This window comes from Amblyomma mixtum, chromosome 6 (assembly GCF_055824585.1).
Source record: "Amblyomma mixtum isolate Tamu chromosome 6, ASM5582458v1, whole genome shotgun sequence".
NCBI lineage: Eukaryota > Metazoa > Arthropoda > Arachnida > Ixodida > Ixodidae > Amblyomma > Amblyomma mixtum.
Window position 1 is genome coordinate 9,085,397 of NC_143017.1, and position 72,089 is coordinate 9,157,485.

At 45.7% G+C, this 72,089-nt stretch overlaps 1 protein-coding gene across 3 annotated transcripts; it reads right to left on the reverse strand.

The window, feature by feature from the left end:
* Positions 1-24,456: 24,456 nt before the first annotated feature.
* On the reverse strand, positions 24,457-39,511 carry LOC149338185 (uncharacterized). 3 transcript variants are annotated; one of them, XM_089547544.1, is made up of 6 exons: positions 39,246-39,511; positions 38,270-38,348; positions 37,624-37,698; positions 33,280-33,410; positions 27,572-27,680; positions 24,457-24,519 (listed from the first exon to the last, which is right to left on the reverse strand). In XM_089547544.1, the coding sequence occupies exons 1-6, from the start codon at positions 39,250-39,252 to the stop codon at positions 24,474-24,476; spliced, it is 447 nt and encodes a 148-aa protein (XP_089403670.1). In that variant the 5' UTR covers positions 39,253-39,511; the 3' UTR covers positions 24,457-24,473. The 3 variants fall into 3 exon arrangements, with proteins under 3 accessions (XP_089403670.1, XP_089403668.1, XP_089403671.1); XM_089547542.1 differs by having other exon boundaries at positions 38,270-38,351; XM_089547545.1 differs by having other exon boundaries at positions 24,457-24,524; positions 38,270-38,351.
* Positions 39,512-72,089: the final 32,578 nt, after the last annotated feature.

Genomic DNA, 72,089 nt, shown 5'->3' on the forward strand with positions numbered 1-72,089 from the left:
TTACAATGCAGGCATGGCTTGTATTCCTCGTGCCTTGGTTATCGGCTGCCTCCTGTGATGTGGCTTCGTCACCCATGGCATCGGATTTTGCTCGCGCCTGCGCAAGTGATGGGATCCTTCCTTCGCTCCCACCTTTCAAGCCCCCCCCCCCCTCCTCCTCCCCCCTGTGTGCGCCTCGACTGCTTGAACTCACCTTCAAGGAACCTCCCGGATCGACAACGGCATCATCAGCAATGAAGAAGTTAAAAAGCCAGCTCAGCCCCTAGCGCTTCAGTGGATACGGGAACAGCTCTTTCTACCAGTCGCTCAAACGTTTTCCCTTTACAATGCAGGCATAGCTTGTATTCCTCATGCCTTGGTTATCGGCCGCCTCCTGTGATGTGGCTTCGCCACCCCTGGCATCGGAGTTTGCTCGCGCCTGCGCAAGTGATAGGATCCTTCCTTCGCTGCCACCTTTGAAGTCCCCCCCCCCCCCCTTCCTCCTCCCCCCTGTGTGCGCCTCGACTGCTTGAACTCACCTTCAAGGAACCTCCCGGATTGACAACGGCATCATCAGCAATGAAGTATTTAAGAAGCCAGCTGAGCCCCTGGCGGTTCAGTGGACACGGGAACAGCTCTTTCGACCAGTCGCTGAAACGTTTTCCCTTTACAATGCAGGCATGGCTTATTCCTCATGCCTTGGTTATCGGCCGCCTCCTGTGATGTGGCTTCGCCACCCCTGGCATCGGATTTTGCTCGCGCCTGCGCAAGTGATAGGATCCTTCCTTCGCTCCCACCTTTGAAGTCCCCCCCCCCTTCCTCCTCCCCCCTGTGTGCGCCTCGACTGCTTGAACTCACCTTCAAGGAACCTCCCGGATTGACAACGGCATCATCAGCAATGAAGTATTTAAGAAGCCAGCTGAGCCCCTAGCGCTTCAGTGGATACGGGAACAGCTCTTTCGACCAGTCGCTCAAACGTTTTCCCTTTACAATGCAGGCATGGCTTATTCCTCATGCCTTGGTTATCGGCCGCCTCCTGTGATGTGGCTTCGCCACCCCTGGCATCGGATTTTGCTCGCGCCTGCGCAAGTGATAGGATCCTTCCTTCGCTGCCACCTTTGAAGTCCCCCCCCTTCCTCCTCCCCCCTGTGTGTGCCTCGACTGCTTGAACTCACCTTCAAGGAACCTCCCGGATTGACAACGGCATCATCAGCAATGAAGTATTTAAAAAGCCAGCTGAGCCCCTGGCGGTTCAGTGGACACGGGAACAGCTCTCTCGACCAGTCGCGCAAACGTTTTCCCTTTACAATGCAGGCATGGCTTATTCCTCATGCCTTGATTATCGGCCGCCTCCTGTGATGTGGCTTCGTTACCCCTGGCATCGGATTTTGCTCGCGCCTGCGCAGGTGATAGGATCCTTCCTTCGCTCCCACCTTTGAAGCCCCCCCCCCCCTCCTCCCCCCTGTGTGCGCCTCGACTGCTTGAACTCGCCTTCAAGGGACCTCCCGGATCGACAACGGCATCATCAGCAATGAAGTATTTAAGAAGCCAGCTCAGCCGCTACCGCTTCAGTAGACACGGGACCAGCTGTTTCGACCAGACGCTCAAACGTTTTCCCTTTACAATGCAGGTAGGTACAAACCTCCCTTTGTACGCGAAGAGAAGTAATAACGTCTGCTTAATGCTGCTCCCATGTCCACGGGTATTGAGCGAAGATTTATGTGAATGCTTTTGACTCTACAGTTGTTACGCGCCGGTGACATTGAGAGCAACCCTGGGCCCCGAACCCTGCGCTCTGATTCGCCTCTTGACATCGAATCTTTGCCTTCTGATCCCGCGGATCAAATGAAAGTTATTTTTCAATTGCCTAAAGGTGTTCATACGCGGTCTGTGCAAAGTTCTAACACCCAGGCAGAACTTGCAGCCGACGTTAAAGCTATTAAAACTGGTCAAAAGAACATCGAAACCAAAATCCCGGCTGTACAGAATCGTCTAGAAGTACTAGAAGAAAATTACAAAAAGATATAAGAACTCAGCCATGAAGTTTCCAGCATTCAAACTCAAACTGAAGAACTTTCCGAGATAGTTAGCACTTTTCAAACACGAATAGACGAACATGACAGGTCACGACGTAACAACTAAATATTTTACGCCATTCCAGATTCTGACGAAACATTGCAAGAGACAGAGAAAAACTTCTGCTCTTAACAATTGTCTAGCTGATCCCCTTCTTCCGGATGCACTTGAACGCATGCATAAGGCTTTTCCTGGCATTATCAGCGCTGCAGCTGAAGAGGTGGTCATCGCGGATCCGTCCACAAAAACATGCTCGGAGTCACCGTAGATAGATGCAATGTATGACAGCGCCAGCTGTTTCCGACCGACTGTTGAGATGTGCATCTTCTTTGTTATCCATGGAATGGTTTTACATACGTATGGGTTCAGTACTGCTCAAAGTGGCGCCTCCGCAATCTTGTTTGGCATGCAGTGCAAAGGCACCCCATTTCACTGCACCCAGAGGGCTTTGGAAAATGTTGAAACTGGACCCACAGCACTAATATTTTTCACGGGGTGATGATGATACCTGGTGAGATATCTCAAATGCGCTCAAAAAGGCTCCTGTTGAAAATATATTCGTGCGGGACTGGCGCGGACCTCGTAAAATGTGCCCCATTTAGAAGTTTTGCGTGGCAAACCAGGCGCGCAGGCGCCTCCAGTTGGTCAAATAACTTGCAATCCAATTGACAGACGTTCGCCTATACCATATTCATCGCGTGCATTTAATACTGCATCGTGCTTAACATTATCAAATGTGCCCTTGATGTCGAGGAAAACAGCAGCAGTCACCCTGTGATGTCGTTTTTCATGTCCTTCAGTCGACTCGAGATCAACTGAAATGTGAATGCCAGACCGGCCTTTGCGCAAAACCCTTCATTGTGGAAGGGCATAGTCTTTGTTTCTCAAGGAACCAATCTAGACGGGGTAAAACCATAAACTCCATCGTCTGCCAATACAACTTGCAAGAGCTACTGGCCTCTGGGATGTTAAGTCGATTGGCGATTTTGCTGGTTTCAGCAAGGCTACGGTGCGGCTTCTTTTCTATTGCTGTGGAACAGTGGCAGAGACCAAACACTGCTAGGACTATGTTAAGAGGGCTTCTATTACCTGTGAGCCCAGGCGACGAAGTGTGCTGTGTGTGATTCCATCAGTTCCTGGGGACAAACGATGCGTACAACTAGAAAGCGCTGCTTTCAGTTCTTGAATTGTGAAGGGAATGTCCTGGCGATCGTCCATTGTCGGAGGAACACATCGATGCTGCCGAGGTGAAGAAGCGCTTTCTGCAGTTATCGATCAGAAATCCTCCGCGACCTCTAGTTCAGGCCGTTTTTCATCAAGTGCAAATGCACGGAAAAGGTGTTCATGTTGCAAAAATGTTTGTAGTGCTGGGATGACGTGCCAGATTTTGGAGAGTGGATTGCGGGGATCCAATCTGTTGGAAAATGACCGCCACCATTCTGACCACCTAGAATCTCTAAATAGCGCAATATTTGCTTCTGGCCGCTGACATGTTGCATGTTGTATCTTGCATAGCTGCAATAATACGCGGCTCCACATCTGTTGGGTTAGCCAGGTTCTCAAAACTGTTTTCTGGAATACTGCGGAAAGCACTCGAGAAGGTGCAGGGTATTTTGGCATGTCAAAGACGGTGAAACAACCATAGCTCGACCTACGTTCGTATGCGGTCGCTTCCATACGTTTCAATATCAGCACACCACGTTGCGGACGACGAGAGGTGCCTGGATAAAAATGCCAGGTCCAGGCATCTGCTGGCGGTAGTGCTACGTAAAAAGGCAGCAGGCGTAACATCATTGAGCAAAACAAGACCTGCACTCGAACGTACGTAATGGCGTTTCCCCAGCAGTGACGATGCGCATTGAACACTTCTACTATTATATGGGGCTCTGACACCCTGTCCAGTGCGATTTCAGTCGTAGGGCGTCAAATAGAACCTTTGGTGGTGTGTAACCACCAATAATTTAGATTGTGCGCCCATTTAAAATCACAGTGATTGCTACATGCTATTTGTACTGCCCCCAGAAATTTGATCACAAAAGTAAGTGGGGTCGCGACGGACACATAGCAGTCCGAACAGTCGAAAAGGGGATGTTATATTCGGCTCACGTTTTATAAGCACAGGAAATAGGTACTTGAAAATCCTCAGCCTGAAATCTGCTAGGCGGTTTCCCACACATGGGGCATTCCACTTCAATACTGCCGATCGAGAAGTTCTCTTCAGTAGTGAGGGGGCTGACGACGATAAAGCCATAGTTTTTGACTGCTATTAACCCATTAGCGCCCAGCGTACTTTTAAAAGTACAGTTAATTTTTTTATAATTTCACCACCAAAGACTGGAATTTTCTTTTCAATTAGGGCATGCTTTTGTCAACAGGGGATTGGCCAAACACCCTTAACTAATTTGGCGCACTTCCTCTGCTCAGTATGTCAGCTTTCCGTGGTGAAACTTCAGGATGTTTGTTTCCCACGAACTGCACCGGCAGTTGCTTGCTTATAATTTTCTCACGGCCGCATTTATGTACATATTACGCTAGTTTCAAGTATAGAGCAGCACGAAAGACGAAAGTAAACAACGGATGCTTTGAATGTCCCGCACCTTTGGCGTTTTTTGCTCTGTGATGATTTATATACTGCTGTACTTTCTATAGTACACTGGGTCTTCCTGTGTGCGGAACGACGCCTATTTATTTTAGTTCATAGATTTTATGGTTCCTTCCAATTTTTCGGAAAAAATCACTTTGTTCAGCAAGGCCTCGGAGGCTGCTGTACTTGCCGCTAGCGGTCTTGAGTATGATGATGGTATGATTTTAATTGGTTGTAATAAAGTTTGGTTATAAGATCTGAAGGTTCTGCAGAGCAGACAGTTACTGTTATGCCATTCACACCGCCTGCGGAAAGTACTTGAGTTCAGAAATGAAACTTTTGGAAGCGCGTGTTGTCCTGTCGTCACCTGAGGTGATTTCAACGCTTAGTGACCATCTAATTTTTTGTTTGTAATTTTTTTACCTCTCTAGACATTCTTGTAACGCTCCACTGGTAGGAATTTAGGGCTAGATGAACCGTTCGCCAAAACGGGTTTAGGAAGTGTCCACTCGGGCCAAGGAAAGCGATGAAATAGAAGCAGCCATGAAACATCGATTCTTGCTTCAGTAGTATAGGTTACATGCTTTTATTGAAGTCTACGATCAACAGTATAGTAACTATGGCTTGCAACTATAACAGCAGTGAGCCTACGTGTTTTGTAGATTGGTGGTTGCCATAACACAAGAAAAACAGATTTTTTTTAAAGCCAAAACTCCTTTCCTTTTACAACAGTGGTATGGCAGGTGTTGACCTTTTGGCATCAAGCCATCTACTGCCAGTATATCAGCATCAGGGACAAAAAGTGATAGTGGGGTTAGCCGCCGCGGTGGCTCAGCGGTTATGGTGCTCGGCTGCTGACCCAAAAGACGCGGGTTCTTTCCCGGCCGCGGCGGCTAGAATTTCTTTGGAGGAGAAATTCTAGCGGCCCGTGTACTGTGCGATGTCAGTGCACGTTAAAGAACCCCAGGTGGTCGAAATTTCCGGAGCCCTCCACTACGGCGTCTCTCATAGCCTTAGTCGCTTTGGGACGTTAAACCAAGTTTGCGCATGCGTGTCTTTGCTCGAGAAGGGATGTGTCTTTCGTTTATCGATTTCATTCAGTTGTAAGTTGTAGCCCCGTCCTGTCCTCATCTTTCTGTGTCCTGTTTTAAACGCTACGTTTGTTCGTTCAGATTACGTTAAACCCCATAAACCAAACCAAACCAAAAAGTGATAGTGCTTGTTGATACCAAAGCTCAACTTTGCAATTGTGAAAGCCTGAACAATCTGCCAAATTATTAGAGACGAGCCTGCTGACTATTTTTGCTTTGGTAAGAACGTTACTCATTATTATCTACACCTTGACATGCAGTAACCAGCGGTTCGCAGACACTCTGGCTCAATCGTATCTGATGCTTCTTTGAAAAGGAGAAAGCTTTCCGTGCAAAGTAGGATAACTGCGGTGCCAGTATAGCCAGAAAATATTCGTGAGGGCCTGCAAGAAGTGTTATATCACCCTGCGTAAAAATCGCAGACATAATAACAAAATTCACGCCACCAATAGGAATGCAGTGAAGTAGCCACATGTGCTGTGGGGAAGACCCAGTGTACTATAAAAAGTACACGTGTGTAACTTCAGGAAGGAATAAAGCAATCGTGACGAAATTTCAGCAATCTCTTTTTCTTTATATGAGAGTATTATGTGCTATAAATGAAGAAAATCCCTCTGTTAGATTTTTCTTGGTCCCTAATGGGTTTTAAAGCGTGGCAAGTATACCGGTTCAATGGCGTCTAAAATTTGGACAGCAGCCTTAGCAATGGGCGTGTCCACTCAAGCAATTACCAGCCCTAAGGTGCCTATCAATTGTTTCAGCGTCGCCCTGAGCTGATAATCTATTGTAGACACATTCGTCGGACGCTCACGTGGTCTTGTCACAAAGCTTACATTGCGCGATGGGAGAGGTGGCCACTATGCGGAGTGCACAGCCGTGCTGTGCGGACGTAGGTTTAGGTGCTCCTTGGATCACGCGTGGAGACCGATACAGGACCGACTGAGGGAGCGACTGCGTAAAATAGATGAGTACTTTCCTTTAATAGTTTTAAAAGTCAGTTTAGTTTTTATAGGTTATTAGGGGAAGTTCAGGTTAAGGAATAGAATTTAGGTCAGTGACCTATATTCGGCCGGCAGGTTTTTTCAGTGTTTTTTTGTGCGTTATCCTTTAGAGAGATACCTATTTTTTCTAAGTGATCGATCGGCATTAGCGGTAGGCAGAATTTTATTTTATTTGTGCACGTGTTTTCAAGTGTGCTTGTCTTGAGCCTGTATTTATCTTAGCATTTGGTGGAAGCAATAATCGAATGTTGCTAAGATGGTTAAGCTACTGAAGGTTATTTGTACTGAGTGTGAGGCGTCGGTGAATTTAAAAGAAACGCGGTTCGATTCGGTGGAGGAGGCCGAAGGCGCAGATTTTATGTGCAAATTCTGCGTATTAGGTGCACGCCTGGACAGGGCTGAACAGGCGAACAGCGAACTAGTGCTAAGGATGGATGCTCTAGAAACAGAGCTACAGATAGAGAGGGCAGAGAAGCGCAAGCTTCAAGAACAGCTTTGTCAGTTGGAGTCAAAAACGGCTGACACCGCCATTGGAAGCCACAATGGCGGGCATTCCAGCGCCAGCCACGTGGATGGGGCTTGCACTGGCATGGACAGCGAGAAGCCAGTAGGTCAGACATGTTCAGGCAGGAACAGCTACGCACAGGTGGCAGCTGGGAAGTCGAGAGGCGATGCTGAGAAGGGGAACGAGCTAATTCCAGGAAATGAGGTCACAGTCGCTGGTAAGAGGCAGCAAGGTCCGGAGGTTAGGAGGGAGGGGCAGAGTACCCTAGTGCTTATCGCTGGTGACTCAAACATGGGGCGCTGCAAAAGAGATATTCTGGACCGAGTGAAGGGTGATAGGCGGGTAGCAGTCGGGGTGTTTCCAGGAAAGACAATGGACGATGTTCTGAGAGTGACTAAAAGTGAACTTTCCGAGAAGGCTGCAAGGCGTAACTTGGTAGTGGTAGCGGCGGGGCTAAATGATGTCCTGAATGCTAACGCCGCACAAGTAGGGAAAAGATTAGCTGAGGGAGTTGACGGTATAAGGGCGATAGCACAGCAAGCGCAGATCGTGGTGTGCACAGTGCCGGAGGTACAAGGAAGGAATGTAGAGGTTGCTAAAGACGTTGTGAATCTTAATTGAGAGATAAGGCAGTTAGGCCTCGAGAAAGGCTTTGAGGTGGTAGACATAAACAAGGAAGTGCACAGAGCAGGTTCGGGCAGAGACTTTGGAAGAGATGGCATCCCTTTCTCTGGAAGGGTAGGAGCAGAGATAGGCTGGCGCCTGGGAGGCCGAGCAGTAGCTTTTTTAGGGGGTCCACGGTGGCTCAGGGCGTAGGGGTCGGTAGAAGCGATGTAGTAAATGTAACAATGGCGGGTGAGCCCAACAAAATGGCCACTAGGAGGCCCAGAAAGAAAACTACGAAAAAGAAATTTAACGCCAGGATCAGTTACATAAACTTGCAAGGGGGTAGAAAGAGAGCGAAATGGCTAGAAATAGAAGAGCAGTTAAAGGGCGAAGCAGTAGGTGTGTACGCTCTATGCGAGACACATCTGAGGGATCTAGAAGGTCCACCTTTAATCGATGGCTATATCTGGGAAGGGTGCAACAGAACAACAACGGAGAAGAAGGGAGGAGGAGTAGGTATGCTGATACATCAAGGAACAAATTGGCAAAGAATAAAATCAACTTGCAAAGAACATGTCTGGGTATCAGGTACAATTGCTGGCAAAAGGACATAGCTAGGGGTAGTTTATTTAGGGACCGGGGACAAATGCAGGCAAGAAAACAAGGATCTAGTTAAGTGCCTCAATGACGATATAAAGCCGATTGGAGACGGTGTCAATATTATTTTGCTTGAGGATATGAACGGCCACATCGAGGATCTGGATGGATACACAGATTGTAACGGGAAGTTAATGCTAGACTTGTGTGAGCGGCACAACCTAGTTATTGTCAGCAGAGAAACTAAATGTGAGGGCCAAATCACGTGGGAATCCCGTAACAGGCAAACAACCATTCACTACTGTCCAATGTCGCAGGGCATCTACAGCAAGCTCGCAATAATGGAAATAGACGAAGAGGGGAAGTACAGCCTAGGAAGTGATCATAAACGTATTAATCTACAGTTGGGAGCCCTAGTCAAAAGAGAAATGCAGCGAAGTCAAGAAGACAATGCAAAATTAAACGATGAACAAATCGCGCTAATATCAGCCGAAATAGAAGAAGTAATCGAGAAACGCCCCACGGAAAAGTGGAATTACAATCAGTTAGAACTGCTCATCGCTACAAAAACGAAACAAGTGAAAGGAGTAAACCGCTGGAGAGGAAAGAGGAAGCCACAAAGCTGGTGGAATGTGGAAATTAAGGAGGCCATCGAACAACGACAGGTGGCTTCAAGGGAACACAGAGAAGCAAAGAAGGCGCAGTTATCTGAAGAGGAAATAGGCGAAAAATGGGAATCTTATCGACAAAAGAAACAGCAAGTTCAGGTCCTAGTCCAGGCTAAAATTAAGCAGTCCTCTGATAAATGGCTGGCTGAAGTTCGCGAGGAAAATAAAGGGGGGCCAAGAAACATCAGAAACCATATAAGCTGGTTGGGCAAAACAAATAAAAGAACGCAGGAACAGATATACATGCTGAGGGAAAAGGTTTAGAGGGAGACGATGCTGTGAACTACAGTACATCATTTATAGCTGCGTCTTTTAGCAACGACAATGGGGTAATCTCCCCAAGTGAGGCGGCAACATAGGACAGCACAATAGAGAACAGCTTAGAACGGACTAGTCTTAACAAGGGAAAAGGCGGAAGCGAATATTCCTAAAACCACAACCGCAGGGATAGACGAAATTCCAATTAAGCTGATTAATGAACTTGGCTCAAGAAGCAAGGAAGCGCTGATAAACGCATTGGAGACAGTCATAACAAATCAACAAATTCCGCACAGCAGGAGACAGGGTAAAATGAATTTGATTTATAAAGGGAAAGGAGATAAGATGAACATCAAATCCTACCATCCGATGCGATAACGTCTGTTATGTACAGGCTGGCAATGCAGGCGGTGAAATTAAAAATGCAGGCATGAGAAGAAGGTAATCGGATACTCGGAGAACTCCAGAATGGGTTCAGAAGGGGTAGGCGTTTAGATGATAGCTTGTTTGTGCTTGCCCAATGCATAGAAATAGCTAAGGCGGATAACAGACCTCTGTTTTTAGCCTGTCTGGACATAAGCGGTTCATGCGATAACGTGAACAGGGAGCTCTTGTGGAGCATATTGAAAGATTTAGGTATCGGTCATGAGGTAATTGATTTTCTACAGGAAATCTACCGAGATAATGAAGTTGAAATTAATTGGGAAGGGAAAAAAGTACCACAACTGTGGGGGTGCAATAAGGATTAAGGCAAGGTTGTCCTCTATCGCCGCTGCTGTTCATGCTTTACGTGATAAATATGGAAAGCAGGCTAGAAGAAAGTAATCTAGCTTATAATCTGTCGTACAGATTAGGCAGAAATGTAGTTGAGCAGCGACTCCCGGGTTTAATGTATGCGACCGTATTGTACTCTTAGCAGATAGCTAGGAAGATTTACAAACTTTGGTTAATTGCTGTGGAGACGAAGGAGACGCTCTAGGATTCAGTTTTAGCGCAACTAAATCAGGTCTGGTGATTTTTAACGATACAACTGACCAGGTGCTTACAATACAAGGCCACGAAATACCCAAAGTGGCCGAATACAAATACCTCGGGATATGGCTAAACGAAGGGCAGATATGCACGGAAAAGCACGAACAGGCTCTTAGGGCAAAAGGACGAAGAGACGCCGGGATAATGAAACATAGGGCATTATGGGGGTACAAAAAATATGAAGTACTAAGAGGTATTTGGAAAGGAATAATGGTGCCGGGACTTACTTTCGGCAATGCGGTTCTGTGCTTAAGGGCAGAAGTTCAGTCGAGGTTAGACGGAAATCAGAGAGCTGTTGGAAGATTAGCACTAGGTGCCCACGGCAAAACCACAAACGAGGCAGTACAAGGAGATATGGGCTGGGCATCGTTCGAAGCACGGGAAGCTAAGAGTAAAATACTATATGAAGAACGCCTGAGGAAATTGGACGATAATAGGTGGGCAGCTAAGCTATTTAAATATTTATACAGAAAGAGCGTTGACTCACAGTGGCGGAAAAGAACAAGAAAACTAACCAGTAAGTATGCAGGTCATGAGGACGGAGAAAGAAAGAGCATTAAACGACAAGTTAAAAACGCAGAAGTTAAAAATTGGATGAATTTAATGGAAAAGAAACATAGTGCAGAACTATATCGATACTGGAAAAGGCAGATCAGGAAAGAATTTTTCTATGATAACTCAAGAGGCAGTGCCCTGCTTTTTGAAGCTGGGTCAGGGCGTCTTAGAACGCGCAGCTACAAAAAGAATTTTAACGAAGAAGATGACACATGTGCCGTGTGCAGTAGACATGTGGAAACAATTGAACACCTCATAATCAAATGTGATGGTATCCATCCGGATGTCGATGCAGGCGCAGTCAATCTTCCTAAGGCCCTAGGGTTTAAAGATAACAATGGTCATGTAAATAAATCGGCAGTGGAAGTTAGCAAAAAGCGATTGGAGGATTGGTGGCTGAAAAGCAGAGATGTGGCATAAGGTTAGAATTGTAGGAATCTGCAGGTAAAGATGATGGCGATTCTTGATGAGAATTGCCAACACAGTAAACAAAAAAATAATAAAGAAAGAAAAGCTGAGCATGGTGACAATTGCCACCACCCCGTTTCAAAGGGGGCGCTCCTATCCATCCATCCATCCATCCATACTTTGCTCTTACGGAGCTGAAGGTGCTCCCTTCTGCGTGGCAGAGCCTCGTTCCTCCTGATGTGTTCACTCCATTCACTAATTCAGTTTGTTCTGCCGGTTCCGTGTCTTCCTTCTCGAGTGATGTACCTCAATTGCTGCTTCTCGGTGAGTAGAATGGTCTCTCACCATTTTGTTCAATATCTTGGTCTCTGTTTTTGCATTTGCACATTCCCTAGATGTTGCCTCACGGGCTCATTTGCAGTTGCAACAGATTGCCGCTTCAGTCGCTCATGCAGGTCCCTCGTGAACTGCCCCACAACGCGGACATGCTTTCGTGCTCGTACACGCAGTATTTACATGTCCAATCATCTGGCATTTTCGGCACTGCAGCGGTCGGGGTACATAGGGACGCACTGGGTGCCTCATAAAACCCACTTTCACATGACATGTTAAAGTAGTACCCTCGAGCATTACTTTGACACACCGTGATAGGCTGAAATGATAAATGTCAGTTATGGGAACCGGTCTTGATAGAAGTTGCACCAAGTCCATATGCCTGATCTCTATATCCACCTCAGAAATCACACCAACAGTAGTGTTAAGTGCATGCGCAATGAACCAGCGGACTGGTATGTTGCCAAGGACTGACACGATCTTCAACTTGTCCAGGGTGGCCCGGTTGCAGCTATAAACAGAAAGCAGTAGTTGTAAGTGCGTGCACAAAGAACGAGCGGACTCGTATGTTGCCAAGGTCTCACACGGTCTTCATCTTGTCCAGGGTGGCCCGGTTGGAGCTATAAAAAGAGAGGATATCCTTTCTTGCATACGCACTCCCTTGACTTGGCCCGGAAGCAGTCGATCAAGAAGAAGAGTCAAAGTCAGCCTGTTGATGGAGTTTAGATTCTCTAAATCCTTGATAGGCATGTATGAAATTGTGTTAGAGATTGCTCACTTACGTTGGCCTCGTTGTTTTCTTGCTCACACTGGGCTGGTTAAGCCTCTTCGTGCTCACACTGGACTCGTTAGGCCGCTTCGTACGCACACTGTGCCCACACTCTTTCGGGATTTTGGAGAGCTTCTTTTTCGGGCGGCGAGTAACAGTCTCGGTGTAGCCACCGTCAAGCTCCATGTCATCCGTGTCGGAACATCTAGATGACCCTGGGAGCTCTGATTGAAGATCTACACAGCAGCCAGGTTGATATGCGTGGTCCACACTACTAGCCACACAAGGCAGCAGAGACGGCTGGTCATCCTTCAACGCTTGGGACGGCGAGGTCGCCTTCAAGGTGTCACAAAATTCAGAGCATTTTTAAAAAAAGAAACAAAAACAGCACCGCCGAGCGTCGTAAAATAGGGGAGAAGGAAACCCCGGAGAGCGACTAGCTCTGTGTGCGTGGCCGACGCGACGTGCGTGGGGATTGCGTCAGCCATTACATCGAACATTATCGAATGTCGAAGATGTGACTACTCGATGTTGGCAGAGAGGGTGTTGTCTTGCGCGTGCTAAGAGATGCGCCCTCTCTCTTCTATCTCGCTTTGGCGGTGATGCCAGACCCAAAAAATCTGGAAGCAATTCTAAGCCACTCCCGGCGTTTGAGCAAAGTGTACGCGCACTAGGTGAGAAAAGGAGCAGACTGCACAGCCGATACTGTGTGTATGTTCACGCCTGCCTTGGTGCTAAGAGCAAACAGACGTGGAGCAAGCCTATATAAGATTGGCGTTGACCGCTGTCGGTCGGTTAGACCAAGGCGCTGTTTAAGCTTCGGAGAAGCGCGTTTGCTCGACTCCCGGGACAACACCACTCGCCTAGCCACGGACCGACGAGGCAGTGCGCGCCAGTCTGCGGGACGGCTCCGTCGTGAAGCTCTAGTCGTCGGACTGTCTCAGTGCCTGAGAACAACTTGTGTTTTGTTTACCTGTCTCTTCTGTCAGTGCTCGTTAGGTGCAATAATTATTTTGTATTGTCGTCTCACTCGAGTGTAACATTCAACGAGTTGCACTCTTTTGTTAGTCACTTTGTACGTGCTTGTACGAGTGATTGTGAAACACACTGTATCGTCTGATTGATAAATAAAATTTGGTTTTGTTTTTGAACCTTTGGCTCCGAACCACTCTCTGGCTTGCGACTGGTGAAAGCTGGGCACCACCCAACCAGCCCCAACCCAACCAACTCGCCCAAGCCCAACTCTGCCAACCAAAAACTCGTCACTTGTTACCTGGTCTACGCTCAGCTTGCCACACTGAGTCGAGGCAATCTGCCTTGAGTCTGAGACCGCTACACCCCGATACTCTAAGGGAGTCAGGGAACGCACGCTAAAGTGCCCGAAGCGGTGACATTTTACTCTGGATTCCGCGGACAGGACGTTTTGCGTTTGTAAGTGCAGAAAACAGAGAAAAAGTCTAAAGGAGTTTACGAAGGCGTCCCAAATGAAAGTTAACAACAGATAGATATTGTGAGGAGCCAGCCCCACATTGCGGCTACATAAGACGGACGGCGTGGCAAACGAAGAAGAAAAAAAAAGAAAATAATACGTGGCAGAGAGTGTTCGGGGAGAGAAGAGGAAGTGGGTGGTCGGCGACGGACGTGGACGTGTTCTGCTGGCTCCCCGAGTTCCCAGGCTTGGGCCTCAGCCGCAGACGTCCGGGTGACCAGAACCGGACAGCCGTCGTCGGGGGCCTCGGCCGTCAGATCCAGGCGCCTCTCTCCACGCCCAGCCGACAGCTTCTCAACACAGGCCGCCTCTGACGTCTCCGTGGCGTACCTGGGCTACCTGACCTAGGGGCCGTGCCCGGAGCACACAGACGCTGACTATTTTCTACGGCAGCATTGAGGCCGCCGTGGAGAACGCCGCCAACCGCGTGCCAATGAAGGTAACCTGATACGCGCCTAAAGACTGTGCCGACGCCCAGCCACTCCTTCTCGATCGACGCACCAGGCTGATCACTGGGACACAAAGAAATTTAAGTGTGACTTTCCTTTTTGACTGCCTTCTCGCGAGTGTTTTGTTTTTGTTTTCTTCTTCGTCTTTGTTCTCTTGTCTCTTGTTTTTTTTTCGTTTCATTTTAATACTTAAATTAGATTTTCCTTTCCTGCAAATGCCGTCTCGTTTATTTCTTTCCTCTAACTCATGAATTTTAACGTACAAATTTGACCTGCAGTCTCTCTTCCTCACAGATATTGTGAGCTGTCGCGCACAGGCAGTTTGATGAGGGTCGCCGAGTTGAGCTATGCTGGAGGCATGAAGAGCTGGGACCGCAAAATGGATCTAAGACATATCGTCAAGTTGGGTCGTCAGCTGGGCGTAGAAGAAGCCGAGATTGCGGATTGGGATAACCAGCAAATAGAGGGAAGAGAGAGAGAACGAAAGGAGAACGAGAAGAAGCAAGGAGAGGGCTACAGAAGCCGCCGAGAGAAAAGAGAAAATGGCCCCAAGAGATACAATGAAAGCGCGAGAAGAAATGGAGAGAGACAGAAAAGTGCCCGAAGAGAGGCAGTGAAATTCCAAATGAAACACGAATGAGTAATGATGTGAGTAACAAACATGAGTAATGCTGTGAGGAATAAGAGCGAGCTTCAGCTCACAACTCTAAGCTAAAGAAGGGGAAAGAGTGGCAGAATGCCAGACCTCTTGCCACTATGCCTCAAATTCCCGTAACACCGTAGCAAGAGAATGCTTGTTTGTTTCAATTGTGGAGATAAGGGGCGCAAGGCATCAGTGTGCCACAGGTATCGAGTTCCTGTGCCTCTTCATCAAATGGCAAGGAGGAAGCCTTTAGGGCCGGCCACATCGAACAGGCGTAAGGGGAGAAACTCCACTGTTCTGGAGAGTTGCGTCCGTGAAACCAGGGTGTCTAACTGAGGGACTGCCAGTTCTTCCCTGCAGAGAGCAAAGAAAGTTGGTTTCCATCGTGAAGAGCGCATGAATCACCGGAGTTTACATCAAAAAAGAACTGCTTAGCAATGAATAACTGACTGGAGAGATGAGCCCTGTGTATTTCTTGGATGGTTCTGCTCAACTGTTACATCAAATCAAATCAAATCGAAGGTTTATTTTGCAATCCATACAAAAAAAGTCCAGGGCACAGGGACAAAAAAGCTTGTCAGAAGACAGCTTGACAGGGCCCCCTACGCCCTTACAAATTGCTTGCGTACAGTGCAACAAAAAGCATCACTAAGAACTGAAATTACATGACATAATTACCACAATTCAAACAAAATTAGGTACACAAAAGAACTGCTACAAAGATTTAGTTGTTTTGACTTTAAGGGGTGATCGGTTGCAGACACATTTGTTAACAATTTAACTTATACGTGTTAAGTTTGGCCGGTTTCATGGCATATACATTTACATCTTTTGAGATAAACTCATTTAGAAGCCTGCTTATACGAATTTCAATCCTGTTCCACCCCTGGCTCGTCCTAAAAAATGGAACCAACCATGATTCCTGGTTCCGAAGAAAATATTGCACGTCAGCAGGCTGTTTCAGATTAAACAGTGATAGATATGCCTTATTATTGAATTGTTGAATTATTATTGCCTTATTATTATTGAATGAAGCCAGAGTGCACGTGAACACTCCATACTTCACCGGAGAAGTGACAGCGCTGCGCATCGAGCGCCTGGTGTTTAACCTCACCCTGGGTAACATCAAATGCGCGAGATCGCCAAACGATCCAGAAATATGGGCCACCGATGTGGTTGACGGGACCGCCGCTCACCATGCGGAAAAAAAGGACAGTAGGCGATAGGTCTACTGTAGAGATGGCGGCGAAAGCACAATTGAGGCTGAGGAAACGGAGCGTCATTTGTTAGCCTCTAGTGAAAACATGTGTAGCATTAACGAAACCGATTCATTAGAAACCAAAGAAGAGGTTGCGACTAGCTCCACCGATCAAAGCCTGGTTGTGTAACGACCCGTTCCTACTCAGGAGATTACCGAGAGTAAATGCTAGAATGGAATGTCGCTTTCTTCGGAAAGTGAAAGTGTAACTACTACCGAAGCAGGACGCACTGAGGAGAAGGCCAACCTGATGCTTCAGTCAGAGGGCACTTTACAGCAGTCGCCTGAAAAACAAGAAAGAAATTGGAGCTGCAGCGAAAAATCACAGGGCTGCGCACCTGAGAGCTGCAGCAGTGGATGTTAGGCGTAATGGTCAAATTTCGAACAGCGCGAAAGCTACGACGTCACCGTAGCTGCTCAACGCACTACAAGTGAAAAACAGGATCAGGTTCGTAGTGCACACTCGAGCAGCAAGGAGGGCATTTCCTTTGAGGAAGGTCAGGAACATATTGCCTCTCAGGAAGCCGAAGGTGTTGTGGAAGGAGTAGAGCACGTCTGCTCCGAAAATGACAAAGTGAAGAAAGAAACTGAGCAAGCGACATCAAACACTATTGCGGAGAATGGGTCTCTAACCTCTAGAGAGTTGTGCCCTCAACACGCTACACGAGGGAAAGTCAGAAGGAGGATAAAGAAGAAAGCATCGGAAGGACGAGAAATCTCAGTCCCCAAAGACCAACAAGGGACTGAACTACTGGCTTCATCACGAGAACACATCTCGGATGATAAATGTGGTAATGAACACGGTGTCGCCCATACAAGAGCTTGGAAGAAAGTAAAGGGAAGGACAACCTAATCGAGCACCGCCGATAAGGTTGGAATCGAACCGGACAAGCGTAAGAGAAAGGTCAGGAAGAAACTCGGACAAAAGAGAACTAAGCTGAAGACAGTGCAGTATAGTCTAAGAGAGCTGCACGAACACCACCGCAAAGTGAAAAAAGTTCAGAGAAACGAGCCGAGCGCTCAGCGAGGTATCTGTCTGGAGACGAAAGTGCAACTGCCATTTATTCTGGTGAAATGGCACCATGAAGGCAATGTATTACCTAATAATAACTAAAAAAAAAGCTCTACGATCGAGTGATTTCAAAGCAGCCTTATGATGCCCAGACATCTCCATTATTCACTAAACTCAAAATCGTGCAATTACAGAACCTGTATGACTTTAAGCTACTGTCAAAACTTGAATCTGAAATATGTAAAGACACACACACTCTCTCAGCATTGGGAAACATGAAAAGTAACACACCTTCATGTTTAATGAGGGACACAGAATTGGGGCATGTTCAAAGATCTTGCACACATTATGGATTCCAGATGGTTTACTCTAGCATTCCACAGATTTTAAATAAATACCATTTCACAATAGAGAAATTGCGCGCCCTTTCTAAACTTCACTTGTATTCATTTTTTGGTCATGCTTGCTAATGCTTCTCTGTTTATTCCAATTCCTTATGAAACAGAGTTTGCATTTTGATGTCTATTGTTTGCAAACTAGCTTCGCAGTCGTGATATTTGTTGCGTTAGTCTGTGCTACTCACCTTTGTCAAAGCGTCCGCTGGCAGTTATTGGGAGGTGGGGCTAGTCAAGCTGCTGATGTGTAGATTTTTTCCTACGTTCCCTACCACATCTCATGTATAAATTTTTACTTTTTGGTAAAACAAACATCAAACTTAAAACAGGAGAGCGCACACCGAAAAGAAAGAACACACGAGAAGCGGAGCTTCCATGAGGAAACTGGCGTTAAATTTGTTCGCAACAGACGCGCTAACCCCAGGAAAAGAGGATGAGCTCGAAGAAAGAGCCGAAATACACTCTTTCCAACCAACTAGCCCAACTAGCCCAAGAAAAGATGATTCTGACACTGAGGAGTACGAGCAGGAAGAAGAGGCAGAACAGCGTGCGAAAGTGAAGCCTCGGTGGAGGGCGGAAAAAGAGTAACCCGCGACAGGAAGAAAAGCCACAGTTGCTTGCGAAAGATAAATAAAAACTCGACTGAAAGCTTGAGGGAAACAGGCTGTTCCACCTCCACTGAGTAGGCCGAATGTGGAACTATAGGCGAAAGTATCCCTCTTGCTTGTGTGCTTCGTGTTTGTAATGTGTTAATGTACTGCCGAATTCAGCCGTGGTTTGAAGTACATTGTGAACATTTTCGAGAGATATATTATTTGAAAACATCATTGTATTGATGTACGTAGCTTGGCATTCATCTTCATGTTTGTGAGCGCATGCATGGGCGCACGAATTTTGTGTTTTTGTAAATATTGTTGCACAATATACGTACCGAAAGGGGCAATGTCGCAAAATTCAGCGCATTTTTGAAAAAGAATCAATAACAACACTGCGCGGATGCCTATTCTGAGCGCGCGTCATAGAACAGGAGAGAAGGAAAGCCTGGTGAGCTACTAGCCTTGTGTGTATGGCTGCCGCCTCCAACACCACTCCGAACCACCTCGAATGTCGGAGACGTTTCTACTTCATGTTGGCGGAGAGGGCGTAGCCTTGCGTGTGCTGAGAGATGCCCCCTCCCTCTTCCCTCGCGCTTCAGCGGCACCGTGAGACCGGAAAATTCTGGAAGTAACTCGAAGCAATTCCCGGCGCTGGATCATTGGGGACGCGCGCACGGCGCGCGAGAGAGGGACTGCACAGCCGGTACTATATGTATGTACGCGCCTGCCTTGGCGCGAAGAACAGACGTGGAGCAAGCCTATACTAGGGCGTTGGTCGCTGTCGGTTAGACCGAGCCGTCGTTTGAGCTTCCGAGAAGCGCTCCCGCTCGACTGCCCCAGGACAACATCACTCGCCCGGCCACGTACAGATGAGGCAGCGTGTGCCAATCTGCGGGACGGCAGCGTCGTGAACCTCTGGTGGCTGGACTGCCGCAGTGCCCAGAGAACAAACTGTTTTGTTTCTTTGGCTCTCTTTCGTGTTAGTGCGCTTTAGGTGCAGTAATTCTTTTGCGTTGTAGTGACTGCTTTTATTGACAGACTGCGGCAGTGTTTCCCGTTCGTTCTCTCTTCTCTCTTTAATCGCCTCATTCCCCTCCCCAGTGCAGGGTAGCCAACCTGAGCCATTTCTGGTTAACATCCGTGCCTTTCCCCCTCTCTGTGTCTATCTCTATCTCTCGCGAGTGGAACATTGAACGAGTTGCATTGTTTTGTTAATCACTTTGTGTGTGCTTGTACTAGTGGTTGTTAAATCCTCTGTTTCGTCTCGTTCCTGTATAAAATTTTGTTTTGTTTCTGAACCTTTGGTTCCGACCCATTCTATGGCTTGCGACTCGTGAAAGCTGGGCACCAACCAACCAAAAAGCTCTTGTCACTTGGTAGCTGCACTCCGCTGAGCTTGCCACTCTGAGTCGTGGGCATCTTCTCTTGAGTACGAGACCGCTATCCCCCCCCCTCCCCCTCACGGTATAAGAGTGTCTGGGAACGCACGGAAAAGTGGATGAAGTTGTGACAGTTAGCGCTCGTGGTGTTCGTCTCTCGTCTCTTGTGTCCTCGTCTTTTGCTGCGCTACAGTGTATTGGAGTTGTGACAGAAGGCCACAGAAGCAAAAAATGTTTTGAAAAACAGGAGCTCGATCGATTGAAGCTACCGATCGCAGCGTTCTTCTTCCTCCACGAAGTGAGCCGCGCTTATTTGCAAAGATGGGAAGGGTCTGTCAAGAGAGCGCAGGAGCTATTGCACATAGAAATGAGGGCTGGCTAAAAGGAGGCGCTAGAGGAGAATATAAAATGAGCAAGAAAAAATTTCTCCAGAGAAATTAGGGGCACGGAATATTAATGGATAGCGCTAAGGGCGTTGCTCTGCGGAACAGTGGCCGTCGTCGGTGCCGTCGGCATTGTGAAAAAGAAATAGGCGAGGAATGAAAACTGATTACAAGACTAGCTAAATGAGTTGTAAAATTGAGGGGGCACTTTGACTGTCTAAATTGGGTATAGGCGGAAGCGCTTTCCGCACCACCTTCGCTGTTTCTGTGGCACTGGTGGCGTCACATATAATTGAGTACTAATTACTAAGTGATGACAAATCACTAATTAATGGTTAATTACTGATTAATTCCTGAATACTAATTAACTTCTAATTAATTACGCTTAAGCTTCGCCTTTAGGAGTGGAACGCTACAGCACGTTGTAGCGCTGCCAGGGAGTCCACGGAACCCCACCTCCCGTTTCGGCGGATGCCTTGCCCTTTGAACGCAATGCTTTTTGAGGAAAGGAAATGGCGCAGTAATTCTCTGTCATCTCGGTGGACACCTGAACCGCACCGTAGAGGAAGGGAGGAAGTAGGAGTGAAAGAAGATAGATAAAGAGGAGCCGTAATGAAGAAAATGAAAATTGTATTTGAGGAAAGGAAATTACGCAGTAACTGTCTCACAAAATTCAGGGGGGCACTTTTTTGACCTAAAGTGTGGTCACTGATGTGTGGTTAAGATGTTAAGCTTCGCCCCCAAGAGTGGGACGCGACAGCGTCTTGCAACGCTGCCAAGGAGTCCATAGAACGCCATCGCCCATTCGGTTCTACGCCTCGCTCGTCGGTGAATTGGTTTTTGAAGAAAGGAAATGTATCTGTCTCTCATTTGTCGGTGGACACCTAAACCTCGCCGGAAGGGAATGGAGGAGGATGAGAGTGAGTGAAGACACCGTATTCACTAGACGCGCCTTTGTTCATTCCAAACCATCGAGGTGGCATGGCGGAGTGGATGGCATGCTCGTCTCTCACGCCGAAGACCGGGGTTCGATTCCTGAGCTCGACCAATTTCTTAATCGCTTTTATTTATTTATATGGCCTGACTAGTAAAGCTAATTAGGCTAATTGGGTAATTAAGCAATTAACTAAGCTCAGTCCCACTTACTTGGAGCATCACTATACGATCCCTTCAATTGGTTGCATGGTTACTAGCCAAAGTACAATTGGCCCCGTTTGAAATTCCCGCACTGTGACGTCACGACCATTACCACCAATTGAAAAGCGTGACATTTTCTGTCGACAACTGCTGCTTACAACGATGAGACATTAAAGGCTTCTGCCTTAATTCCGTGACAAAGAAAGTAGTTTAGCTGGAAAGAAAACTGGAATGTAGGTGGGGGACGAACACAGGACACTTGGTTTGCATGAAGGTCACGCTACCCTTAAGGCCTGAAGCCATGTTGGTTTAACGTCAATGAACGCCTGTGCGACAATTATTACGTCCTATGATCTGGCAGCTCAAGTGTTCGCTCAGTTTAATAAGAGTCTCATCCTATGCGAGCTACTCTACAGAGTGGGATAGCCCCTCGGGAACACTCGGTCTTCTCTCCGTGAACAAAAATAACTACACACTGAAGAACTTTGCTGCCGTAAGAGCGTAAAACTAAAGTGGGCACTGATTAATTCCTGAATACTAATTAACTTCTAATTAATTACGCTTAAGCTTCGCCTTTAGGAGTGGAACACTACAGCACGTTGTAGCGCTGCCAGGGAGTCCACGGAACCCCACCTCCCGTTTCGGCGGATGCCTTGCCCTTTTTTAATAGTTTTTTTTTACCTGATGCGCTAAGCGCGCGAGCACCTCTTATCCTCCCATACACACTATAATGCTGCAAGGGTGTTGCAGCTCCATTTTGTGTACCGGTCTGTCAGAGTGTACGGTGCGCTCAAGAATTTTAGAACTTTACAGTGCTTCACCAAGCGTGGTTCTGATACGTTGCAAACAGTCGAGTGTTTAACAAATAATAGTTGCAGCTTTGGTGCATGCAGCTATGACTGCGAGCTGCGCCAATATTACTTGAGAAATTAAATTAGCACAACTCCTAAGCGCCTGTGGCTCCAAGTGTGGGCTTACTCAAGTTCGTATAAAAACCTGGGGAAAAAGAGTTTTTGGCTACAAATGTAGTTCCCCCGGCCGTGACGTCCGACAGGTTGACGTCATTAGCTTTATTTCACTTATTTCAGTGGCGCTTCAACGTGGTCGTGTTCCCCTGAAGTTATTTCATGACGCGAGCAAGCAGCGTGGCGATGTGTGAGCTGTTTGACGATGGCCTACTTGCGGGCTTATTGAAGTCGCAACCCTTTCGAGGAATCAGGGAATTTCTCTTCTGAGAACCGGAAAAGTTTCATATTCAGACTACAGCTTAAAACGTACCGACTCAGTGTGAGAGGAGTGTCGCAGTTTGCCTGCACTCCGCGCAGTTGCACAAAGCGTAAAGAATTGCAAGTACCACTAGCCGAAAAGCAGTAGCGACGTGAAAAATGCAGTCAATGCAGCATTTTATACCCCATTGAACCAGAACCCTAAAATAGTATTACCACAGTACCACTCAACTTAAGCCAGGTGCAAATGGTATTGTTCAAATCGCCAAAGTGTTTATATCTTATGCCACAGAGTTTCATCCTGATTTGTTCCCACCAGTAACCTGCTCAGGCTTAAATTTCGATCTACAAATCACAAATGCATTATCAAGTAGAAGTACTCATCAAGCAGCAGGTACACAAAGAGCACGTCATAAATATGATCGCGTAAATTGATGAACCATTACAATGACGGATCGGGTGTTTATACCACCTAGCACGTCGGCCGACGGATTTTCATTTCATTTATTTCATTTATTTTACCCTCAGGGCTTTCGCATTACAGAGGGGGTGGGACAGTGAAAAAAAAACAATACATAGATCAAAAACAGGGCTATATATACGAACAATATCGAAAGATGCTAGAGACAGAGGACGAAAACATTGAGAACAAATGTACAGGAGTAAAAAAATAAAAGAATTACAAAAAAAGAAACCTTATAAAGTCCATATATGAGTAAACAACATATCACAATTGGTCTGATTCTAACAGTGCGAGTAATTTGCTTTTAAAACGCGCAGTGTCGCTAACACAGGTGGCTGTGGGTGAAAGATTATTCCAGTCACGACATGTTTTAGGGAGGAAGGAATTAGAGCAGGTCTCTGTGCGGCAGTGTGGAACAGCTACTTTTTGATTGTGGTCTATGCGAGGCGAGATGAAAGATGGTGCCTTTACACAGATGGCTTTTAGGCAAGGATTGAGGTAGTAAATTTTATGGAAGAAGCAAATGCGTGAAAGCTTACGGCGAGTAAGGGGAGCTTAAGATTGGATTTCATTTTTGTTACACTGGCAGTGTGATGGTAGTTTCCAACGATGAAACGGACGCTTCGATTCTGCACGGCCTCGAGTTCATTTGTTAATGTGATGGTGTGAGGATCCCAAATTGAACATGCATAGTCTAGTTGCGGACGAATGAGTGTAGTATACAGTAGCATTTTCAATGAAGGTGGAGAGGATGAAAAATTGCTGCGGACGTACCCTAGCATGCGGTTAGCCTTTGAAGTAATGGTTGAGTAGGGTGCGCGAGAGCTAAATTTTGACCCGTACAAGCTGATTACTTTGATATCAACTGCGTTATGAAACTAGGGCGATACTTGCATGACACTTTAGCTCATATACATCAGCAGCTCGCACTCGCAGCATCCTGTTCGAGTGTACTTTCACTACCATCAGCCCACATGGAATCCGATGAGAGCAACTGTGTTTTCGAGTTCAGATTGTTCAGAGAAATACGAGCAGCTTACTTGGGCCCGTACTAGAATTCAAGTTGCCATTCAGTGCGTCACGTACGGTTACGATGACGTCGAGGACGAGCTTAAGAATCGCCTTAACGTGGCCACAACACAGCCGGTATCCCAAGCATCCCAGTCAAAACGCACTACAGGAATTTACGACAGAAAACTTCTGTAGTCTGTCGTATTTTGGGCATGTAGTATTTCTGTAGTCTGTCCTCTGTAGTGTCGTACTTCTGTAGTCTGTCTTCTGTAGTGTAGTATTTCTGTAGTCTGTCTTCTGTAGTGTAGTATTTCTGTAGTCTTTCTGTAGTGTAGTATTTCTGTAGTCTGTCTTCTGTAGTGACGTAATTCTGTAGTGTCGTATCTCTGAAGTCTGCCTTCTGTAGTGCATTTGTGTAGTGTGTTGTATTCCTGTAGTCATTACGAAGTACGCTTTATTTGTCAATTAATATGCAGCTACAGAGCAGCAGTCTGACTGTGAACATTCGATGCATTCCTGCAGTACAGCCAGGTATAAAAACACCTCACTTGGAGCAAATTGACTATTTATTTACATATATACAGAATTTTTCTTCAGCGGGTCTCTCTTGTTCAGACTGTCCTAGGTGAAGGAAAAGAACAGTGATATATATAGTATGCATACACAACAAATGCATGCAAATGTTACAAAAGTCATACAGTGGAATCTTGATTATGCATTCCCCTTTCATGCAACGATCCACATTTAACATCAAATTGGCACGGGCCCGACGTAAACCCATAGGAATAATGCATTAAAGCCTCAATTATACAACTGAAGAATATGCACACGCCGCTTCATACGATGGCTGGCGGGAACCGTCCGGAATGGGAGAGACATTGGCATGCAGAGCACTTTACTGACAGAAGTGACGTCAACCAAGCTGTTTCCAGATAGAAATCAAGATGCAGACGTGCATGCAACGTGTGACCAAGTGCATCATGGCCTGTAATGACGGTTCTGCCAACGGCTCAGAATGAGTCCGTGCATGCAACCCGCATCTATCAGTGCGAGGCGGTCCGCCTGGCCCGTTTTTCCGCGCGCTTCACTTACGAAGACGTTGCGGGAATAAAAACTGCACGTTCATACCACCATAAAGTTATTGTAGAGGCGGTAAAAAGAGTAGACATTTCTGTGATCGCTGGTGGCTAGTTCAAAAGCGCTTCTCGCTACACCTTGAGTAAAGCACATGTTAGGCCTACAACTCCAAGCAAGCGGTGTACTGTCAGCCGGCAGAACGCACATCACTGCAGAAATCGTGCCAAAGGTGGACATTGCGCTTTCTTTTTTCCTTTAAGATACGAATTCTTAGTACAACATGAACTGGTGGGCGAGTTGGTCTGACATATCTTAGTGAAGCAGCAACGGCACAAGGCCAAGGGAAGAAGGGGACAAACACAGCGCTGAACTGACAACAAATGTTTATTCCGGATGCTAACAGCATATATATACTCTTTTGCACCTTAGAAAAAACAAAGAAACAGAGAGAAGCAGAAAGTATCAATCCCAGTCATTATGCGCATGCAGCTGTATCGCGTGTACATCGATCATTTGAAATCAGGAAGTTGTGCTCTTTCACCGAGATGGCAACGGAAGGAGTGCTGATACAATTCGCACCCAGCTTCATGATCTCAGATGCCTCAATAATCTCTCTTGTAAGCTTATCCTTGTGTTTGGTAACAACTTGGCTGTTTTTGAATTCTGGGTAACATGAACAGTCACGACAGTGAGTACCTATATAGCGGGCCGCGTTCTTGACATTGACAAGATCCTATGCAGATCCCATTCTTTTGAATAAAAACAGTTCAAAAGAATGGGATCTGCATAGGATCTTGCATCGCTCCATTGCTAAGTGACATGTTCCTTGCTAAGCTTGACAGGGCACTCGAACAATCACTCATGAGCTCAACAGTTGCAAGAGTGTTCCGATATGTAGATGATTACCTAATTTTACTAGATTGTGACCCGGCTAGCTTCGCTGCGGAAGTGAATGACCTGTGCGCGATATTCTGTGAAGTGCTTTCGCCACTGGAAATTACGCATGAAGTGGCTGTGAATGATCGCATTAAGTTCCTTGATCTGACCTTATATTTTCCTGATTTCCATGTATGCTGGGCATTTGATCCTAGGGGTAAAAAGCCCTTACTTCCATACAGCTCAGCCCGTTCGAAGCTTGTTAAAAGAGGCATTGTGGCGTCGTGCTTTCAAAATGCCATGCAAAAATCCTGCCCACACAAGTTTGAATTTAGTTTCTCCAATCAGGTTGATAGGCTAACAGACGCAAAATACCCCCTTCATATTCTGGCATCAGTAGCAGAAGGTATATTGAAAAAGCTGAATGAGGGCAAAGCTGTCCCCCATTCCAAGCAAAAAAATCTGGCAGTAATACCTTATGTTCATGTTGTGTCCCACAATTTGAAGAGAATAGGCAAAAAGGCTGGAGTAGATGTTGTTTTTTCGGCTCCAGTCAGACTGAGTGGCTTGTGTGCGAGAGTTAATCGCCCGGAGAAAAGATCGGAATCTGGTCATAATTGCAAGAAAACCACAGGATGAAGTATGTGCCATGCCAAGACAATGTGGTGTACTCAGTCCCGTTGAAGTGTGGTGGGTCATACATCGGCCAAACTGGCCGGTGTCTTAATGAGACTTAGAGCACGCAAACAATGTCAAGAAAGCGGCCCGCCACATAGGTACTCACTGTCGTAACTGTTCATGTTACCCAGAATTCAAAAACAGCAAAGTTGTTACCAAGCACAAGGATAAGCTTACACGAGAGATTATTGAGGCATCTGAGATCATGAAGCTGGGTGCGAATTGTATCAGCACTCCTTCCGTTGCCATCTCGGTGAAAGAGCACAACTTCCTGATTTCAAATGATCGATGTACACGCGATACAGTTGCATGCGCATAATGACTGGGATTGATACTTTCTGCTGCTCTCTGTTTCTTTGTTTTTTCTAAGGTGCAAAAGAGTATATATATGCTGTTAGCATCCGGAATAAACATTTGTTGTCAGTTCAGCGCTGTGTTTGTCCCCTTCTTCCCTTGGCCTTGTGCCGTTGCGCTGCTTCACTAAGAGATTCTTAGTACAGATACTGCTACCTGCTTCTGCGTAGTGACAGCGGTTTTAGAGAAAGTTTGAACAGAAAGACATGTCGCTGGCATGGCCGTATACTGTGCACTGCACATCTCCGAAGGGTTGTAGTAGTCATATTCCTGGCGCATCGTTCATATTTTTTCGAGATTCATCCGACATCTACTTAATGTGCAGGAACAGAGCGCTTGCCTGCCTTGTCTAAAGCCGCCTCTTCCACGCTGAAAAGCCTGGCTGCGTGCGGTCTCAGAACAGTCTGCTAATGTGGTCCATAAGTGCTGTTAACAGTCTGGTTCATAAATATAATCTTCTGTGCGTCATCTCAGTAGCAGACTATCCTTAAGCCGAACTTGGGTAAAGCAGTATCTCACTATAGTAGGCAAATTCCAGTGAGATTTGCTGGTTATTCCAGTGCCTAAGTGTACCATACAGACAGTTAGGAAATACAGTCAAGTTACGAGTTTTGTAAGCACATGAGCTTACCCAATCTATTCATGCATATAACAAGAGACTATTGGCTTGAACAGATATTTACCGCCGCAGGCCACAGCACTTCTGTGCCAGGTAGCGCGTCACCTTCTTGTGGCGCTTTTGGAGATCCTCAGCCGAGCAACCCTTCAGCTTCAAATAGTGCCAGAAGGAATCTGCACAGATGGGGTGATAAGTAATGTTAGTGTGGTTGAATATAAAAAATGAGCAGATCGAATAATGAGCATTAATACACCTAACATAGGTTGTCAGTTCGAATCCGTGCTGCAAGAAAGGCTCTAACTTAACTAGTAAGTTTATGCTGCAAGACAGGCTGAATCGTATGACACCATCTGGTACATTCATGCCAAACGGTTCACCCACAAATTTTACAGGAATGTCGTGACTAAGCAGCCAGACTTTAATGCCTGCCAGACAGATATACATATACTGATCGATATAGTTTAGTTTCGAGCTGTGGTGCTCGAGCATCACACTGCCACCTGCTATTATTTTATTTCATTATCTAACCACCTCGGCTCCCATGGCAACTACTGGGATACACTGCTGCATTGGAGGCTGCCAACTTGGGTTCTATCCGTGGAATCAGCACAACTCAGGCTCAAAACGCAACCAGGCTGAGAACGCAACGCAATGCTCTAAAATTACTACCTCGGGCTAATAGCTCTGGGAACAAAGCTTCACACACTGGTGCATAATATTATACTTCAGATACACCCAGCAAAGCAGTAGAGAGAAAAGCCCTTTGATGAATAACAAAATTTAGCTGGAGTTTAAAAACCCACTTGCACTCTGCGTAGGTTTGGGACTTGGGGGAAAAAGAGAGGTACAGGAAATTGCAAAGGTTTTCAAGCAATTTCAACAAAATTTCAAAAATTATACAGCCCCTGAATTAGGGATGGCATACATCAAAGTGGTGACAAATGGAGTGACAAAGTTCCTTACACAGTGTGTGCACTGTTGAGGAATGAGGAGGACTTGGTGTTTAACTGGAAGATTAACAGCAAATGCCTAAAGTTTATTGCGCATATCTGCTGCCTATGAAAGGCTAACCGCCGAATTCAGAAGTGCGCCTCAACTCGATACTCCGTCTCCACTCTGTGGAGTGGAGAAAACAACTGCTCTTCCATTTGATGGGCAGTTAGGATTGAAGAATGCCACTCGGCATTTCTTCAGACAAGGAGCTGCTCTAGAGACCTTCTTCCAACTGCCGTCCCTCGAGGAAGCATGAAAGGCAAATGATGATGAGAATAAGGCGAAAAATTGCCTTTGGCTACAAAAAAGCATGGCATGGCTATTAAGTGCCTGTTTTATCACGCTGCACCACCTTAAGAACACAAAGAACCTCACCGTTTATTAGCCTAGTAAAACATCTTTTGCAAGCTGCCTGACGAAAGCAACAGAGAAAAACTACCCGAAACGCTTGCACATCTGGCAACCTTTGCCACCAATGATGTAGCGTCTATGTAGGCATTTACGAATGGTGTAAAAACTGCCGTTCGTCAACTTGTGGGAGGTTTCGCTGGCCTGCAGAGGCCAGCGGCGAAGCTGAGAAGTACCAAAATGGGTTTGGATTTATGGGGTTTAATGTCCCAAGTGACTCAGGCTATGAGGGATGCCATAGTGAAGGGCTCTGATAATTTCATCCACATGGGGTTCTTTCACGTGCACTGACATCGCACAGTACACAAGCTTCCAGCATTTTGTCTCCATCAGAATGCGACTGCCGCGGCCAGGATCGATCCTGTGTCTTTGAAGTCAACAGCTGAGCACCGCAACCCCTGAGACTGCTCCATCATCAAATTATGCATTACATAAATGACACTGCATCACAGAAAAGGACTAACAGTCATGGCCAAACTGTAGTTACAGCCAAAAGTTGGCACCGTGAACCTGCTCCCCACATCCAAAAGCTTAGACAGCTTCAGCCAACACACAGGAATCAGATTGACACACAAACCCCATGACACTGCCTCCCAAAGAAGGTGGCAGCCAATAAGTGGGCAACAAAAAAGTAAACTGTGGGTAACAACTTGAACGTCTTGCATCACGCTACAAGGTGATGTGAAATTTGAGGAAAGGCCCCAAGAAGCACATAATTTTTAGATTTTCAGAGCACTCTTAGCCCTTTAAATGCCAAATGTTTTCCTAAAAAACATGCCAGAAATTTTAAGCAATCAATTTTTTTGTGTACATTATTCTTGAAGCCACTTCATTGCATACACATGGGTAGCTGCAGAGCAGTCAGCTCAATGCACCGATTGTGGTTGACAGCACTCAGACATACAGACAAGGGACAGAAACAAAAAAGATGATGGCACAGGCACTGAACTTAAAACTTTTCCCAGAACTGCCGACATACTGCATAAATACCCACACCACAGGCACCAACATGCAGCGATTTATGCACTCGTGGTAACAAGAAGTGGTATGAGAAGTAGTGGAAAAACAACAAAAGCTAGAAGCAAAAACCAGAGGACACAGCACAGGATAAAACCAGAACAAGGTGAGAGAAAAATTTATAAACAAGTCATTTTTAAAAGACTGCCAACAGTGGATAGGTTTGACCGAAAGAATATTTAAGAACTGGTCAGATAAAATGGAACTAAAGAACCTTATACACAAACACAGACAAAGCGCAGTGAAAAAAAAAATGAAGGAGAAATGGCAAGAAAAAACACGCAATAGAAGCAAAATGGCGATTGGGTAAGCAAACGAGAATTAAGCAACAAGCGAAGGTGAAGTGTGCTAAAAATTAAAAGGATAAAAGGGGAATAAAAACGCGCATGAGCCACAAAGGTGAAGCCAACAGTTAAGATGGTTAAAAGTGGAAGATGACGTACAGTGAAGCCGAGAGATAAAATATAAAAAAGTGAAATTCAATAACCAGTATGAAGGCAAAAATCAAGGAAAAACACCGAAAGAGGGAAGTTGGCGGAAGAGGCAAGGCATGTAACACACATGTAGAACCAGGGCTAGATCAAGTACGTCCACAAAGAAAGGCAATCCTCCGAGTGAAACCAAGCGTGTTCTTTACATTCACCCCGGAGCCTGAAAATCTCTGCGGCTTCCACCATTGCATTGCGTCAGCTTATTACGGGGCTCTATTAACACAGTGGCTTTCTCGAACATTGGGCAGCATGGCTTTTTTGCGTCCCATTACCAGCAGTGGACTTGCAGGTACCTAAGAGATGTACCCGATAAATCAGTGTAATGCTCTCTTAGCCTTCCATTGATGCCAATGTATACCTTGCAGCAAGAAAAAGGGATTGAGAAAGCACTTCTTGTGCATGCCACTAAGGGTTTCTGTGCAATGCAGTGCAGCCTGTTTCTGTTTTCTTTTTCATTGACGATCCTAGAGAGGTGTGAGAGGTAATGGGGGGGGGGCGGCAGCAAAAAAAGCATCTACTCTATCTCTCGAATTTTTTAAAGGTAAATTTCACAGAACCGTAAGAAAATCGGAGAGAAAGCAGGAGTAGACATTGCCTTTTCTGACCCCCTAGCACCTATTGCAGTTGCGGAATCGTAAATGAAAAAAAAAAGACGCTGCACCACGCAGCACAGAAAACCCTTAGCGCCGTGCGCGGAGGGCATTTAATCAATCCTTTTGTCTTGCGGCAAGGTATACATTGGCATCAATGAAAGGATAAGGGAGCATAAGATTGATTTATCGGGTACATTTCTCGGGAATCTGCCAGTCGGAAAGAGCAATACCACAAAACTATCACACAGAGGCAGGTGACAACACAAGGCCGTACTGACAACTGAAAATTTATTGAACAGCAGTGCTTATATAGACAAGTCACGTGTGTAATCTGCAAACAATCGTAAAGAGGCAAAAAAATTCAATGGCAACCATAGAGCTGAGCAAATATGACAATCACCTGCTCAAAAACGAAACAAAAACAACCGGGGGAAACGCAGACAGAAACGCTAATTTTCCTGAAAAATGAACACAGTAGGCGTGCTGACACACTCATCTGGCTCCGACCTCAAGATGGCAACAGCCTCGACAATTTCTCTTTCCAACTGCTCCTTTCTTCATCCAATAATCTGTGTGCAGTTCAGTTTAAGATAGCAGTCTACAATGACACAGTGAGTGGGACGGCAAATGCCTCCGGGTCTACTCAAGGAACACGCATACTCTTGCAAACAAATGTGTAAACATCTACCACTTTGGACGATATAAAACTGGCCACAGCTGAGGGGAATCTCGTACAACATGCCCGTTGGCGGTACTTTTTGAATGCCTCATGCCATGTGCAACGGGGGTGGTGTACACGATTCCTCTCAGCTGTGGTCGATTTTATACCGGCCAAATTGGTAGATGGTGAAACACTCCCTTGCAAGAGTATTAGCATTCCTTGGGTAGGCCCGGACGACCTTGCCTGCCTGTCCACTGTCCCAGTTGTAAAGACTGTTAACCTAAACTGAACTGCACATTATTATTGGATGAATAAAGGGCCAGTTGGAAAGAAATTCTCAAGGCTGTTGCCATCCTGAGGTCGAAGCCAGATAGGTGGGATAGCATGCCTTCTGTGTCCATTTTTCAGAAAGAATTAGAATTTGTTTCCCTCCCTAGGTTGTTTTTGCAATGATTGTTTGCAGATTACATGCGCAACTGATCCATATGAGCACTCATTTCTTCAATAAATGTTCAGTTGTCGTACCGCCTTGTGTTTTGCCTGCCTTTGTCCCATCCTGTTCTGCGGTTTTTCTAACGATTTCCAACCAACTGGCCTACAAGCACGTCCTAAATCTGCAAGTCCATTGCCAAAACTGTGACCGAAAAAAGCCATGCCACCCATGTTCGAAAAAGTGCCATTGTGTTAAAAAAGCACCAGAATAAGCCGATATGACGAACTGGTAGGAGCCGCCGGGATTTTGAGGCTCGAGGATTAATGGGCAAGAACACCCTCAGAAAAAAACATTGCCTTTCTTCAGGATGTTTGACCTAGCCCTGGTTTTAAAAACATCTTGCATGCCTTGACTTTTCTGCCAACTCCTCTATTTTAGCGTTTTTGTTTCCTTTTATCTTTAATACTAATTGAATTTCATATTTTGATATTTTATCTCTCTCGTTTTTACAGTAGCTCATCTTCCTCCTGTAGCCATGTTAATTCTTGGCTTCACCTTTGTTGCTCATGTGCATTTATTCCCCTTTTATTCTTTCAGTTTTTTAGCTCACTTCACCTTTGTAGACCAATTCTTGTTTGCTTGCCCAATCACCATTTTCTTTTCACGGCATGTTTTTTCTTGCCATTTTACTTTTATTTCACTGCCCTTGATCTGTGTTTGCGTGTAGTGTTTTAGTTCCGTGTTATCAGACCAGTACTTGAAAATTTTGGTCAAACCGTTCCACTGTTTCACGTGCTGGTGGTCTTAAAAATGACTTGCTTAAAACTATTCCTTTAACCTTGTTATGGTTTCATCCTTCCCTGCTCTATAGTCTTGGCTTCTGTTTCTAGTTTGTGTTGTTTTCCCACTATTGGCCATATCACTTATTGTTGCCACGAGTGCATAAAATTGCCACCTGTTGGCGCCTGTGTTTTGGTTATATATGCAGTGTTTCGGTGATTCTGGAATAAATGTGTAGTCAGCACCTGTGCCCTCATATTTTTTTCTTTCTGACCCCAGTCTGTGTTTCTAAGCTGTCAACCACAAGGGATTAGACCAACTAGACCGACAGCTTGTCCTATTCAAGCTCAATACGTACTTTTCAAAGAAATGCTATGGCAAAAACACTGTACTTACAGTAAAGCCTGCTTGACTGAGCGAATACCACTGGCAATTCGCAAATTCCCAGCCTGCTCCTGATTGCTGGCTCAAGCCGCACGCAACTTTGTGGCTTGCACGACTTCCACGCAACTCTTGGTCCCTTTAAACTGAAACATAGAGGGATGAGTGAGAGATACCAGATTTGATATGCTTGTATTGCTGCAATGACTAAGAAAAAACGATATTTTCCATAAGAACAATTATTATTTCACACTAGCTTCGCAGAGTAAACCTCGTTTATCACGACCTCGTTAACACTGACATACTGCACAGTCCCAGCCTGACTGCATCTAGTTCTATGGTGTCATATGCTTGTTAGCTATGAGCCCTTGGCCTTGCACCGGTTAATACAGACAACCACGGAACGGGCAATCAGCTCCGACCTTTTGAGTCATAGATACTCACAAGCTCAGTGGTCCCAGGGGTTCTAGAAATATTGGCAGGGCGACACAGTAACGAGCATTCCGCACCACTTGCTCTCGCTTCCTTGCAAAAAAACTCTCACAGCAGACCTGTCCTCCATTTTGCAGTGTGAAAATAATCAAATTCAAAGCATGCACACAAAATGTGGACCTCTCTTCGAACAGAGCTTCAGAAATACGGGTATAATTATTGTAATTATACCTACCTGCAGTTTTCAATTTATCCTAAAATTTTATGCAACTCGACGAGCAATAAGCATTAAAAAGGAATTAAAATAACCAGCACTGTTTAAACAATATAGCTACGAAGAAATACGAGACGTATCCACTACTCTCCAGTGGTTCTTTAGCTTCATGCATTATCAATCTACACTTTCTTACAGGCACATTTGCACGCGAAACTTGGTTTTAACCAAATCTTGATGAATCTTTCTGGAATGCAACAATCAGGAGAAACCAGTTTTACTCAAAAACAAAGGGCCCTATACAATGCATCACAAGGCCAGCTAGGCGCACTCAAGACTACAGCCCCTTCCACAAGTCTCCAATTTGCCTGTCCTCTACAAGTTGCAGGATCCCTGTCCACTGCTTGTCGAATTTCGCTATCCCGCCTTGCTAGTTCTCCCACTGCCCTTCTCAAACTCTTGGAATTCTGTTGCTCTAGCAGATCATCAGCTATTGTATTATTTTTTGTTTTAGCACTACACACTCCATGCCAACAATGCTGGATAATGTACTTTAAATAGGTTTGTAGAGCGTGCAAGTGGCTTGCAGCTTGACGAATAGGTGTGAAAAAAACGTGGGTTATTTGGAAGAAATGGGCTTGGGCAGGAGATGTAATGCAAAGGCAAGATAACCAGTGGTCCTTAAGAGTGATAGAGTGGATTCCAAGAGAAGGCAAACGTAGCAGGGGGCAGCAGAAAGTTAGGCGGGCGGATGAGATTAAGAAGTTTGTGGGGATACGGTGGCCACAACTGGCGAAGGACAGGGTTAATTGGAGAGACATGGGAGAGGCCTCTGCCCTGCATTGGGTATAGTCAGGCTGATGATGATGACAACCTGGTGAATTTGCCTCGCAACAAGCGCTGCAGCCTGATATTTTGTAGAGCAGCACAATGGCCTTCATTTTTTGAGTGGTGAAGTATTCAGCATTTTGTTTCAGCCATGAGTGTAAAGGGAAGACATTTTATGTTGCACAAAATGAAGGAATTACATGCATACTGGGCTTTGGAAGAATGCCCTGTGGACATTACAAAACACTGCCATCCTTGCTTTATCTCTGCCAGGTAACAAAATTCATCATTCTCCAAATACTTTGGACAAAGACAAGCTGCCATGCACTCATTCGAGCTCAGTGGACTTTCCCTCAAACCAATCTTCAGTAAATAATATCAGGATTAGGCAAAAGTAACTGTAGTGTATTTCAGTGAGTCAGTGCCTTTTACAGAAAGTTTTGGAAACAGAAAAGTTTATGAGCTTTGTGAGCACATGATTGCCCAATCTATTTACATAGTCAAATGGGAAATTTGCCTTCCTATTCAATTTATGCACATTCAAACAATATTTACTGCTGTAGGCCACATCAGTTCTGTACCAGGTAGCACATGCCAAAAAAAGCCTTGATAGCGTAATAAGTAATGTGTGGTTGACTATAGAACTTAAAATCTAGGCCATATCTCTTGGATCTAATCTTGACATATTTCTGCATAATACTATACTGCAGATACAAAAAGCAAAGCAATAGAGAGAGACAGAGAAACTTTGCTAATGAAATGAACAAAATATTTACTTAAAATCACTGACCTGTTACTCAGCATGAGGGAGGAAATAAGAGGGAAAGACGAAGGAAAACAGGTGCAGGAAATTGTTAACGTTTAGAAAATAAATTTAAACAATTTTTGGAAATGATGTATCCATTACTTTACTTGGTTTTAAAGGGTTTAATGCCACAAAGCGGCGCAGGCTATACAGTGCGCTATTGTAGAGGACTGGAAAATTCTTTAGGTGTGCTGACATCACACGGTACCTGGGCCTCTAGCATTTCGTCTCCATTGAAATGAGACTAGTACAGCTGGAATCAAAACTGGCTGGAATCGAACCTGCCTCTTCCGGGTCAGCAGCCAAGCACAATAACCACTCAGCCACCATGACGGCTCCCATTTGGGGTGACATGCATCAATGTGGTGACTGACGGGGCTGACAAAGTTCACTTCAGAGAGGGTGTGCATTGATGAGGTTATATAGTTCAATTCTCCCTATGCCACATAATTAGACAGGTAAAAATTTATTATGAGTATATGCTGCCTATGGCAGGCCAAGAGATGTAAGACACAAAGCATATGCCCATAAAATGAAAGCAAGAAGAGCACAATTTCCTGCTGTGAGTAACCGCTCCACTATCCAAAAGGATAGCCAGCTTCTTTAAAACATGTATGTCCTGCCTATGTCCATTTATGATTCCCGCTCAGATTTTAATTCGCATTTATTTCCAACCAACTCAGTTCTCTCCCAATCTCTTATCATTAACCCTATGATTTTCCTGAGTGGTTCACCGCACTGTTCTCAATTTTAAGCCCTTTATAAAGTACCCCACTTTTCCCGATAGCTTAGCAAAGGCAAAGCAGTTTAAAATTTCTTTTTGAGCATACTGCAAGGTGCTGCTCGTAACTTCTGAGTGCATGCCTAAGGCAATAAACCCCTTTCTTATTCTCCCAACCATTTCTTTCAAATGCTCTATATCTGTGCATGACCTGGCCGAGGTGTATTCTGTTTCGACTTCCAGTACCTTACTGCATTTCATAAAAAGGCCTCTTTCCTGATTATTAAGTATTGATTTAGCTCTCATTTTCACACTGAGTATTGATGTCCTCAATCATTTGCAAGAATTCATCACTTATACTACAACTCACCATTAATACTACAATAACATGAAATCAAATATAACTGAGCGGTTCTCCATGAGTCTTCGCATTTCCTGAACCAACCTGCTGCTATGCAGAGAGGGTCACCTCGTCTAGCATCATCACATCTTGTTCAGGGTATGTGGGTTGTGCAAAGTAAACAACCGTTGATTTCAGGTCACTGCAGTCAAAACTACAAAGTAGCTGGTGCAATGAAATGTTAGTTCTAAGAAGGTCTGCTCGTTTTTTTTTATGCGGGCCCAAGTGAACACAGGCTAAACTGCATGCTGTTTGATGTCAGTGCAGGATAAAGATCCCCAGGTGGCCAAAACTATTCTGCAGCCCTCTGCTACGGCACCTCTTTTCTTCTTTAACTCCCTCCTTTATCCCTTCCCTTGCATCATTGTTCAGGTGCCTATCAAGATGTGAGACAGTTACTCTGTCCCTTCCTTGCCTCAAAAACCAATTTTAAATTTTTCAAGGACACTTTCAAGAACGTAGAGGTACAAACTGTACAGTATAACCACATGCCACAGCAATAAACCAGCAATACATCTGCGCTGACAGGAGCTTGCCAATTACGCTGCAAGGATGCTATGCCACGCAAGATTTGGTGTCATCATACAATGTTACTTTACTGACTGACATTTCAGTGTACAAGCAAGAAATACCATTAAAGTATTATTGTACAGCACAACGTTTTTAAAAGATAAACGAACACTTTGGCCCTTTTAGAGGACACACATGCATAAAAGGCAACAGGTGTGGAATAGTCACTGCACCTGAAGCAGGCTCAACTTTATAATAACAGCGCAGTGTCAAGAGCTACATGAGCGGCTATATTTCGTACAAATTTGCAGTTCATGTAATAAGCTGAGGTACTGCTGTAAAGTGCATGTAGAGTTCTGCATGCATTTTTAAACACAGCAGTGAGCCTATGTTGAAAATATTTTTCAAAACAGGCAGGTAAGGTATGCGTAACTGAAAAAGATAATTACCATGAATGGCTTGGAGGGATGGCACAGCTGAAGGCAGGAAGCACGCATGGCCCAGCAGATGCTGGCAGCTGGCAACTGCAGATAAATACGTCCCGACCAACAGCTGTCAGTGCCAGTGACAATGTCATGAATGACAACAAAACAAACTGTCGACTGCTTCAGAAACTAAAATGAGGCATTAATATAGGAACACAAAAAGCAATGAGGTGGCCCATGACAAAATAAATAAGGAGATTGTATGTGAAACACCCATACACATTCTTTGAGTACATTTACATGACTGTCATAACCACATTGAAAGATGAGCTGGCTGGAATACCGCTTTATTTTTATGCATGATGAAAAGAGCCCAACTATTCGAATATAGCATGCGCAGGCTTTAGTTAATTACTATTAGGGTGCCTTGCACCAGCGTCTAATGTATTCTTAAATTGAACATAGCACCCAGTCGACCAGTTTACCTTGCATAAATGAGAAGAGAGAATGCAAAAGACATGCATTCAATACCAAGGAGCCCGATATCTCACGTCACAACTGAGCATGATACGAAAATTAGTAGTGCATTTAACAAATTGCACACAAATAAAAACAGCAAAACATTTGTCGAGTGGTAATGCAAGTAGGGGCAAGAGCAAAAAAAAAATACCGAAGAACACTGGTGAGTGAGGTGCAGGGAGGTCTGTGGGTAGGGTTCCGTGCCTGGGAACAGTTCCGAGCGCGGAGAACTGCTGCCGGCAGTCAACCAAGAATAAATAAGAGAAAGTGAAAATGAATAACAAACCATCACCAATTGCGAACGACCTGAAAGCGGGCCGCATAAGCGAGGCATATAGCAAAAAGCTTGAAATCCCAAATAAGTGTGCAGTTGCATCCCCAACAGTTCAGTGCCCTGAAGGAGAGGAAGCATGGACGCCTACAGTTCAGGGAACGACCTAACTGACATAATATTGCCAAATTCTGTTCCAATGGGGAAGCACAGATAAAAAGTTTACAAATGACTAGTACATATGCGCCACCCTTCCACATGCGATCACTGTCTTCAAAATAATTTGCATGACGAATATTAAGAAGTAAGCACTGATCCGATGAGCACCAACACCGAGCAAAACCATCCGTCGTCTGTTCGCAGTTCGCCTAGCGCGAGTGCTTCATCGCGCAGCACTGCCGCTCATAATAATCTTCTAAATAGCACAAATCCATCCGATGGGTACCAGCCGCGAGCAAAATCTCCCGTTGTCAGTTCCCTTGCCTGTTCTCAGCTGTCCACGCAAAAGCGCTCGCACCCGCGGCACTGATCGTCGTCTTCTACGCAGTACAAATCCATGCCAGTTGAATGTAGTAAACATTGTCTGTAGTTTTTCGCAGCGCTAGCAAGCGACCGCATAACTCTGTTGTGATCTCTGGTGGCATTTTTATTTACCACGGCACCTGAGTACTAAACGCAGACATAGACTATGAAGCAAGACTTGTCACGCAGGCTATACGTCCGTTCTTTTCTGGCAACGCATTATAGCTGAGGTAACCGCACGCAGACTGCCTCCACTGCCATCCATATATATAGCCGCACACTAATAACGCGTGTGAATACAGATCAGTAATAGAGAAGCGGTGACGGTACTCACCAATCATGCAGCTCACCCAGGCTTAGTAAAACCGCGCCGTCGTCTTCATTGCCTTTCCAGATGACAAGACGTCGTAGCGCTGCCTTTCTTCATGGCTTTGCCCGTCCAAACTCACCGATGTTGACTGGGCGTAATACTCGTCGTTGGCTTCCAAAACACACTTCTGTTCTTCACACATGTCCGCCGCACAAGCACTCAAACAATGCCATGAAAAGCCAAATAACACAAAACGTGAGGCAACGCACGCACTGACGTGGCGCCGGCGCCAGCGGCTTTGCCCTTGTTTTTGCGTCGTTGAAAAACTGCAACTCAAATGCGCTTTTTTACTACTAATATTTAAATTATGTTCAGAAGAAAAATATCTCAATTTTTTTTAAATTTATTTTTTTATTAAATGCGAACACTAAAGCGCTTTTAAATACTTTTGTAGAAGCTGCGATCCTGTGATCCCATCACCCAGGGTGCCCCGGATGTTCTAGCAGACGACGGAGCAGACGACGGCGCAGACGACGCTGTTGACGGAATGAAATTTCGTTTGCTGCCAGCTAAAATCTCTTAATTGCGACAAAACGGGCAAAGAAATGCACCGTACCTCAAGCTGGTGCATATCAAGGATATGTTGGACGTGAGCGGTAGGACTGAGAGCAGCTGCGATGCATTACTTTGACTGACGCGGGCATGCTCGACGGAGATTTACACGAAACTGAGAGCTTAACTGTGACCCATACAAGCGGATAACTTTGATATCAACTGCTTTGCGAAACTACGCCGATAGTTGCGTCACACTTTAGCTGATATGCAACAGCGGCTCGCACTCGCCGCATCTTGTTCGCGTGTACTTTCACAATTGAGCAAGAGCCCACATGGAAGCCGATAGAAGCAACTGTGTTTTCGAGTTCAGATTGTTCCGCGAAATACGAGCAGCTTGTTTTAGCACGCACTCGAATTGTAGTTCTCAGCCAGTGCGTCACGAGCGGTGACGATGGCCTCGCTGACGAGCGTAAGAATCACCTTAAGGTGGCCGCAACGAAGCCGGTATCCCAAGCGTATATGTGCGCTAAAAGTTGTTTACCTGTGCTGCAAACGTGGGCTCAGTCGCAGTCCAGCCGCTAGCTGCTCAGTTTTCCAGCCTTGCGAGCCCAAGTCGCTAGCTGCTGAGCATTGAGGGAGCCGAGCTTTCAGAAATGACACTGCCCGCGAGCGCTCCGGGCGACAAGTTTGCACTGCTCCCTGGATGTCGTATTCGTCGCTAAGCCTGGCAGGTTTCATATCGATGCCAGAGCTGAGAGTGCTTTCGAACTGGCTAGCGCTGAGGTGCTACTCTCTTCACTGTACGTTGTACTGTGAACCATGTCTCGTAGTGAAATAAAGATATGCGCGGTTTCCGCGCTAACGGTGACGTCGAGGACGAGCTTAATAAACGCTGTAAGGCAGCAGATATTCGATGCATATATGTGTGCTAAATTTGTTCACCTATGCTGCATGCAAACGTGAGAATAAAGTCTCGCTCAGAAGCAGCTAGGACAGACGCTCGCTGCTCGATTTTCCAGCCTTGCCTGCTCAGTTCGCGAGCTACTGAGCCAATCATTGAGCGAGCCGAGCTTTCGGCAACGACGCCGCCCGCGGGCGCGCCGGCCGACGAACTGCGCGCTGCTCTCTAGCTACCCTTGTCGTCGCTAAGCTTAGCCGATTGCACATCGACGCCTAAGCTGAGCGCGATTCGGAACTGGCTAGCACTGAGGTGCTACCCTCGCCACCGTGTTACTGTGAGCCCCGAGTCATAGTGAAATAAGCTCGGTTTCCGCGACCCCTTCAGGAGCAGAGCTAGCAGAAGCCAGGCGAGCTGCAATGGGCAGCAGAAGCGGCTGTGGGAGAAAGTTTGTTTTGCTGTTATCGCTTCTACCAACAACTCGATATTGGCTAACGATACGCTATCCCAGAGCTTAGTAAATGGACGTGAACAAACAATACCAGTGAATTTTTCTGACGCCGGCTTCCAGGCTGGCAGGCCGGTCCCGAGAAGAGCGCCCTTACGCTTGCATGGCAGTGGCGCACGTCAAAACCACCCCGACATTCTACTCTTCGCTCAGGCTGTCGTAGCACACTGTTAATAGCGAGGGACCAGAACACTTTAGTGGACCGAGCGTGAGGGACCAGAACACTCTAGAGGACGAGGCGCGAGGGCGCAGGAGACTGAACCAAAGCGCGCGATCGACTGACGTCAGTCCCAAGACTTCTCATTTCACGTGAGAATCAAACGAGCAGGCGAGCTGCAGGTCACTCTTGTAGGTGTGAGGAAGTGTCGTGGAGCTGCTGCCCGATCGCAAGCGACTGCTGGCCGCATGGCCTTTGCTATTGCGAGTGTGAATGGACATTAAACGCACGTTTACAGTAGGGAGTCACAGAGTTCGCGCGAGTTAATTAAGCCCCTTGGTCACGGAGGGGGAGCCCCGAACTAATAAATCCTCATGGGGAAGTCACTCACTGACCGAATTCTTGCGGCGCGACTTCATGTCGCAGAACTCGCCACCCAATCCTTGGCGTCGCGGGGTAACGCCACGCGATCGACTGACAAATATTCGGGTTCTTGCTCCTCCGGGAAATTACAGCGAAGGCACGACGCAACGGTCCACGCGCGCGCCCTTTCTAAGCGTCCGTGTTCAAACACGCTCAAGGCTGTACTGGGCCTTAGGATTCGTACGCTGTTCTCTATATTTAGCGAGATGGTTGTACTGTCATGAAATTTTCAATGGAAGCAATGAACGAAGTTGTAAGAATATATATATATATATTTCATATTTTATGATGATCCTGCATGCGCGGCTAAAAACTGAAACGTGGAAACTTGATATGGGAGTCGCCTTGATCATTTATAAAGGCAACAGGTCATGCGTGCGTAACATACATGCTGCCTTTGTGATAGCAGGACGATTACTGCGAGTAATCTTCCAGCTTTTTCGCCATCAGGTTACTCTCATTAAGTGACGTTAAGCGACGCGTATATGTGACCTTAGCTTTTTCTCCGCATGTGGTAGTGGGTACAGTATGTTGCGAGACGCACAGGTCACAGCAGCCACGAGTACACTGACCTTCAGTAGCGCTATTCGTAATGCTCGCGCCGGATGGAATGAAGACGCTCGCGTGGCTCGCAGCATGCCACTACCGCAAGCACTTCCTCATTCACAGGCACCGCTAGCATTCTCGCTGGTGCATATGCTTTCTCTTGAGCATGGTCTTCTTTCGCTCACACTGTCATGTGCGAACTGAAGGGAAGATTGATTGCGAGCGGCGCCTCTCATGCCCGCCAATTTTCGTGCGGCCGGTAGCTAGGTAGGGAAGCGAGTTGCAAACTCGAGTCGCGTTTGTGAATTAACACTTCATTTAATTCCCTCGATGATCGTCGCCAATCGATCAAAGCAAGTCGCATCGTCTTCGTGCCTCGCCAAATTGCAAGCGATTTAACACGAAATTGGTGAATGTCCGCCTATCACTATCCCACGATGGCGCTACAGAAATTCGAGATTTCTGTAGAAAACCACAATTACCATCGACTGCAACCTCTAACACGACACTTGCCTCGACAGATATTTGTCCCAAGACAGAACCCACGACAGATATTTGTCCCAAGACAGAACCCACGACAGGTATCTGTCGCAAGACAGACCCACGACAGGTATCTGTCGCAAGACAGATACCTCGACAGGCTGTAGTGTCGCGCGACTGAACCCGCGACAGGCAACTCTGTCGAGGCACGCAGGCCCTGTCGCGCGGCACGACTCTACCTGTCGCACGACAGCACCTACGACAGAAACCTGTCGCGCGACAAATCCTGCGACAGGCACCTTCTGCACACTACAAAATACAGGAATGATGACTGTCGTGCGACAGAACCCACTACAAACACTTTTGTCGCGAGAAAGAACCCACGACACGAGCCCCTGTCGCACGACACAATGCACTACAAGAGAGCTTGTCGCGCGACACAAAATTTTGTCGCGCGACAGATACGCGACAAAAAATTCTGTCGTGCGTTTTGATCGGGATTGCACTAAAAGTTGTTCACCTGTACTGCGAACATGCGCTCAGTTGCAGGACAGCCGCTAGCAGCTCGATCTGCCAGCCTTGCGAATGCAAGTCGCAAGTTGCTGAGCCAATCTGTGAGCGAGCCGAGCTTTCAGCAATGACGCTGTCTGTGAGCGCGCCGGGCGGCGAACTTCGACCTGCTCCCTGGCTGCCGTATTTGTCGCTAAGCCTAGCAGGTTTCGCTTCGATGCCGGAGCTGAGAGCCCTTCGAAACTCGCTAGCGCTGAGGTGCTACTCTCTTCATTGTTCGTTTTACTGTGAACTATTTCTCGTAGTGAAATAAAGATGGCAGTGGCTAGAGTTCCGTCCAGACGGAACTACTACTCTAGCGCAAATTGTAGGTCCGTCCAGACTACAATTTGCGCTAAAGTTCCGTCCAGACGGAACTGCATGTAGCGATGGGGTTCCGTCCAGACGGAACTGTATCTGACACCATACAGTTTCGTCCAGCATTTTCTGCCACAAGAGTTACGTCAAGACGGAATTAAAGCTGCCGTTAGGGATTGGGAAACCAGTTTGCTTGCAGACTTTTGCAAGTACATTTAAAAAAGTGGCAATCCTATTCCGCCTAATGTGTTACAGGATATTCTGCTGCATCATTTTATTTTCCAAGCAGTCTGAGAAATGGCAATAGAAAGAGTTTTGACTTGGATTTGTTAGTGCATTTGCATAATGCTTGTTGACCGTTTGTGTAGGTCTTAGTCTTTTTCGCGCTACGTCATCTTGCAGCACAAACAGCGACAGGGCTTCCCATCACTTCGCGAAGAGTTTCTGCACTCTGCTTCTAACAGCGTCATTTTCCCGATCCTGCATGCATGCACGGAAGCTATATCTTCAAGGATGTAACTAAACGCAGTACGCGGACAGATATTTTGGTGCCGTATACATGCGTAGAGTGAACATTTGGATACAGCTTTGTGAACTGGTTATTTCAGAGGAAAAGAAATGGTTTATGTGGGTAGAAATCACCATTTTGTATAGTATGGACATTACGGACATTAGACAGTTTTAGTTTTACGTACGTAGAACCTTCACGCATGTAAACATGAGCACTCTGCGTATCGTACGCTCGTGTCCATAGAGCTAATCGCTTCGTACAGTTTTACCTACACGTACGGGAAGCAAACTGTGTAGATCTGCCATAGAACCTAAATAATGCGCTAGCATGTTGTGCCGCGCCATCTAGTACAGATAAAGAAAACTAATTTTGTTTAGTCGAGCTGCTTGGAGCGGAGCCAGGCCAAGTCACAGGGCGGGAGGTAAATATTTTACCCCTTTCTTCTGACAAACGTTGAGCGATTTCATTCCACCGAACTGTATGTTGCATGTTATCTTCAAAGGGATTGCATTCCTGCACGTCTCGAAGCATATTTAAATCATCGCTTTTCTAGAAGCGAAGGCGCGCTGGTGTCCCACTCATGTTGACGACGTGTGTGTATGGAGTCAAAGCGTGCACCGTTTTGCTTTTCCCGCTGACTGTGCCGAGGGTCTTGCGATATCCCGCGAGGTTCTGAGCTTAGCGTGGTCTCGTGAGACCGTCGGCACACTCGTTGCTAGGACGACTACAAACGCTTCTCCGTCAGGCTTAGGAGCTGCTGAAACGGATTTCAGTTTGGAAAACGAAAGCTAGTTCTCACCTAAAACTTCATTCGAGAGCAAGAACGGACCAAATGAAGGCAAATACAACAGTTTACAGCACAATACCACGTGGAGGGATTAGCTACGAAGCTGTTATCGTTGTGAAGTGGGCGGGCAGGGCGCCGCCATGTTGCCAACGCCACGTACTCAAACAACGTGAATACCGCAACGCAAAAATCCGAATCTCACGTACGTCCGTGCGACCCACGCAGACACTTCACGTTCTGCGCATGCGTACTGGTGACCCGTAAGCGCTCTATTTACGTGAAGCTTCTACGTACGTGAAACTAAAACTGTCTATTGCATGGACGGAGCTCTAGCTGCAGTAAATATTCTGTCTGGACGTTACTACAGCAGCAGCAAATGTTCCGTCTGGACGGAACGCTAGACACTCCAAATAAAGATATGATGGGTTTCCGCTCGAAAAGTCATGTTGGCGTCGAGGACGAGCTTAAGAATCACCGCAATGCAGCCTATATTTCATGCTTATATGTGAGCTAAATTTGTTCACCAGTGCTGCAAACGTGGGCATAAAGTGTCGCTCAGTCGCAGGCCAGTCGCTCGCTGCCCGATTTTCCAGCCTTGCGTGCTCAATTCATAGGCTACGGAAACAATCATTGAGTGAGCTGAGCTTTCGGCAGTGACGCCGCCCGCGGGCGCGCCGGGCGACGAACTACGCGCTGCTCGCTGGCTGCCCTTATCGTCGCTAAGCATAGCCGATTTCACATAGATGCCGTAGCTGAGTGCGCTTTGGAACTAGCTAGCACTGAGGTGCTACCCGCGGCACCGTTTTACTGTGAACCCCGCGTCATAGGGAAATAAAGATATGCTCGGTTTCCGCGACCGCTTCGGGAATAGAGCTAGCAGAGGCCAGGTGAGCTGCAGAGCAGCAGCAAAACGGCTATGGGAGGAAATTTGTACTGCTGCTATCGCTTCTACCAACAACTCGATACTGGCTAATGATACTCTACCCCAGAGCTTTGGACGTGAACAAACAATGCCAGTGGATTTTTCTGACGCCGGCAGCAGGCATCCAGGCTGGCAGGCCGGCCCCGAGAACTGCGCCCTTACGCTTTTTGACCGTGGCGCACATCAAAACCGCCACGACATCTCATCTTCGCTCCGGTTGTCGTAGCACATTGTTAATAGCGAGAGACCAGAACGCTTTAGAGGACCGTGCGCGAGGGCGCAGGAAACTGGGCCGAAGTGCGGGACTGACGTCATTCACAAGACTTCCCATTTCACGTGAGACTGAAACGAGCAGGTGACCCGGAGGTCACCCTTGTAGGTGTGGGAACGGTGTCGAGGAGCTGCTGCTTGATCGCAAACGACTGCTGGTGGCATGCCCTTTGCGAATTGAGATTGTGAATGGGCATTAGATACCCGCTTGAAGTAGTGAGTCCCAGAGTTCGCGCGAGTTAATTTAGTCCCTTGGTCATGGAGGGGGAGCCCCGAACAAGTACATCGTGGAGGTCACTCACTGACCGAATTCTTGCGGCGTGACTTCATGTCGCAGAACTCGTCATCCCATCCTTGGAGTCGCGGGATATAACGCCACGCAAAGTGACAAATATCCGGGTTCTTCCTACGCCGGGAAATTACAGCGAAGCTTGAGGCAATGGTCCCCGTGCGCGCCCTTTCTAGGTGCCCGTGTTCAAACACGCTGACGACTCTATTGGGACTTAGGCTACGTACGATGTTCCTTTTTTAGCGAGATGGTTCTGTCACTGTCGAGAAATGTTCAGCGCAGGCATTGAACGAAGCGTAAAAATATTTTTTTCCCACTTTATGATAAGCAGCATGCGCCGCTATAAAACTAAAACGTGGAAACTTGATATGGGAGTGGCCTTGATCATTTATACAGCCAACAGGTCATGGGTGCATATACATACATACTGCCTTTCTGATAGCAGGTTCATTAGTGCGAGTAATTCTGAAATACTTTAGTATCCTATACAGGCCGTGCATAATCCATGTGCCGACGGAACCAAAACGAGGAAAAATTGCTCGCGACGGATTGTGTTGAGTTTTCCCGTGACCTAATCTCTTTTATAACTATCTTGGCGCTCTTGCAGGTAACAGAAGGCGCACTAAGAGCTAGGGAACCAGTCGAACCGGACGCGGCTGCCCTTGCAGCTCTTCGGGCACTGCCTGTGGGCGAACATCTGCCTATCGAAGACTGGGCCTATGGCCATCCTTAATAAAGGGTTTTTTAAAACAAAACGACGGAATTGTTCACCCCATTGGTACTGGTCCCCGCCCGCTGAAGGTTTTGAAACGCTGCCTAATAAACTCATGCAAATTGGTGCATTCATGGCGGGGTTATTGAATTTCAAGAATTGCTTACAAGAAATCAGACGGTTGAGGAAGGCGGCCAGGAGAGCGAAGTTCTCGCTGAAAAATACTCTATGAAGTTTGCCCGCCATTTTGCTGGCGAATGAGATAAAAATCTATATCCTTACAGCCGAATTTCATTAAACCCCAGGAGAGGGCAAGTGATTTTACCGAAATAGTCACTGGCAGACTTGGGTACCCTGTCGAAAGTTTATCATATTTGCTTGTGTTAATATTAGAGACGTGATATGATCTGTTTTATATAACAAGAACTTCCAAGGAACTGAGACACGTGGCCGGAAAATGATGGCCACTTCTTTACTCTGGGCGCATGTTTTTGAAGTCGGCACAGTTGCAGTGGCAATAAAGTTGGCAACATGCCTTCAGCACGGCAGTCCAGTGTGGCTAAGTAATTGGTGCGGTAGAGTCCATCTAAAATATTATAGCTTAACAGGAAAACAGGCATGAAAGCTTAGCGTGTGCGACGCTCACCTGCTGAGAAGAAAGTTATAGTTTGAAATTCTTGCCGTGGTAGTGGAGTGAAATGCAGGTAAAATGCAAATAAATTCTGGTTGCTGATCCTATCCCTGGCAAAGAAAATTTTCCCCTTCATGAAATTATTCAGGAGTGCTATTGAATGCACAATATTGTGCTATTGAAAGCAGAATATGATGAATTTAAATTTTTGCTTCAGGAAAAAAAAACAAAAAATTAATTCGGAGCCATTAAAAACATATCAGAAGTGCTTGAAACAGATATTGCGTTCGTCCTCTTTAACGTAAGGTTTTTTGTTCCTCTAAATTTTTTGTTTGAAGCCTTTCGCCTGCAGTAAGGTTAGTGAACCTGGAGGCAAGTTTTTCCACCCTCATAGCATATGCTAAGATGGTGAAAAGGGAGCGTACCGCTCCTCACACGACAGACGTCAGGTGGCACAGCCATTGGGAATGAGGTAAGTTTCCTCGCTTCAGAGAGAATGACGCTTTCATAACGCCGTGGTCCCCATTGCTGCTTGCAACCTTTCACTTATTTAGCTGAGTTGAGATGACCGCCTGCCGTGTGTTTGTTAACGGCAAACGCGCACTGGTGTCAACCCTGAGCGGGAGGACTTCTAAAATAGACAGGTGCGATGCACATGATGTGCCGAAAAATGCCGAGTTCATCCGCAACAAAACCAGCCTACAAAATATCTTTTGATTGCTTGAACTCTATGCCTGTCCTGACTCTATCATAGATTACTTTGGTAAATGTCTTGTAAGCAATGAACGGTATTCTGATCAGTGTGTAATTTTTCAAGCCCTTATCGTCTCTTTTCGATTAATTAATACAATGTTAGCGCTCTTACAAGCTTCTTTTACGCGCCAGTTCGTAAGGCATTGCGCAGATAGGGAGCGCAGCTTTTCTAGCAGAATCACTCCTTCGTCTTTCGAGAAACCTACTGTTACTTGAGCCTTCTTAGCGGATTTCATCTTTCCAATAGCTCCTAAGGCTCTTTTCCTGTTCCTTTCCATAGAGGCGGGATGACGCTCTTCCTGTGCGTTACTGCCTCTCATTAACATTCTGATTACATCTGCTACTGTATTTTATTGTGAAGAACTATTCGGTTGGTTTAACTATCTGACCCATATTTGTTATGACATTTCCCTCATTTTCTCTTAACACCTACGTATGTTTTATCCAATGCTTACTTTCCTCTTCACCACTCCTAGGCTACATCCATTTTTTTTAAATTATCCGAGTCTCTCCATGTTCAGCTGGCTTATATCGGCTACTTTGCACTTTGTAACTAACTTTGATTATTCTTCCAGTTTTACACTCTCTGCAGGGTTAGACCCTCTCGTGCTCTGGCGTTTGTTGACCAGATCTTTCTTCTCCTGAGATAGCTTGCCAGTATCCTTTCGAATAATCCTACCGCCTTCTTCTACAGCACGATACGCAATGATAGCCTGTGCGAGTATCATTTATTGTTTGAGCTTTAAGATCGCCTTCCCCAGTTAAATTCAATATATGCTTCTAAAATGTGTACCTGGGAGGCGAAAAGTGCTACTTAAACATAAACGTTCAGTATTAAAATTGTGAATAAAATTAAGCTGAAAATGTCAAGAAGTCAACATAAGCGGCGCCCTGCCGTTGATACGACTGATTGATTGGCCAGAGTATTTCTTTCATCAGCAAACTCTTAATGAATCAGTGCCCGAAAATAAGGCTGAAGGACTTCCTTTTAATCTCTGAAATACTCTTTCAGCGTATATCAATAAAAATAAAGGTGAGCTTACACTGTGTACCGATGACGCCTTTGTACCTGCCCCTGCAGAAAATACAGATTCACTCACCCAGTTGTACTAGTGATTCTACATGCACGATGACTATCAGCTTACATATCATAAGCTATTACTCCCATACTGCTAAATGTATTTGTTGAATATATTGAGTTTAGTTGTGCTAAACCGCAATGCCATGATGCGCAAAACACTTGGTTAGAGTGTCTTGCATTAAAGCTGAAGCTTTTGGTGCCTATAGTTTGCTTAAACTCTTACTACCGTGAGAAAAATAAAAAGGCATGAAAAACCATAAATTGCTTGAACACTTACAAGCAACACGGGCCGTAATAAGATGTATATATTGGAAAATAATTTCGAGTGTTTTTTGTTAGTTTATTTTTTGGACACGCGATTAAAATGTGCTTTAGTGTGAGTTCGTCCCCGTACTTTCACAGATTTATCTTGTATAATTAGGGAAAAGTAATGAGTAAAACACGCGCCCGATACATACGCGTACGCGACACAAAATAACTTGTGCAAAAGGTATTGGATGGCTACCTCATATCCAGTCTTTTAACATGGGCTTTACAGAACACAGCTTGTTGTTTACCTGAGTTTCCCATGCAGCCTGCCACTCATATGTTATTTCAAACAATCAAGCAATCTCTGTTCGGAATGATCACTTGTTGAATTTTTCCATCTTACTCTCAGGGCCAAATGCATTACAGAGGAGGAGTGGCAAAAACACAAGAGTAAGATGAGAAAAATACAGCAGAGATACAAATTTAACTAAAAGCTCAATATACATTGCTAGCTGTAGCTTCGCGGAACATGATGCCGGCAATATATACAGGATGGTGCCTCTAGTCGCGCGAGGTACACGGGAAAAAAGACCGACAAAAATATTGGGCGCACTAGAATCTAAACCGAATTGATGAGGATGATCATTACGATGGGATACATAAAATGGCTGTGGGATAAGGCGACCGTGCAGTACAAGATGATGGTGCAACTTGTGAAACAGTGTGATACGAGGCACCTTTCGACGGAGCGACAACAATGGAAGAGAAAGAATAGATTTTGTGGCAGTTATGCTAGCAGAGCGGTTTTATTTAGCGTGGCTTAAACATGCATACTTATTTTGAACCATCTGAACAGCAGTATTATGACTCTCATAAGGAGGACCGAGACTGACCTTGCGTACAGCAGTTTGAAGGGAACTAGTATTTTATACAGCAAAAGTTTCAAAGAAGGAACGTTGAAAGGATTGTGTCGTAAGAATCCAAGCATTCGATAAGCGTTCTGTATTACGTGCTTGTTACGACGCGACCAGCTTACATTTGCAGTGATAAAACAGCAAGGTATTCATTTGGTCTTAGGCTCTAAAGAAATGTAATTAATGTAATACGAAATGTTTGTTAAGTTTGCCAACTATTTCACCAATGAGCTGCAGTGGTACGTTCAGACTGAAGTACACACCAATCGTTTTATCAGTTATTCTCGAAAATATGCACAATCAGTCGCAAAAAGGAGGATATGAGCGTTAACCACAGGTGGAAGATCATTGATGTAGATTAAGAAAAAGAGGACTTTGGACTGAGACTTAACGAAAACCTGAATGCACTTCCCTAAAGCAGGAATTAAAACCATCAGCCGTGACAAACTGTGAGAGATTAAGGAGAAAACACTCAATACATTTCAGTAGATTAGGGTCAATAATGCACGCATCATTGTAGTGTCCGTTCGTTCGCGCTCAAGGCAGCAGGAAAGGGGTGTTATCATTTTTGTTCGTGACGCGAGAAGCGACCGGACTAATCTCGATTGATCACAGCCATGAAGAGCTTCATCTACGTGTTTCCAGATTACTCTAGATGATCTCGACCTGTTATCTCGAAGTTTCCTTACCAGCTTTAAATTGAACGAGGCCGCGAGCAGCATCGTAGGTATTCGTAGTTCGACGACTGACGAGCACGTTTGTTGCTTACGCCGCCGCGGAGTGATTCAGTTCTTTTGCAGGCGCAAGTCAGCCCAAATAAAGAGCTTCGTTTGCAAGCCTTGTTGCTGTATTCCTGACCGCTGGACTGCCGTCACTACGACGTGACAATATTAAGGTTACTTAGTTTTAATAATACGACGGCCGTTCAATAAAGATTTCCACTGACTCACTTCTCTTTAATGCAGGATGCTAAAACTGCGCAAGTGTAATGACTTGAGTCCCTATAGCTCAGGTGCTAATGTGCAACTCTGAACTAATAACGCCCTTTCTTTTACAGGTGTTGAAGTGGTGCGAGGTGTAGTAATGAATGCAGTGGAATACAAAGCAGTCATCAATTTTTGTGCTTGAAAGGCCGCACTCTAATGGAGATGTTCGATGAGATAAAAGAAGTTATGAGGAGGATTCCCCATCATATGATGTAGTGAAGACCTGGCATCGTCAATTCAAATCTGGTCGGACATCCGTGGAAATGGCTCCGATTGCAGGGCGACCCCACTCCGCTATCGACGAACACACAGTCCAGCAAGTGGAGGCCGCCATTTTGGGAAATTGCCGCGTAACCGTTCGAGACCCAGCCCAAAATGTCAAGATTAGTTTTGGGTCCGTGGAAAATATCTGTCACAACCATCTTCACTAACGTAAGCTATCCGCTTGCTGGGTTCCTCGGCTGCTCACACCTTTCTAAAAGCAGGAACGAGTCGAATGCTCCCAGGATCTTTTGACCATGTGCCATGGAAACCAGGAGAACTGTTTCAACAGACTGATTACACAGGACAAATTTGGGTCCATCACTATGATCCGGAAACTAAAGTCCAGTCGATGCAATGGCAGCACTTGGACTCACCGCCTCCAAAGGAGGCACGCGCCCAGCCCTCGGCGGGCAAGGCCATGCTCACAGTCTTTTGGGACCAGCACGGTGTAGTCTTGATGGATTTCCTAGCAAAGGGTGCCACGATTACTGGGGCATATTATGGTCACTGCTGCAGAAATTGCGAAAGGCCATCAAAAGCAATAGACGTGGCATCCTCACCAAAGGTGTCCACCTTCAGCAAGACAATGCGCCAGACAATGCCACAACTCACATGTTGCCCAGATGCAAGCACGCTGCTGCGGCTTTGGAATTCTACCGCATCCGCCTTGTTCACCGGACCTCGCACCTTCGGATTTCCACCTCATTCCAACAATGAAGTAGTATTTGAAGGGCAAGCATTTCCCAGATGATGAGATTCTGATTTCTGAAGTCATAACATGGTTTTTGGAGCAACCTGTCTGCTTCTATAAGCGTGTTGTTTGCAGTTGCATAAAAAGATGGGAGAAGTGTGTGTCCCCGGGTGGCACCTATGTAGAGAAGGACTAATAAATCTGCAAAAATTCGATGCTCTCCGTCCACAGCAAGTGCGTCAGGGGAAATCTTTATTGAACACCCCTTCTAGGTGTCTGTGACATACCTGTCGAAAGGTTTACTAAAATATTGGAATATGCACTCAACTACAGATGATTGCTCAAGAATATGGTGTAATGCATTTGTAAAGCATATTAGTTCAGTCGCGCACAAATGCAATCTCCGAAAAGAATGTTGTGCCGATGAGAATAAGGCATTTTACTCAAGAAAACAAGTTTTGTAAAATTATCTGGTCGAACATTTTAAAACATGTGCTAGTCATGGACATTAAAGGATAGCTGAGGGGAGATGTTCTGCTACCCGACTTGTAGACTGGAGTCACCTTCTGAATTTCCCATTATTTTGGTGGCAAATACTGGTCATATGATTGTTGCAAAGTTTTAGTCAGCATAACAGAAACACAGGCTGAAGTGTTTTTCATAAACATAGCACAAATACGATCACAACATGGAGCGGAATGAAGACTGAGGTTATCAATAAGTTTAATGACACCAAACGTATGGAATAATATTGGCGACATAGTTGTACGATGGTTATTTTCAGTGGTAGGTATGCGCGCATAATTATAACAAAAAATTTCTAGGCAAAAGAATGGTTAAGAATTGAAGCAACAAGGTCTGAAGGAAAGGGGTAAGCGCAGGTGTCACTTAAAATGACATTTACTTCCCTCGGGGGATTATTAACGCGCCAGTAATTTGATATTTGTTGTGAGCATAGACAGAAGAATCTGTGCATGGAAGTGCTTCTTTGATATTTTTATTGCCTGCACGTATGCCTTGCATGCAGTCGAACACGAAACCCTACGTTGTGTAATTGGGGAAAGGTTATCGACTCGATAATGTCTCCTCTTTTCATTAGACAAGCGCATGATATGATGGCTTTACAAACGAGCATTGGCATAGTTCGTGATGGTTTTTGAGGAATAAACTGTTCAGTGAGCTTGTTTACTTTTTCGGAAGAGATGTTTCAGTTTGCTTAAGCAGTACGACAGCCAAAGCCATCAAGAAAATATTTTTGCTGGAAAGGATATATTGACAGGTGTTTACAAATAGAAGGGAACAGCTGCGAGCGGCACCGAGAACACAGCCAGAACTTTGTTGTCGTCTTCGTCTCCCCCGGCTCGTTGCGTCGCTCATTATCGTCGTCGTCTACTTGCTTCATGATCCCCGGCTGCTTAAACGCCGTCCCGGCGTTAGGGTGGCGATGTATGAGCGTCGTAATAAAACTTGAGGCGGCAGATGTGGACGATGTCGGTGGTGGGGCCAGAGGACGATGGCGAGGCCGCAAGGGGAGCAATTTCATAGTTCACGTCGGTGACATGGTGCACCACCCTGTAAGGGCCACGGTAGTGATAAAGAAGCTTCTCATAGAGACCGATGCTGGGGGACGGCGTCCAAAGAAGGACGAGTGATCTTGGGTTATATTCGACTGCCCGGTGACGGCGGCCGTAGGCGGACTTCTGGGAAGCTTGAGAAGCATGGAGCCGACTACGTACTATTTGGCGCGCCAGCGTGGTCTGGGCGGTGGCGTCCGGAGCGTAAGCGGTGGTAAGGGCTGAAGAAGGCGGCATGAGTTCGTCCAAATGCAAAGGGGGTGCCTACCAAAGAAAAGGTAGAAAGGGGAATAGCCTGTTCTGTCATGAAGTGAAGAGTTATACTAAAAGGTCACATAAGGCAAGGCTGCGTCCCAATCTCCGTGGTCTCGCGAGACGTACAAGGCTCACATGTCGGTGAGCGTGCGGTTGAACCTTTCCGTAAGCCCGTTGGTTTGTGGATGGTTAGATGTCACCAGCTGGTGCTGCGTGGCACACGAACCAAGAATGTAATGGACTACTCTGGACAGAAAATAACGACCGCAGTCCGTTAGCAGTTGACGAGGGGCGCCATGGTAAGAGTGACGTCTTGCAGAAGAAAATTGGCGACATGATTAGCCCAGCTGGTAGGCAAAGCACGCGTGATGGCGTAGCGTGTGGTGCGCCATGTCACCGACTTGAACTATGAAACTCCTTCCCTTGCGTCCTCGCCATCGTACTCTGGCCCCACCACCGACATCGTCCACCTCTGCCAGCTTAAACCTTATGACGACACTCACACGCCACCGTAACACCGAGACGGCGTTTGAGCAGCCAGCTGTTCTGAAGCTGGTAGACGACGACGAGGGATGGAACGAGTGGGAGGAGACGAAGACGACAACAAAGTTCCGGCTGTGTTCTTGGTGCCGCTCGCCGCTGTTCACTTCTATCTGTAAATATCTGTAAATATATTTTTTCCCGCAGCAATATCAATGAAAGTAGAGAGCTCAGTGTTTATTGCCACAACATTGGCTCACTTATAATCGAGTACCACTTGCACCTTTTTGCTGGATTTTAAACAAGTTAACCTAATAGAAATGTTATGAACAGCGTAATCGCTAAGGCCTGGCAGATACGTTGTAGGTGAAACTATTTCGGGTCGACTAGTGATAAGTAAGTCTAACGTATTGGCAGCATTAAATGTTAGTCTACATGTTTTCCCACTCAATTTGATCCTAGTGCTAGTGGAAATCATCTACGCGCTGACTTATATAATCTGCGTGCCAAAAATTTAATCCGGGTGCAAAATATTTAATCCACGCGCCAGCGTATTTAATCTAAGCGCCAACTCAAACAATGTGAGCGCCAACCAATTTTATCCCAGTGCCAACGCAAAATAATAGGTGCGCCAGCTGTTTTAATCCAGGTGCCAACCAATTTAATCCACACTCGAAAAACGAATGCTGTAGAAGACTCCAAAGCATAGAACACGAATGCCAGGAATAAAATGGCTGAGGCTTAGCTAAGGTTAAGCCTAGTCAGATGCGAAGCATATTGATGCCTAGGCTTGGTAATGCATGGCTTTCCTTGGTTGAATACTTGGTCATTTTAATACAACCACTAGAAGTGTAGCAAGGATTGCCGTGGCAGCTATATACGGGATCATCGATCTCTGTGGCACGCTGAAGCTTTCGCTTCTCGTTCAAATCAGCCCTGCTTCTGGGCGGCATCCCAACACATGGCCGCCTCGTAAGTGCCCGGAGAGCGAGGCAAGCTCAGCTTTATACCGCTGCTGTAGCGTCACGTGGTCAGCTGCAGCGCCTCTGATGTAGAGCCTCCACCGCCGCGGCCGACCGCGCGAGCCGGCAGCCCATCTCTCCTCTGCTGTGACGTCATGTTGTCACGTGGTGTCACGTGGTCACGCTAAAGGTCAATGGTAGCTCCACCGCCGCGCTCGACGGGCTGTAGTGTAGCTCTAGTAATATGCTTCGCATAAAAGATGAGAATTTTTCAAACCACTGAGCGAAGTGTCCACATATTGCATAGCTTTCATCAATACTGCTTTAATACAAGTGTTTTAAAGTGCCGTTTAAAGCGCACAATATCAGCATTAAAAAGCCGCACAGGGGCTCAGTGCTATAGCTTACTGGCTCTTAATTATGACCATAGAACGGAGGAGGGCACAAATGCACACACTGTTTATAATGTAAATTGAATCCACTGTCTTCAATAAAAGATGCGATTATTTTGTCAGATATTCACAGAAAGTGCTAATAAAACGTATCTTAGATTAGCCCTACGTATTTTCGCGTGAAAAAAAGGTACACAGCCAATGATTGAAAGTTGCAAAGCAGAAGGCAAGGTTTGCGCCTCCAATTCCTGTGGATTGTCGTCTGCTTTTGCAAAATATGCTAGGACAACTGAAAAAGACATAGATATGTGCACACGTTACTAGAAATCTGTGAACTTTCTTTTTCAAGAAATAAGATTTATTTCTCAGGCACGTAAAAAGCATTGTTAAAAACACAGAAGACAAGAAAGCTTCAAAGCAGACGGCTTTGCGTGTGCCGCATTGTGGCTGCATTTGCACAACGGAGTAGAGCCGGACGGCGGTGGTACGCACTCGTGTACTATAAGCAGGTGATAGTGTACGACTTTTCCTTCATCTTTCATGGACATTAACGCGCAGTATTTTCTTCCAAGGAAGCCGATGAGCCGTGCTCTTACGTCCTAATTGAACACCGAAAACTAGGGCCGCCATTCAAGCACCCGATGCACCAAGAAGAAAGAACAGCAAAGTCTCTGAACATGACAGGGCCAGAATTCTCCATGTGTCAAGGCGTGGAGGAGATGTCAAAAAAATGGCAGACACGCTGGGCATCAATTTAAAGACAGCAAGGTCCATTGCAGCTACCGATAGAGAGGTGCTGAAGAGAGGCGGGACGACGAAGAAATTCGGAAATGAGGTTGTAGCGGCTCTCAAAAATATTGTGGACAACAACCCTGCTTTCACGCTAAAGCAAATAAAGGAGGCTTGGAAGAAGAATTGCCCAGACTTGCCATCAGCACAAGTAGCATTGATCGCCTACTGGATGCCCAAGACTACTCTATGAAGTTGGTGACTCAGAGGCCGATCGACCGCAACAGAGATGACGTGAAACGCACCCGCAAAGCATATGCGCAGTGGCTGCAGTGTGAAGGACCCCGCTTGTGCAGGTTTTACGTTGATGAGACCAACTATAACATATGGTGTTCAAGGAGCTTCGGCCGTGCGGTTAAGGGGCAACCAGCAGTGCAGACGACGACTGACAGCAGAGGCGCAAACCTTAACATTGTAGCCTGTATGTCAGCAAATGGTGTCATACATTGGACGGCTGTCGACAAGGTTCACTGGGTCGTGTTTAACGAATTTTTGAGCGATATATCAGCCCGTGTCGAAAGTGAAGAGGCTGGTTCAGAAGCCGTTTTTATTTTTGATAATGTCCCCGCTCACAGCCATGCGGAACAGGCAATCCTGGCCAGTCAGCTGCACTCAATCTAGAGGCTGCCTCTCTACAGCCCATTTTTTTAACCCTATAGAGGAAGTGTTTTCGAAGTTCAAGTCTGAAGTCAAAGCTTTTCTCAGCGAGCGGAGAGACTTGGTGCTCACCACTCTGCCCGGACTGACTAAAAGGGAGCATCGGCGCAGTTTGTTGCTCGAAGCTGCTGGACACTGTATGCAGCAAGTACAGCGAATAGAGTGCGCTGCTTTTGACCGCCATAACTTTTCTTTTATACCAGCAGCTTTGCGTGAAGATGACATGCAAAAAGTGTGAGGTCACACTTTGCGCCACCTAATATCCTACCGAAAATAAAACTGCATTTAAAAGACGGCCGCTTCTGTGCTTGTATAAACTTAGATTGTTAATACCGCTATAAGGCAGCCGCCAGTACCTATCCATGACCTAGGCTGTGAGCTCCGGTGTAGCTTCGCTCACTTTCCCTTTTAAAACTAAATAAACCGTAAAGTGAAGAACCGTTACTCCGGTTCTATGACTCGTCCCACCTGGAAGAACTCTGTATTACACTACTCCCTTTTTGTTTCTGCTAGTGGTGTTGAATCTTTTTCACAGCCTCCCGAAAACATTTCGCACCAATTGCATGAAAACGGCCGGCAATATGAAAACAGTATGAAGGCCGTAATTGTAACTAGCATGCAGATTCAGCGCATAAGACAACCCATAATCAGCAGTGATTACCCAACTAATTAATACACGACAGTCACAAGCCGCAAGAGTTACATCAAATAGTGGGGTTTAACAGCTGCTAGTGGCTCTTTGATGTTCCAAGGTATGCGAAGAAAACGAAATAGTTCATGAGAATGTGATTCATAGGCTCGCATGGTATCGGAAATTATCTTAACTTCGTTTTATTTCTGCATTCATGCTCTGCGCTCTGGAATCTTCTACCGCATTCGTTTTCTGCTAGCGGATTAAATTGGTTGACACCTGGATTAAAACAGCTGGCGCTTGTATTATTTGCGTTGGCACTGAGATTAAATTGGTTGGCGCTGGAATTGTTTGAGTTGGCGCTTGGATTAGAGCTGGCGCTTAGATTAAGTGCATGGCACTGAGATTAATTTACATGGCAGGCAGATTATATCTGTCGGCACTCAGATTATTTCTTTTGTCACTAGGACTAAATTCAGTGAGAAAACCTGTAGTTGTTTGCGTGCACATTTGCTACAGTGAGAATACTGAGCATACATGCAAACGTTCGCTAGCTGCAGACCAGCATGATGACCTAATGGTAATTTCAGAGCTGCATGTGAAGTTGGGAAAACTAAAATCACCAAGTAGTGATATCAGAGATGCGGGCAAACGTGTAGTGACAGAAATAACCACATTGGGAAGCTCATTGCAGAAGGTGGGGGTGAAGATGGTGGCCTATAGCGAACTCCTGTTATGGCTTTGGCGAAATAATGCAAAAGGATGGGCGCTAAGAACGATGTCTGTATCGTGGGCATGCGCGGTTGGCCAGTTTTATGTTAAAGCGATCATTTTCGCAGGACACACGTGGATAGCTCATAATGAGTTATATTTGTTAGGAACACTTCTGTAAAACGTCAGTAAAACGAACCGATTCAAAGGCTTTAGATATCTATTTATTTATTTTATTTATACAAAACTGCAGGCCGTTGAGGCCCAAGCAGGAGTGGGATAAACATACAGAGAACTCCGACGACCAGCAGAAGACGACGCCAACAGCTGAATTCAGTAGAAGCGAGGTAATAAATACGGAGAATGACAATAAAACAAGTCGCAACAAACCACAGACAATAGTTAACGGTCAAGTACTTGTTCAATGATGGAAAGCACATTTTCGGATACGAACACATGAGGGGGTAGGTTGTTCCATTCTGCTATAGTTCGAGGAAAGAAAGAATATTTAAGGTTTTTGGTGCGGGAAAACAAAGGAGATAATTTATGCGGATGGCAATGCCTTGTTACTCTAGTTGTTGAAGGTTTCATATACAATGAAGGGTCAAGACGGAACTGAGATGGTAGAGTTTAAAGAGGAATTTAATTCTTGCTAGCTTTCTCCAGTACTCTAAGGGTTTGATGCTGTTGATTCTCATTAATTCAGATGGGCAGTCATGTCGACGGTACCGCTTATATATGAAGCGAACTCCTGATCTTTGAATCCGTTCAAACTTGCTAATGCTTTTTAGTGAAAGGGTCCCAAACCTCGCATGCGTACTTCAATCTAGATTTGATCAGTGTGTTGTACACCAGAAGCTTTACATGGGAGAGGCAGTATTTGAGTCTGTGTTTTAACTGGCCTAGTTTGCGGCGCGCCGAGGAGCAGATATTGTCAACATGAGCGGACCAGCTTAAATGTTCTGTAATCATTACGCCTAAATATTTAAAACAGTCAGTTTGAATTACGGGGATCTGCTTGATAGTGTACTGGTGAGCAAGAGGAGACTTTTTGTTTGTGATACGTATGAAAACAGTTTTATCAGAATTTATTTTCATATCCCAGCGATCACAACAACTGGAAACAGCATTAAAACTTTCATTAAGCACATCCTGATTATTGCTGTTTTTAACAGCCTTGAAGAGCAAGCAGTCGTCCGCAAATAATTGAATACTGAAGCTTTCATGTATGACGGAGGTTAAGTCGTTTACATAAATTAAGAAAAGAAGAGGGCCTAGGACGCTGCCCTGGGGGACACCAGAATTGACAGAGAGGACGTCGGAATGGTGCCCTTCGAAATCAACAGATTGCTGGCGCTTATCAAGATATGACGATACCCAGTCAACTACAGTTCGTGGTAAACCCAGCTCGTCAAGTTTGAATAGCAGACCGGAATGAGTAACCTTATCGAATGCCTTGCTGAGGTGCAGGAATATAACGTCAATCTGACCGGAACTATCGAGAAAGGAGGAAAACGAATGAATTGTGGAAACTATTTGTGTGGTTGTCGACAGGCCTTTGCGGAAACCGTGCTGGAAAGGAGAGAGTATGTTTTTACTATCGAGGAAAAAAGTGATGTAGTTGGAAATGATATGTTCCATGAGTTTGCATGAAGTACTGATGAGAGTTATCGGTCGGTCAGTGATATCGGTCGGAGATATCGGTCGGTCATATCCAACCACTACCTACCAAGTGTGCCTTGGGTGTTCTGGGTTCGCAATCTGCTGTGGAGGAACCTGAGCTTGCCATGCGTGACGGAATGTTGAAGATAGCGTCCGTGGCCAAGTCATACACGTAGCAGCTGTAACTGATAAGCCACTTGTCCAACCGCAATATGTGTTTTGGGACACCAGGTTAGCTTTTTAAGAAATTCAAGAAGCTTTTTACGAGCGACTCCTGTTGCTGCTGAGTAGTCATCAGGAAGGGTCATTTAGGGTCCGTCATACTATTACGTATAGCGAGAATGGCATCTTTTGTTTTCCAATTTTAAAATTTACCAATGACGGGGCGTCATTTATGCGGCTTGAAAACTCCCCAGCCATGAAAGCGTTCGAACGCATCGGTAAGATGGATATTAGTTAGACATTTGTTCTGAGCAGCGTTGTTTTTCTATCTCTTGCCATCTCTCATCAGAATCAGGAATTCCATAGAATATTAACTTGTTGCCCGGTGACCTGTGAGCATGATTGTCAGTTCGTGTCTGCAAAGTGCTGAATATCAGAATGTTCTTCAATTTAAACTGGACGCTGTAAACTTCATACTTGGCTTCTACCCAGGAAGCTTCCCATCAACTTGCACAGGCGAGAGTGCCATCCATGCTATTGCCTCAGGCGGCAGATAACGAAGGCACTTGGAATACAAGCCTTGCCTGCGTGATAAAGGGAAAAGATTTGAGCGTATGCATCTACATTCAGAGCGAAATCACTACTTCTCCCAGTTCTTCATGGTCATATCAGTATGCAAAACTACCTTAGGAGGCAGCGGAGCACGAAACAAAAATACATTACAAATTTAAAACAAAAACAAAAGGTATAGTAACAACGAAAAGAAAATTCAAAAGAAAGAAACAAGTTAAAAGCGCATTTTCAAAAGATCGAAAAATAAATTTGAAAGACATAAAAAGTTCACGATGAATAAAAATAAGTAAACTTAAAAAGAACGCAAAAGAAAACAACTGAAAGTAAAGAACTACTGCGGAAAGAAGTGCGTAACGAATCGAAGAAAGAATTCCGGAATGCAATGCGTAATGAATTGCAGAAAAGCAGCGTTGACTCTGTATTAATGCCCGCCTGAACTGCAACGCGACTGCGTGAATTTCTTTCATTACCCAGAGCGCCAACATTGCTCAGAAGCCAGCAGAATTTCATGCTATGTTTTTGTGTTGTGACCTTAACTCTACAGATGATGATGTTTCTGATTTTCTATTTTACTATTTTATGATACAGCAACAAAGGTGGCACAAAATTCAGCGGTAAAAGGCTATGCACTCTTTGGCAGTTCTACCTTTTTTTTACTTCAAGCTTGAACCTATGCAGTGGCTAGAATTCTACTTTTTTTTTACTTCAAGCTTGAACCTATGCAGTGGCTAGAATTCTCGTATCATGTGGGTCTTTCGCCAATGCTTTCGAGTAACTTTGTTAATGTGAAGTCAGATAGCCAAGGGACGCTGTGCCATGATAACAAAGCTGTCTTTGTGCAATTTTCGGTAGAGCTTCTGCTGCAGCTAACTCTTTGCGCTTATCTTCAAAGCGCTGCACTAACGGCCTCATAAAATGTGGTTGTTGAATAATCCATAGGATGGGAAGGTATTGACAATAGGATGGCAGCGATCTTTTAGGAGAGAACGAATTTTTAAGACGTATGTTCGTGTAAGTGCGACTCTTCCATTTTCTACAGGGTGCATATCCAAGTCATTCGAGTGGAGACTTCCTACTTGAAAGTCTAGAGAAAGTCGCAAATAATTGAGTCTAGACGACTCCTTTCTGCCACTGAGGCGTCACTGCCACCCCGTTTTCCCTTCTTAAAGGTTTTTGCTTAAGCAGCACCCACCACAGCAGTAACAACCCTGCGACCATGTATGTACCACCACCAGGGAGACTTCAGTCAAACTCAGCCGCCTCGCACGGAGGCGAGAGGCTGTCAATCATTCGCGCTTCGCTCTTTGTTGACGGCGCCGGTGGCACCGCTGCAAGTGTTCGGCTTCGGGCGTCTCCCTGAACAAATAAATGGCACCCTCCTGGCCGGCTTCCTGAAGTGTCATCAGTTGACAGCTGCGTTTGATTAACTGCGCGTCCAATTGTGGGTGAGGAGCTGGCCTGAGGAAAGGACACTTTCGGGAGATTTATCCCACTGACCTAGCCGAGGAAGACGATGGAGAGGAGAGCACCGTTAATGATTACCCGACTTCCGCAAGCTAGTAAAGCCAGCCTATTGAGTGTAGTTGGCTTCATCCAAACGCGGTGGCCAAGAGGGAGTCCCTGTGATTGGACGAAAAGGGCGGGAGCACAACGGGAGGGACTGTTTAAAGCGCCCGACATGTTTATCGTTGAGCGATTCCCTGAGACTCTTCTCAGCTTTCACTCTGTTTGTTGATGTTTGTAACTTATGCTGTAAAAATGTTTGTAACTTATCTTTTAAATACGTGAATAAAGTTTTTTCCCTAATTTCTCCTACTCCCCGTCTCCGGCCGACGTTCCTTTCTCTATCGGCACAGCGGCGGTGTTCCTGGACCCGATGCCTGGTGAAACACGCTACTAGCACGGCAAAACGCGACACCTGCGTTTCTCCAGATAATCTGATGTTTGAGCTGGAGCATCGCATCCTGCCTAGAAATTTTTGGTTACAACCCAAGAATGGTGTGGGAGTATAGCTCTCTCTCTCTTGCATAAACTAGTTGAGGCGGGTCTGTAGGAGGCCAAAATGAGAAAATGCGTGAAGCAGGCTGTTGGACTACGCATCCACACAAGAACTGAGAAAGTGTTAGGCCTCAGTCTTCATGACGCCCTAAGCGAGATTCCAGAAGGGGTCTCCATCTCGCACTAGGAGTGCATATCGGCCACACCAACTTGCAGACACTAGTTTGAACATACGAGCGACGAGCCGGATCAACAACTGTCCTTCCCAAACATACGCGAGAACTTGTGCTCATACCATCGATTTCTCGGAACATGCACCCAGACTTCCACCGAGAACATCGTGCTGATGGAGCATACTCGTTAGCCAAACGTTTTCTTAATAATACTTCTGTAGTATATTAGGAATCCTCAGCTGATTCCTCTGCTCACAAGATGCTAGTGGTGGTCACCACATAACTTGGTACGCACATAACTGGGTCTACTATACGCACTCAGAGCACACATCTTGGGGCACAAAGAACCGTTGCTCTAGCCATTGCGACATCCTCGCCTGATCAACCGTCTCCAACCTGATCAACCGTCAGCTGATCAAGCGTCTCAAGAGAATCGAAGGGTTGCACTTAGGTACATATACGGTCTAAAAATATATCTACCGAAACATCTTTGCTATCACATTTTCACCTAGCGTCCGTCGAAAATATTGTTCAAGAACAAACCACATTTTAGCAGGCTTCTAGGGCTGCGCTTTGAAGAATAATGAGGACAGTTAGCACGACTAGACGCCCTACTAACTGCACAACGATATGAATATTCGCCACCATGGCACAGCCTCCGTTAAGTATGTGCCTTCAGACTGATTTAATTTCACAAAAAGCAAAGCGCCGCATTAGCACCTACTACAAGACTCCTTTCCACTGCTGAAAAATAGCACACCTACACTGCATTCGCTACCGATACCTCAAAAACAAACACATGTTTGAAGCTCAGCAGTTAATTGCGAAATTGATTTACTGATACGAATGCCAAGTTTCCATCAATTTTTACTGCCAGGGATGTGCAGTCGTCTTGGCCGCAGAACAAATAGCAAGAGACAAGATCAAACAGCATGATCTGCACGTATTCTCCGAGTATGTTCACACTAATAAAATTCAGAAATCAGAAATCAGTAAATTCTGCTGAGTCCCTAGCAATATTGAAATTGTGGGTAATTGTAAAGTAGATGGATGGGCTGCACAGGCCCGATTTTATCATTTAAAACAAGAGAACGTACAGCTCAGCAATCGCTTGAAGTTAATGGTCAGTAATGCCGGCAAGGTCAACCGCATGGAATGGCCTGCTAAACAATAAATGACATTCTGTAACGCCCTTTTTAAGGTGATTGAATTAATGTAAACATGAAAAGCGTTTTACAGACGTTATTTCTTATCTTCCACGCATTGCACACACACACACCTGACACATCTCTTCATCGAGAGAAATAGGCAAACGTTATTTCTAGTGTGATAGTGAAGTGGCAGTTAATCACATTTTAATTTCGTGCATAAAACATGAACAACCAGAAAAAATGCCACAGACTGGAATGAATACATCCCATTAGGCACCATCTTGTGTTTCCGTGGCCATTCACTTTTTGATTTTTCAAGTATTTCGGTTTCTTAAGCGTGCATCTCAAAAACCTTAAAAATTGAATACCAAGGCACTGGCGATTTTATAAAAATTCAAACTGCAGAGGCTGCCAAAACATATTGTTTTGAAATGATTTGAACGTCCTGAGCATCTTCTTCACGACAAAGACGCATAAGGATTTGGCTCCATTCAGAGCTATTGTTACAGAAAGAGGAAGCTGGCAGGCCCAAGTCAGCAAGTTTCTTAAAACTCATTTGAGACATTTGAGCCTGAGGATACTTTCAAGATCACTGGGTCTGACTTCTTGATGACCGCGTTTGAATTCTGGTGTGTCAGGTGCCAATTGTGCGTTGTCTGCCGATGTAGACGGGCTGTTTACTCGATCCCTAAGAAGAACTTTTCAGTACAGTAAGAGAATTGATTGACCTTGACCGCGTGGTAGGTTTCCAGAACACTTGTGGTGCGTCACCTGATTCATTATGGAGCTGGTGTGTTTTTATCTTGATTCTACCTTTGTTTCCTTCGGCAAGAAATTTCATGTATAGAATAAAGGAATATGTATAGGATTCAACGTCGCACCTGTGCGGTGCCAAAAATCTCTTGGTCATTGAGACCGCATACTGGAGCTTAAGCTAACCCAACCCTTCCTTGCAGAAATCATCAGTATGTAGACGACTTTTATTTTTTTTAAACTCATGCCATCGAGCATTAGCAGTAGTAGCTGACAAGATAATAGGTGAATTTTGAAGCTCTTCATGTTTTCTTAAATTCACCGTGAAACGCACACAAACGGGATCCAAACAGTTCTTAGATTTAATGTTGTTTTTTAACCAAAGTGGTCATGTATACTGGGCCTTTCAGCCTAAGTCACAGAAAGCATTATTGTCTTTCGAGTCCTCTCATTCTAAGATGGTCAAGCGGGTGTAGCTTCCATCAGTTTTAGATCCGCAGTTTGAGAATTATGCACTTATATGTCGAAATCAAATTTTTACCTCCAAGTAGAGCAGCTGGAAAAGGCACGTTCTTCTGTTGTTTTTTTTTGTTAAGCGCGGTCGCTGAAACGGTGACGAAGTATCTCCGCAAGACGAAAAAAGAAGCCGCTTCCTAAGAACTAGTCAGCCAAAAAATAACGAATTCACCCCTTACTCACACAGGATTTCACACAATTTAAAAAAAATTTCAGGCAAATATGGCATCGATATTGCAATCTCTGCACCTTGCAGGCTCTCTAGATTGTGCAGTCTGGTGAGAAAGGATGACTCAACTCAAGTCACCTGCGGCAAAAGCACTTGGAAAAGAATAAGTTTGTTGCATGTGCCACAGGGGTTACCTACAAACTGCCCCAAACTGCGGGCGTTTTTATATACCGCGCCTTCCGCTCAGGGAAGGCGCGGTATCTGAAGTATATACCCCCTCCCCGCTCAGGGAAGGCGCGGGCTACCGCGCCTTTCCTGAGCGGGGAGGGGGTTCGAATCGGTTTGTTTATTGCTACGTGGTCGGGGCTGTTGCCCTCAGTTCAGCCAGACCCACATTATTGGAAGAAGGAAGGGACAACTTGAAAGAGAGATTGCAGAGGCCATTTCCATCTTACGCTCGCAACAGAAGCGTTTGCGGGTAGGTAGGCTGGAAACGCTGATTGGTCGATGGGATGCGCTTCTCCGTGACGTTTTTTGACTTCGCCCTCGTTCTCAACCGGACGTGGCGTCAGCGCGCCTTTCTCGACCTCTCCCTAGAGCGCCTGGGGAATCGCTTGGGGACCGCCGTTTGACAGCCACGCTGACGCGCTTGTCGGGCGGGCGCATTCTCAACCCCGAGGTAAGGACTGAACTACATTGTCGCAAGTTTTCTCGTGCATTGAGGGCTCACCAAATTGCGGTGCTTGTAACGAAACTTTTTTTTTGCAGCATCGTTCCCTGGATATGCTTCTCGGAAGCCGATGTCATTGTTCTCCGCGGACGCTGGGCCTACTGCTCGCCGCCACGCCGCTGTAGGTTGACGTTGAAGAGCTGCTCCAAACGGCCCTTCTCAGGGCCGCTTCACTGCTTCCTGGAAGATTGCGGAAATCCAATCTCGCGGCCGTGTTCCCTCTCTTTGTCGAAATCGGCGCCAGACATCAGAACCCGCGCTAGGCCTCGTTGCAGGGTTAAACGAGTGCAGTGTGGCTTTAGAGAAGTTATGACTTGCGCTTAGTCTAGCTCTATCATTCACCCAGTGCAGTGTGCCTTTGCTTCTTTAGCGACTTCTCAGGCCTTGTCGAAATCGGATTTAAAGCTCACGCCACGCTTCGTTGAATGGGTTAACCGAGTGCAGCGCCTAGCTTTGTTTTTTGTGTTCTAACCTGTAAGCAGTGCACCTTTCATCGCTCCTTACTTTTGTTCTTTTCAGTCGTTTCCTGAATCCGTCGAAAGAGCCGGGCTTGCCGGATGATTGTTCGCCGTGAATGGAACCACGAGGCGATCGCATCTGCATTCACAGCACGACTTTGTTCCCTCGTGTATTTTTTTACCAAGGATTGCTTCGACAGCTCGGGCAAAACGAGGACTGCGCACGCCGTGTCGTCGCTGCTTAGTGAAGAGGCACAAAACGGATGTCGTCCTTACTAAAGGCCCTTCTCGGGGCCACCTCAGTGTTTCCTGGCAGACCACGCGCTTTCCGCCCTGTGCACATGTTCCCCTCATTTCCAATCATTTGTAAGTTGCATATCAATGAATTAATAAATCAGTCAATGCACTTTATTTACCAGAAAAATCTGGCTGGTCACCCTGGGCTAAAAGCTGTGCACACACCTTGACAAGGCCCAGGGGACCATTAGATGACAGTTTTGAACGTAGGAAAAACAAGTTGGTACTTTAAAAGAACATGGAAAGTACACCAAACAATATAAGAGATAAACATTACAATCGCGCATTACAGTAAAGAAAAAGAAAGCACTGACAGCAGACGTACAGTCACAATTTACACTATAATTTATTTATAACGAGCCCCTCATTCCCCTTCCCTTGTTTGCTTAATTGCTTAGCGAGGGTCTCGGTTCTGGCAGCCTTAACGCCATAGGAAGCATAAAAGGGTTCTCACGCAGCTTCCATCCTCTTCGTTCGATGACGTTCTACGTCACACCTGCGGTAACTCAGGACGTTCCACGTCCGCCGCCTATGAACGTGGGTGGCGCTGATGAACACTCTCAAGATTAGGTTACTTGTAAAATATAAATACCCCCGAAAGCAGAAGATTTGACAGCCGTTGCCGTAGCTCAGAGGTAGAGCACCGGACGCGTAATTCGGAGGTCGTGGGTTCGGATCCCGCCGGCGGCATGTGGTTGTTTTTTCTTCTGCTTTTCTAATCAATTAGCATTAAGCGATAACATGTTCAGTAATATTCTAAGTTGATCAACACCACAAATTAAATAAATAAATAAAAAAATCCCCTGTGCCCCTTGGTTTCTGTGGCTGTTGGCTTCTGTCGTATTTATAACGAGCCCCTCATTCCCCTTCCCTTGTTTGCTTAATTGCTTAGCGAGGGTCTCGGTTCTGGCAGCCTTGACGCCATAGGAAGCATAAAAGGGTTCTCACGCAGCTTCCATCCTCTTCGTTCGATGACGTTCTACGTCACACCTGCGGTAACTCAGGACGTTCCACGTCCGCCGCCTATGAACGTGGGTGGCGCTGATGAACACTCTCAAGGTTAGGTTACTTGTAAAACCTAAATACCCCCGAAAGCAGAAGATTTGACAGCCGTTGCCGTAGCTCAGAGGTAGAGCACCGGACGCGTAATTCGGAGGTCGTGGGTTCGGATCCCACCGGCGGCATGTGGTTGTTTTTTCTTCTGCTTTTCTAATCAATTAGCATTAAGCGATAACATGTTCAGTAATATTCTAAATTGATCAATACCACAAATTAAATAAATAAATAAAAAAAATTCCCTGTGCCCCTTGGTTTCTGTGGCTGTTGGCTTCTGTCATACAAAAATTACGACATTCAGCACTACGGTACGAAATATAAGAACAGCACATAAAGCAAAAAAGAGAATGCAAGTTACAATAGTACAGATAGATTAGCTGTTTACATTTACATATGCATAAAATTAGTCCTCGGCTCCTTGGGCCTCCTTCAAATCCTGTAGAAAGCTTGAATTTGCAACTGCTAATATCAAAGAAGATTTAGAAGAACTTCAGTTTGGGGTACATGGTGCGTAGTACTTGAGAAAACAAACAATAGCGCCTACAGTGACACACACAGAAGAAGAACGATGCAGCACAAGCGCTATCCTGCGCTCTACAGTATGGAACTGTGAAAAATGAACCTTCACGTCAGTGAAATATGAGTCTTTAGGCTGTCTATAAATCGTTATTACAGAAAGAAAGAAATATTAGTGAATGTTGTGTGAGAGGCTTGCATATTACTCTTTATTTATTTATGTTACCCCTCAAGGCCAGTGGCATTACACAGGGGGAATGGTAAATATACGAAAACTGAGAGAAAAACACAGTTGATTACATGAATATTAAACAGCGCCTGAATATACAATGTTAGCTAGTGCTACGCGGAACTGCTCATAATTTTCAGTGCCGGCAACTTCTGCGGGAAGGTGGTTCCAGTCGCATGAGGTTCGCGGCAGGAATGACTGCGAGCAGCATTTTCTGTTGCATGACATACTTCCGACTTTGTGATCATGATCAATGCGGCGGGAAAATTGTATGGGGGATGAGGTGATCACGAAGAGCGGGATGATGGTACAGCTTGTGGAACAGGGTGATACGGAACACTTTTCTACGCGATGTCAGTTATGGGAGGCAGATATTAGACTTCATAGTAGTTATACTCGCTGTGCGGTAGTAGTTAACAAGGATTAAACGCACAGAGTTATTTTGCACCAGTTCAAGATCATTAATGAAGTTGTCATGAGCAGGGTGCCATACACGTGTTGAATGCTCGAGTTTTTATCGTATTAGTGTTTGATAAAGCAGTAGTTTCAAATTGGAAGGAACGTTAAAGAAGTTGCGACGTAAGTAGCAAAGCATATGCGATTAGCATTTTCAATTATGTTCTCGGTATGAAGAGACCAGTTAAGATAATAAGTAATGTGGACGCCGATGCACTTATATGATGAGGCTGATTCCAACGAAATGTTATCGATGTAGTAGTGAGGTGGGACGGAAGTTTTTCTAGATACACGCATGACTTTGCATTTGTTCATATATAGCTGCATTCACCATTCTTCGCACTGAAGTCAGTGGCGGTCTCGTCAAGTAGTCCCCTGCTTTGTACGTTCACCTTCTTGTTAGCGGCTGTCTTATTTCACACCATTCCACGTTCTACACGTTGATAGTTATACGAGCACAATTCGTTGTGATTGTCGAGGTATCGTGTTCCTGCCTTGCCGCCACCGTTGTCTTTCCATGCCGCCGGCGCGGCGGCAACGGCGGTGCCATTCACCTGCGGTTGCGGTGGCCAACAACCTCGTCGGCGGGGGGTAGGGGGGGGGGGGAGGGAGCCACCCATTCATGTCTTTATCCCACCATGGGACACAGCGACGCCAACGAGGGGACCATTCCTTTCTGGCTTGACAAGGAGCGCCGACCAGCCGCCTTGAAGGAGGGGACTGAGGGCGGAACAAAGCCACTTCCCAGAACTGAGAAATGAAGGCCGCTAACCCCACTGGTGAAATGTCCGGGCAGGTGCTTGGACATTAGTGGACATGTCGTGGCGGGATATCTCAGACGTCGACTCGTTTCCCCTGGTATCGAAATGAATATTGCTCTCGTAAACGTTAACATTCAAAGATTGAGTAATGGTATAACGTCTATACCTTTCGCCATTTATTTTTCAATAACAAAGCGCAAAAACATTTTTGTGCAAATAAAATAAAAAATCGTTGTTTCTATTTTTTTTTTATATACAGCAGTCTGTCCGCTCCCCCTAAAACCACTCTCTGTGACCGCCACTGACTGAAGTAATGTAAGGTTGTTAGTGTTGGTTATTTCTCTAAAAATGACGCAAACATCAGCGAATAGGTGAATATGAGAATCCATAAGAGAGCGGGGATCATTAGTGTTAAATCAGGAACAGTAGCTAGGGTTCAAGAACTGAAGCTTGCGGAACTCCGGAAGACACCTCTGTAAAACATATGTTATAACCGTTAGCAAAAACTAATTGTGAGCGATTAAGTAGACATTCAATGCATTTCAATAAGTTACAGTCAATATTCAGATGTTTTAGTTTGTGAGCCAAAAGGTTGTGACATACATCGTCGAAAGCTTTTGAAAAATCCAGAAATATACAGTCAGTTAGTGATGATAGATCTAGAATACAGTGCAATGCATGTGTAAACTATATTAACTGTGTTTCGCAAGAGTAAGGTTTTCGAAAACCATGTTGCGCTGACATAAAAAAGTTGTTCAATGAAAGGAAGTTAACAAGGTTGGTGAATATTATATGTTTGAACATTTTGGGTCAAGTATTGGTAAGTGATATGGGACGATAATTAATAGGGGATGCTTTGCTGCCGGATTTGTAGACTGTAACCACCTTTCCGATCTTCCACTCAGTAGCAGCGTTGACTGGTCAATGCTGGAAAAGTTTGGTTAGTATAATGGGCGAATAAGCTGCAGTGCTTTTTAAGTAACGCAGTCATAACCCGGAGCGGAATGAACTCTGAGTCCATCAATAAGCTTATTCACACCAGTAGGAGCAACAGTTATAGGTGGCATGAAAACATAGTTGAAGTGGTGAGTTGTAGGCATATGTATACATCAGATATGGGTGTAAAGTTGTCAGTGATTGCGCGGTTAAAAATCGTGACGCAAACGTCGGAAGGGATGGGTTCGCCTAACGGGTCAGATAACGCAAAACTATCGTCGGTGGAAGGATTAATGACGCGCCAGAATTTTTGACATTGGTGGTTAC

Bases quoted from the DNA above. Each gene is read 5' to 3' on its own strand.
- LOC149338185 (XM_089547542.1), bottom strand. The intron at 37,699-38,269 runs GTATTTTTTTTT...ATTTATCTGCAG, and splicing joins TCACTCACCAGTGTTCTTCG to TTGCCAGCTGCCAGCATCTG. The intron at 33,411-37,623 runs GTAATTATCTTT...TCTATGTTTCAG, and splicing joins ATCCCTCCAAGCCATTCATG to TTTAAAGGGACCAAGAGTTG.